Consider the following 72089-nt stretch of genomic DNA (forward strand, 5'->3'; position numbering starts at 1 on the left):
ACAGTCCTGACTAAGGACAAAACATCTGGGGTGTCTATCAGATTGACCTGATGGGTCTTGAAGATTCTGAGGCGAGATTTTTTTGTGGACTGGGCTTCCTACAGATGCCATCAAACCTCAACACGTCTGTAACCGGGGACTGTAAAGATTTGGTGAATATCTCAGCCTCTTCCTGGATCCCTTTATGAACTATTCTTTCGTTCTTATTGAGAAGAAAAAGGTTAGAAGTTCATGATGACGGTGCTGACATTTGTTTCCCAGAATTCTTCTTCAACTCTCAGGTCTTGCTATATATACAGCAGATGTATTATGTGTTCCGTATGGTTTCTGAAAGGGCCTTTTTATTATATTCCTGGTATAAGAAGGAAGACACTGTCAGTTAGCTTCATGACTTTACGAGTGCATCACAGTGGGGAGGCCAGAGCCAATCTCCAGAGACTGTTTTTTGTCAGGATCCATAGTGCACTGGGCTTTTGTGTCTCTTGGTTTCCCCAGAGAGCTACCCATGAGCCTGGGAGACATGACTGAATGTCAGCTTCTCTGAAAGAAGGTCCCACCACTGTCTCAGCAGGATGCTGTTTAAAGGAAGCCTCCAAGACAGCTGAGCACAAACCAACATGCAAATCACATCTGGATAGAGCAAGATGCATCTCAAAGGAAAGATGTGGAGAATTTGTGAGCAAAGAAATAAAAGCTCACATCAGAAACAATAGAAGATAAAATTAGAGAATTTATTATTTTTTTTACTCAAAATATCCTGAGCTCACCTCTACCTTGAAAGACTCATCTTACTGGAACTTACAAAGTAGGAAGTGTTTTGCAGATTTGGAAGAGGCTAAGAGACAAGTCCCAGAGGGTGGCTGTCATTATGGGATATAAAAAAAACCCTTTTGATCTGAGAAATCCACTATTCAGAGATTTTAAAGTAGGACAGCGATCACTGTGATGAAGATGCCCACGTGACTGGTAGGAAGTTATGATTGTCATTACAAATGCATTTTTTGTTAGAAGGCAAAAATACAAATGAGAACACTTTTGAATTTTAATAAACCAGAAACAAACACTGAAAAAAAAAAAGAGTGTAGCAAAATGTCCCGATTTTTGTTGTTCCTCTTGAGTGGGTGGTGCGTCCTACAATGGAGACGGTGGCTGCAGGGTACTGAAGCCATCTTAACTAAAGCGGGTTGACCTAAATGCTCATGTACAGACTTGTGATTAAAAGGATTCCTACATATGAGCAAGCATCATTTTTGTCTGTGAATACCAAAGAAGGAAGGGATGGGGGGGATTCTGCTGAACTGAAATACGTCTTTCACAACAGGGTGAATTATAGATCGAGAGAGAGCCGCCAAAGCAGTTCAAAAAGAGAATGCAAAATGTGGAATTTTGAGATCTGTGGAAACTGTTCCCTTTTCCAGCATTGCTCTATATTTAGTTCCTCTTCCCATTCATTTCCAAAACAACATGTTGTGCCTTTGCATGTCATAAACCTAATTACCCGTGATGGATGTTGGACAAGTTTCTGACAAGAACTATTAGCTGTGCTGATCGTTCCCTGAGAGTTTGATGCTTCCTCCTCTTCTCACACCCAAATTCTGCCTTTCAACATGTCTCGGGATGCTTTGACAAAATAAACCCACAACATGCTGATGAATTATTCAAATTTGACTCAGTGATGTATGCAGACAGAGTTGCAAGGGAGGGATGCGGTTATTACTACTGGCAAACCTCTTCCTCCAGCTGAGTGAACCTCCAATCCAACCAATTACCATCCTCAGCCCTGCAGCTCTTCAGCACCAAGTGGGAAGAAGAAATTCAAGCTCCTGCCTACATTATTCTAAAGTTGCTGCAGTCAAAACTGCAGCTGTGCAACGATGGAGGTGATGGAATTTATTAATTCATAATGGAACGGAAAGTGAATTACAATTGTTTCAGGAGTCAGTGTCAATGACAACCTGATGACAGGAGCCATGACGCTAATGATGTGTTTTAACCCTACAACGTGATTATCACCCACAGCCAAAAGGCAAATGTGGACAATAATGTTTTTGCCTCTCTGTGTGTGTGTTCATTTGTCTGTATCATTAGCAAAGAATCTCATGAGTCACTGAATGGATTTTAATGAAATTCTCAGAAAGTAATGTTGGATGTTCATCTACAGCTGATTAACTTTAGGAGTCAACACAATTCAAGATGGCAACCACAGCCAATTGACCTTAGCCAAGACAAAAATGGCTATAACTCTGTCAGTTTTACAGCTTTTGAGCTAAAGTTTGGTGTGGTAGTAGCTGAGAGTCATTCACAACACATACTCCAAGCACTAACAGGTCAGGTCAGACAAGAATACATAAGATATTGCTACATCACTTTTCATTTTTCATAAAATAGTGAAAAATATTTCTTTTTAATTTTCAGCATGAGATGTTCTTAGCCCAAACTTTGGCATGAAAGGTGGCGAGTGATGTGCATTCCTTCAGGGACTGCTGAGCCTTAAATTTATTTTAGCATTACAAATAATTCTGATTTTTATCTGCTGTTTAAAGTATTTTATAATCATTGTGTTTCTAATTTTTCTTCTCCCTTATGTCTGTAAGTGAGTTCAGTGTCAAAGACAACAGATTTACCAAAAGATTTTTGAGAAATCAAAACAACTCTCTCACAGAAAAGTTCAGCTGGAAATTTTCTTCTTGCTCTTGATTCAAAAGCCGAAAGACTATTTAGTGTAGTGGTTTTTAAAAAAAATTTAGTTATTTTTACACAAAAAAGACAAGCGATTTGTTACTCTGATCCAGTCTTGTCCTTTGACATTGACACATAACCTGCATGGTACCTGGGCAGAAAACAAGCCATTAAAATCCAAAGTGGTCCTGTTTAAACCGGTCCGGTGAAAAGTCAGTCAGTATAAAATCATTTGTGGCAGCAGCTGGTCAGCAGTGTGTTGAGGTCCTACATTTGAGTGACCTATTGAACCAGTTTCCATTCTCCAGAGAGCATGCCATATCTGCCCCACGTTTCCCACTGCCAAGATGAGAATGTGACCATTGACCCAAATATTACCACCTAAATGATTCACTGCACTTTTCCTCAAATTCGCTCTACCATTCAGTCAAACTTTAATTTTTGTTTCTGTCTTTCTCACGTTCCCTCTCCTCACTTTGCTCCTGGCTGTAGGTCTGAGGCTGCATTAAATATTCATAACCAGGGAAAGGAAGGAGCTGATGAGGAGTGCAAGGAATCACACAGAAAAACATAAACCAGAATCGTACAACGTGCAGTGTAAGACCAGAAAACACTCTTCAACCAAAGTGTTTAGTTACAATATTCTACAGTTTAAAAACATGTTGCATGTTCCCTTATTCTTGACTCTTTATTTTGCTCTGCTCTTCTCTAAATTTAGTTTTTGCAACTGCTAAAAACAATTAGTTAATTTTTTTTTAATATTACAGACTCGAGCTTCTCATCTGTAAAATTTGACTGTTTTTCATTTAAATACTTTCACTGAAATAAAATATAGTTGATAAAATATGTGTGGGGGAACAAGCCTGTAGATTGTAAAGAAAATCTGTAGATTTCTTGGAATTTATAAAATAAAACTTTGGAGGTGATATGTAGGTTACAGAGACATCTTTTTTTATTTAAAAGGTAAACTATTAAATCAGATTTGCTATGAAAAAACTGCATTTAAAGTTTTAAGCGATTTCAAGCTAAAATTTATACACTCTTCACAGTTTGAAAACACCACGTTTTCTGCACACAAACCTTGTTTGTAACTACAGGTTTTAAGAAACGACACAACAGAAAATGTGGAATTTTTGATGTCATACAAAACTAAAGCAATGTCTTTAACAAGAAATTTTATGAAACAGCAATAAAAGAAGTCCACAATTTGGTAAATATTTAATCTTTCTGCTTCTTTATGTTTGAGTGAAGCAGTGAGTATTCAGCTCAAGTACTTGAAGATTTTCCAGGTTTTCCTCCCTTCTGTGGAAATACCAGAGGTCAGGATTATATTAAAAACAGTTGTTTACAGTGATGCTCAGCCTCCTGCTGTATTCCCACTGCTGGCTTGTTTCGATACCAGTGAGAGAACACACCGAGATGGATAAAGGTCAGGTTGCCAAATGCTTAAAAAACTTGGACATGTTTTAGGAACATGTTGTTACTCGTTGCTTCAAATCTGATTTATTTTGTTGTTGTTTTTATGAGAAGTGAGAACAAACTGCATTCATTTATGTCACATTTGTTTTATGCTGCAAACTCGGTGCAGAAATACTTTGCATTGATTTCATAAATGCTACTTCATGGAAATTATCAACACAAACATAAACTGTAAATATTAAAGAGAAATAAATGCTTGATACAACAGGTTAAACATCTTCAAGTTATTAGAAATGTGGCAGTTTTATCCCTTTGTATTCTTTCTGCAATTCAGAAACTCAGAAAGGCACTTCATCACAGTGAAGTGTTTTTCTGTTGTTTATCTCATCCAAAGGCCAGGACTAAGCTGTTATTTGTTTTAGTTTGGATCTTACAGACTTGTTTATACTTCAAGAAAGATAAAAATATAAGATAACGCACGATTGTATCTTCAGAGATTCTTACGCTGACAAAAGTAATACACTAGCACTAGAAAGTGCAGCCAGTGACTGAGTAGTTTAACCTGCAGATAGCTGAAGTTTGCAGGAAAGAAAATAATACAAGTTCCAAAGTTTTTATGTTAGAATGACCCCAGAAGAAGCGATAACCTCAGTGCACAGATATAAATCATTCTTTTAGTATTCCTACAGCTTTTAGTGGGGGTCTGGTGCGTCCCATGCCACCTCACGTAAGCATGTTTCTGATACTGCATCATGAATCACCCTCTTCGTTTTTGCAACACTTGGTCTCGAGCTCTCCTGTTGCAAACACAGTTGCTGGTTATTTACCGCTTCTGTGACACTATTCAGAAGCACGCAGGTAAATTTAGGCAAATATAATTCAAGGGGCAAAGGAAAAAAATGTCAGAGAAAGGTAACCTCAAAGGTTGCCTGTGCATGTGAGAAACCACAATATGACATTTAGTGTGTAAGAAAAAAAAGGTAAATAAAAAATAAGATGCACTTGCTCCAGGTTGCATCATTCTACATGTCAGATACATTTCTAGTTAAACCCTGAAGATTCTTTCTTCGCAGTTAAAAAAAAAAAAGAAATTGTTTATTTTATGCAGCATAACTAAAAATCCCACTTGTACCCTTTTTATGAGAGAACCATTCCTTCATTAGGTTGCATCAGTAACACAAATGAATCCTTTAAGAATACTGACCAGGAGGGGGGTCAGTAAACTCTTAATTGACTCTGTGTTCACCTTGATTAATTTTGCAGCTAATTTGTTTCGCAACAAAAGTCTCTGATTGGTCATGAAATTGTTTTGGAATGCATCCACTCAAATTTCATTTGTGGCAGAAAAAGAACCTGTTTGTTGTGAATCCCAAATAATAAATTATGTTTAAACAGGCATGTTAATTTTAAATACCTCTGCGTTGGTCTGTTGTGCTTGGCCGATTGTGAAGAGAAGTAATGAACCCGATGTAACGCTTGTGTGTTTTTGTACTTCAGTCTGAAGCGAGCGTAAGGAGCTAAACCAATTTCAGATGCATTTGGTCTGGTGGCGCCTACTGTTTCTGCGCAGCTTTGCATGACCAACAGAGACCATTATTCACATCCAAACATCACAACTCACGTCCCAGCCAAGACAGCTGCTCAATCAGGACGTGCCAGGTTATTCTCCTGATATATAACCACACAGACCGGGAACACACACACACACGAACCATATAATAGTGTAACTGGTTTTAAAAGGAAGGTTCCTTTTTGCTTCAATACATCACCCCCATGCAGCACAAAGAGAAAACTCAGTCTGGTCCCTGTCATTTACAGTGCACTTAAATGAAAGATTTCACTGTGGAAAGGAGGAGTCGATACAGTGATGGTACCACCTGTAAAAGACAAGTATTTTTCAAATCTTTATTGACTGAATGTGAATATATTTTATCATGATGAATGAGCTGTTTACAAGAAAAATGAGAATACCCATTTGAGCCAAAGCTGTAGTGAATTGACCGTTTAACTGCAAGAAAACATCTCCTGCTGTGGTTGAACAAAACTTTAAATACTGATGTGAAAATACTGCTAGCTCTCCTACTTTGAAGACTACATAAACTTAAGAGCATCCACATTTAATTACAAAAAAAGATGCAAATATGCAGCTTTAGACACAAGCCCAAAGGATATCTGCAGAAAATAAATGCACTACAGTGCTGAAGATTTTCTCTCTGCTTCTATTGGTTAATTAAAATTTAATGCTTTACCACATTGCTTAGCATTCTGTTCATTTTCACCACAAACTCACAACAGCAACATAAAAAGAGGCCACAGGGCATGGGTTTTGTTATCTGTCACTGTTTGTACCACTGCGAGTGTACAGGCATTGTATGGAAAATAGGCCAGCCTTTGAACGGCCCTTCAGAAATGAGTCACACAGATTCAAACATCTCTTTTAGAAACTGTCTTATGCGAAACAGAAAAAAAACTCCAAACACACTCGACAAGAAATGATTCCTCATCCAATTAAGTGTAATTTCCCCCTGTGAGTTAAAAAGAAACAAAGAGACCATAGAACATATTATTTGTGGCTCCTGTATGTGTCTGAGCTGTAAAGCTGCCCATATAGCAGCACACAGCTGCACATTCAAATCAGCACAGCGAGAGTTGCAGTTTGTGATTACAACTCTTTGATACTGTCAGAAAGACGGGGTAATTAAAACCTGGTGAGACATAGCTGCAACACGACTCAAAGCAATTCCAGTCTGCTCAGTAAACAAATCATTACGATTGATCTGTGGAGATCTGTGGTCGAGACGAGCATTTGTACTCGTACAGTAAAAATAAGAGTTGGTATCAGTGACAAGACAGAGTCGTAGTTTAATCCTGGCTTTTTCAAATTCTGACTCAATTGGTGTTTAATTTAAAGGCACACTTTTATTCATGTTTATCTGTTTTAAAACACCAAGAACATGATCAGTTTTTTTTCTCAGCTAATCATGATTTATTAATTTACAAATTCATGCTTGCTTTTAAAGGTTAAAAGCCTTCACTGTGTTTGTGAGTTCTCTTGTTTGAGTTCAGGGACAGGTTTGGGTCTTGTTTAAAAAGGGAAACAGATGAATAAAATGTTAAACTTTAACTTAGCTGACCAGTCAACCAACAGTAACCTTTTTCCTTTGCAAACCAGGGTGTTCTGAATTAAAATCACATAGCTTCACTGTTTATTCCAGAGATGTTTCTGTCACTTAAACATTAGCTAAAATCCTTTTTGAAACAGATTGGGAGAACTTTCTCATTTTGAACTTCCTGTAAACTTTCTGGTTTGGTTTATTTAGTTCACTCTCAGACTGCAGGTTTACTTTGGTTCCTAGAGTTTCTAAAAGTAGAACGAGAGGCAGAGCTTTCAGTTATCAGTAACATAACTTCCAGTTTCTGCCCATGAGGCTGACACCCTGTGCACTTTTAAGACCGGGCTTCAGACTTTTCTTTTTAGTAAGTTTTATACTGAGGGTTAGCTTGGGTTTCCTGAGCTATCCCTTAGTTATGATGCTTTAGGCCTAGACAGCTGAAGGACAAACAGATCACGTCCTCACTCTGCTGTTCTCCATGTTTACACCTGCAGTTATCTCTGCCATTAACCTGCATTTTCTTTGTTCGTCTTGGAAATAAGACAATATATTGTTGAAGAAAATTATCCTACACTCTGCATATAAAAGTAAATGCAGACGATATGAACTGTTTCTGTTTAAGCCCCTCCGGACATTCATCAATGACCTCCCCTGCCTCATCAAATTCAAGTTACACTCTGACCTTTTTCTTTCCATTTCTGGTTGTTCAGCTTTTTGCTGTGTGCTATGTTTAAACATACCAGACACTCGCTCAAGCTTTGACCAGCCTCTGTTTAGCTCCGTGCAGTTATTTGTCAAAATTTAGAAGATTTTGTGCTATACTGACAGGGGTCAGATAAAAACAGCAAAGCAAACACAGAACATGTAATTTATGCATCTTTGGACAGGCTGGAGAGTGGGGTGCTATTTAAAATTAATTGAGTTTACAGTTTTCATTGCAGCGCTCATTTTAAAGCCTCTTGGCCTGAATTAGACGACGACTGAATGGGTATTTACTTGGATTTTAGAAACCTATTCACAGCTCATCTAATAATAACTCTGCCTTGATTGGTAGGAAAATCTGGAGCATGCCAATAATGTTAAAAATAACAGTAAAAGACAAACTGCTCATGTGAAGAATCAAACAATAAACATTAGTCGGTTTTAGCTCATCTCAAAACTGATGCCACTTTGTTTTGTTTTTTAAAAAGAAATTGCCTCTGCGGTTTTGGCTGCAGTCAACTACGTGCTAAGGATTCACAGAAGAACCTTTGACTAGCACTAACATGAATAAAACGAAGAGTCAATTGTGTTAAATTTTGTTTGACATTGTAATTTTCCAATAATTTGGCTGAGTGACTCTCACTGACTCAGTATTGCCTTGTCATTTACTTTGTCTCCACCATGTCCATCTGTCACAGCCAATCAGCTTTCGTTTGGACTGCCTGTCTGCTTTTGTCTGGCAGTTTGAGTTGAATGAACGCTTTATGCTCACAGACAGACGGATATGTCTGTCTGAATCATTTCTCCTCTTTATGCATCTGCAAAGACCTGAAGAGCATTATCTCTGTACAAATACATATACATCACCGATTATTCCCTCCACAAGCGTTCAAAGAATACAAATCAAATATAACTTTGATCTTTAAAGTTTAAAATTAGGTTGTTTTTTTTTACTTAAACCTATGACTGAGCAAACAGTAAAGGCCACAAGGATTAAATTTAAATGGGTGTAGGCACATATTTATGCATGAGGGGAGTAAGATATGACCGAGCACGCTCCTTATTTATTGGGGATAGTTCTTGAAAAGGTTCATCCTACGACTTTAGAATACCTTATCAAAATAAATTAGTCCTTTTTACCGCCTGCTTTGGAAGGTAAAATGGTAATAATGACTTTTTTCAAACAAAGCCAACCTAATTCAACATAGCTGCCACAGTAAACTGCCCGTAGAAAACACAGAAATGCCTTGAACTCAGTCAGTTTTACAGACGCTCATCTAAAATTTGGTGGGGTAGTAGCTGAGATTGAGCCCCAACATATAGTCTGAGCAAACAATTCTGAGTCAACTCTGTTTGTCTGTTAGCAAAATATCTCATGAACCACTGGATGGGTTTTAATGAAACTTTCAGAAAGTGATCACTTGACATATATCTACAAGTGATTAACATTTAGAGTCAATTCAGTTAAAGATGGCTGCCACAGCTGATTAACCTTATCAACATAAAAATGATTCTAAACCAGTCATTGTTACAGCTATTGAGCTAAATGTGATGTTGTAGCAGCTGGGATTAATAATTAATTTTTGAGGCATGACCAAAATGGGAATACTTTGTTCCTTCTCAGTATAAGATGATTTTAGTTTATAAAATTTGTCATTAAAGGCAGAAGGTGATATGTAGTCATTTGATGTCATATATGTAGTATATCTTTGTGTATTTTTAAATTTTGCATTGTCTAGACTGCTACAGTTAAAGGTTATACACGCAGAAAACACATGGATGAAAGCAAACAGACCATAAAACCAGACGAGATGACAGTTTAATTGTTGCTTACATGTTGCTACTTTAAATGTTTCTAAGATAATCACCTCTTTAGGCCAATAACAATCCATGGACTACTGAGCAAAGCTTTTTGTGTTTTCCTCCCAGACCAATGACTGTACAAAACATTATTTATCGTGCAGCTGAGGGTGAGGCAGTGTCCGCAGGCCACAGGTTTGTTCCTCCAAACCAGGCTGGAGTTAGAGATTTTGTGCAGGACTAAACAGCCATTTTTCTGGGACTAAAGAAGCCAAATCACTTTAAGGTACAATTTGCCAAGTTGAAAGGAAAAAGAAAAACAATCACTGTCAGAAAAAAATTGAACGATTTTCAAACACATTGGCAGCACAGCACAGGATACAAATTTTGAAGCATTTTCCTCTCAAACGCTTTGATACAGTACACAGTGCTCACAATGTCTTGTTCCAGCAATTTCTCTCATTTTAACTGACATGGGGAAAAAAACTCTGCAATGTCAGACAGAAAAATGTTATTGATGGCCTCAAATATTGTTAGTAACACAGTTAAAGGTGAAGTTTGGTGTGTGACCATGAATAAAGCAGGACTAATGTTGCATTTTAAGGTACAGTTGGTCAAAGACGATTTCACCTTCGGTTAGAGTGATCACTACTTCTGCAAACTGGCATCTTTTTGGAAATAAAAGATTTAATTATGGATATAATAAATATTGTAGTTCTTACCAGGTTTTAAAATGAGTGAAAAGTGATTAAAAAATAACATATTAACATGTTACAATGTGCCATTATTTTGTAAATAAAACCTAAGTAAAACTGCCGAAACACAGAGAAAAACATTTATAAGTACACTCTAACAGCATTTGTAAGAATTAGAGCTTTCATTAGTATCTAAATAAGTACAACTGATTAATTATAGTAACTCTGACCTTCTCTTTAAAATGATAAAATATTGTTTTTTTAAAGTGGGCTTGTGTGCAGCTCCTATGACTGGACAGTATTTTACCCGCAGCAGACAGCAGGCAGAGTGATCCCAGTTTGGGAGAAATATAAACAAGCAAGTTGCTCAAAGCAAAGACAAAATAACTATTTTTTATCTCAAACAATTCAAACTAAACTAAAAATGATTGCAGTCCTGTGTGTTCTCTTTTGTTTTTGGTATCTGTTCTTATTTATGGTCCTATTTTGTCTGTGATGTTGTCCTCAGATTTCTGGATTTTGCATCTATTTTTCTTTTCTCTTTCTTCTCATGGTTTATTAGTAAATTGCAAACATACTGCCTCCTACTCTTCATAAACTGTACACCTCTAGATCTCTGACTGGAACCTCAAAGCTGAAGCTGGTACCCATCATGTCAGATCAAGCACACCTTCTGCTTAATTGTTGTTTAACTTTCTACTAAAACTCTTACCTTGATTCGCTTTTTGCTGTTTGGTTTTCAGTAATGGTCTTTGTCATTCTGCTCTAACATATGTGTTTGGCATTTGACTATTCACAGCAGTGGTTTGAGGAAATGCTGTTTTAAACATTTAAGCCTTTTGCATCTGACAGTTGTTCACTCTGTCAGCATTTTCTCCACCAAACAACATTCATGCTCCTACCTGTCACTGAGAGTACAGCAGCTGTTAGATTTATTTTTCTTCTTCACGCAGACAGTGAAATTTCTTCTAAATCTATACTGAATGAATTCAGAGGCAAACAGGTTCTGTATGAGTTTGCTACTGAGAACAAATGTAAAGTTCAGTTGTCATTTTAAAAAAGCAAGTTAAATAGGTTTGAGCAAAGAGCTGCCCAATGTTTTGAGTGGACACACCTGAGATGCTCGGTAGTCCTGTTCTTGTTACAGAATGGTGGTACTTTCTGTGTGCGGTCATATAATGCACTCTCTCTATTAACAAAGAACATTTGATGTGAACATGTTTGACTCTGTAACTCTCAGGAGGTCCAGTTCAACACCTGTTACCAGAATGATGAAAGGACACAAAGTTATTTCCTGAAAACATCACCTTCCTCGTCACCTTATATCTCAACAGCTGTCTCGTTCCTGTGTGTCAGACAGAGGAGAGGCTGTAACATCACCTTCACTAAGACCACCTCAGTCCTAACAAACACGCAGCAGCTTATTTCTGAGAAACACGTGGGTTGAAAATTATAATAAAATCAACCAGATAAGAAGTTTGAGTCTATGGCACAAACTCTGTTGTATTCCTTTGTGCTGTTAAACACTTAGAGTGTCTACATTTATTTCTGACACGTGCTGTGTGGAAGTTTAAATATTATTGTTAAAAGGTTTAATATGATTATGTTTGTGACGTTTACAGAAATGTGCCTGATCCACCCGTTCATACATGAAGCTGAAAATGCTTGGTTGCCCTCAAAGTAAAGGAAAGGAGTGTGAACGTGTGTGAAAGGAGCTTAATAACCATCTTAATATGGTGAGCAGTGCTGTCCTTCATGAAAACCTTGTGCGTAACAGAGATCTGCAGTAGGCAACACACTCTTTGGACCCAGATGTCATAACTCATGTCAGAGCTCCACCACTCTCCACTGTCCAAGAGCACAGCAACAACAAGTTCAGCTGCCAACAACAGAACTCCTCATTTTTATTCATTTCCCTTGTTTTCCTCTTCACCGTTACAGCTAAATTTACTTGTTCCAAACCCCACCGTCCTCTTCCTCACGCGTTCAGAGCCACTGCGGTAGCCTTTGCGGTTTAAGAAGCAGGGAAAAGTAAATCCAGTGCAAAGCAGGGGAAGTAGAATGTTGTGCTGGAATTTGAAAAAAAGAATTACGCTTTAAAGAGTAGTTGTTCGGATTGTTTTTATTCAAATCAGAAGACTTCGTAGGTGGAAATGTTAGATATTGATTAAAACAAAACAACAAGAAACGCAAAGATTTGAAGGACAAAACATGTGGGTCTTATAAAGGTTGATGCACAGTCTGTTTGTAGCTTCCAGCTCCAAATAATCCTTGAATTCCTCCAGTAAATCTAGAATAATGTGGGAGTTGTTGACCAAGGGGGAGCCAACAATGATGGCAACACTTTTCAGCTGTTAGTGGTTCTGAAGGGGATACTTTCAAACACTAAAGTGTATATGTAAGTTTTTTAGCCCCTGTGATGTGCAATATTAGATAATGGAACACCATACTTAACACAAAGCTGTTTCAGAAAACAACCTCTCCTTTATTTATCAGTTAATAAAGTAGGTCATCCACCAGAACCCTGAGTGTTTTTCCTGCCAGCAGGTGAGGATGTGCCCCACTTACCTTAAATAACCTGTTGCCTTCACATTAAGTACATTTTTATGCCCAAATTCCTCGTTATGATCCAAACCAAATTCATGCTTTTGCTACATTAAATTCATTTCATCCTATTAAGCTCAGGTTCACGCTCTACTTTGTGACAATTATACTTGATATATTCTTGCTGAAATCACTGAGGTGATCTGCAGGACATTGATTTGTTCAGAAATAGGTGTATGTCTGCGTTGGCAGGGGTCCCGTTAGCATTTCGGTGAATGAACATAAATGAATGAATCTTTTCATTGCCACTGTAATTATATCATTGAGTAATGATGCGGAAATATCCCTCCAACCTCAAACACATTATTAGTCAATGTTTGTTTGAACATCCTAATCATACAAAACGGGACGATTTACTAAGGGGCAGAAAGGAAACGGTACCTCTGTCCTGCTGAGTGTCCTGCACATCTCAGTAACTGATGTGATTAATATCTAATTTTTCAGGTTCTGCAAGCAGCCACATCTTTCTGTGAATACAGTAAACATCTGAACCATCCCTCCAATGTTGTCACACCAGAAATGAACCAAACTATGATTCAGATTTATTTGAATGGTTGGGTACAGAATGTGGTCTCGAGGAGGGGTTCTCAAAAGTTTCAGCTTTTCATCAAAGGAGTTTCAGAGACTTGAAACCCCATTGCTGGTAAAAGTATACAAACATTGCTAAAAATCCATTTAACAAAGAACCTCCTTAACTATCATGTTTTTTAAATCACTTATGAAGATTGTTTTCATTTCTCTGGCACATTTTTAAAGTTTTGAAGAAGACTACACCAGTGATTCTTAAAGCCGAGTCATGAAACGGTAAATGTTGGTCATCGGATTATCTCCAGAAATCAAATTAAATTTAAAAATGATTTCTTATGACATATTTGTCCCTTAATTGTTACAGAAGATAAAACAGAAAAATAGTACCCCAGTAATGGTCATCACCCAGTTTATTAGGGTTATCACCAATATCTGAACACAAACCAGTGATGGTTGGGGTCACAAGCTGTTTTCACCTATTTTGGGAGGTGAAAGATGTAAAGTTTTGCTGATTTAAACAAAGTTTTCTAGTGTTTCTCTGCAGGTCTGCTGCCAGTCTTTAAGTTTTTTTTAAGTTCTGCTAAATCTTGTTTTATTGGGTTCAAAACGAAGGTAAATAGTGAAGAAAAGCTCAAAGACTAAGGGACAATTTTTTATTAATTGTTCTGGACTTCTACATACACACAAAACCAATATCATATTTTCCAAGATACATTTTTTTTAGTCTTTTATTTCAGACTGGCCAACAGCTTCCATGCAGTCAATGCGATAAATCCACTCATCCTTTCCACATTCCTACAAGAAGAGCTGCTGCTCCTTTAAATCCTCACTACTTTTAACATTTTTGGAGTGAGGAGAGGAGGTGGGGGGTGTGGGATACATGGAGTGGAAACAATATTATTAAAGCACACACATGCGGAGCGTCTCCCTCCTTGAACACAAGCAGCGCCTCTGACTGCGCGTCCAGAAGCTGCGCGCCTGCTGACTCTGATGCCTTCAGTCTCCTGGACCTGCTGGGAGGCGTTGGGTGAAGTTTCCCCCTAAACAAGCCTGGATCTCTCAGAGAGACGATGCCTTCCTCCTCTAGACGAATCTCTCTGGCAGCTCTGTGGATTTGCTGATTTTCAGAATTGTTTTTTTTTTTTTTTTTTTTTTTTTTTTTTTGCGAGTTATTCAGCGGGAGTAAGGGGGAGATTTTGAGCCAGAGGATGCTCCCACAAGTCGTTCGGATTCTGTATGTCTTGTCTTTTTGCTTCTTCCAAGGAGGCTTTATCAGGTAAGACGTTTGAACTTTTTAATGGGGAACATTTTTTGAGTTAATTCTCTTTCTGGTGCGCTTGATATAAACTTTTTTCACCCTCAGAATCGACGTTAGGGTGCCAGATATGTCATTCATCGACTTTTTCTGCTCGGTCATGTCGCTCCTGTGACGAGCATCTATTGCCTTTCATTGTGAGACATTCAATTAATGGATGTCATAAATCATGCCGCTGTTTTTAAACACATAAGGGGGGGGGGGGGGGATNGGGGGGAATCGATGGATTCCGGTGAAGGTGGGTGCAAATGTTCGAAGAACAGTCCAGTTTTTACGCGCAGACTTGGTGCGTAAAGCACAGAACAAACACGTTTTTTAATCATTCAGCTCTGATTTTGAACAAACTATTAATTTAATTATTGCAGTGTATATACTGAAAACAAGTGCAGTTGCTTAAAAGCAACCAGACAAGCAATAATAATAATAAAAGACTTTAGATATTTAGTGCATCTGGTATTTAAAGCTTTCCTGACAGGCTACCTGTGGAATTTTCACGTCTCGCTGTAGGACTCATTTGTGAGGAATTTAAGGTGTAAAGCACATTTTTTTGTATGCTGTGAAATCTATATAAAATTATTAAAGGAAAAATATATATTTTAAAGTCCAAAAGATTTTTTATACCAAACATTTAGGTTGGACACAGAAAAAGCTCCAATATTTTCGCACTTTTTTAAGAAAAAAAAAAAAAGATAGTTGCTATAATTTGCTCATAGTTTCCATTATCTGTCTGTTCTTTAATTTTTACATTTCAGTTTACTTAAAACCCTTCTTCATTCATTCCCTCAGACCACTGAACAGTGACCAAGCTCCCATCACTTTTCTCCCTCCTTACTGTACCTCCTTGTCCTCGTCCTCTCTCTTTCCCCCACTTAGAGCCCTAAACTTTTATTTGCACTGAACACTTTTCCTTATTTCATGCCCTGCCACCCTCAGGTGTGAACGGAAGGGAATTAGAATCTGCATAATCCTGGAGCGGAACAGAGCGGTGACTCTGTGAACCCGGAGGGGCCACAGGAGCTGCTCTTAGCCTGGAGAGGCAGTCAACTGACAGCATCTCCTCTGAGAAATTATATGCTCTCCTGCTGGCCTTCATGCTCGCTTCATGGGGAGGGAGCAGCAGGGAGGCAAGATGCAAAAGGAAGGAGGGCAGGTGTAAAAGTTACGTGGAATCAGATGGAGGTGAAGAATTATTGGGGCAATGACGTAAGATAAAAATGGGAATGAAGCAAAGAAGACCTTGATACATTTATCTGAAGGCAGCAGTTCAAACGGAGCCTGTGGAAGGAGGAAAAAGGCTCAGACTGGCAGGAAGAGATGAGATGGAGATATATAAATGTAACAGACAGGAAGTGTAAAAGATACAAAATAAGATTGTCATGTAGAAGATACAGTGCTCAAACTAGAGGAATATAATATGAGTTGGATGGCTGTCAGCAAAAGGAAACGGGAAACAGTGATATCAAACGTAATAAATATTACAGATCACATCACGTGTTACACTGAAAGGTTTGGAGATGTGTGTATGTGTGTAAAATCCGTGTTGATTCTTGCACTGCATGTCAGCTGGACAGTCAGCTCAAAAGGAAAAACCTAAATCTGTCTGACTCCTTGAATCTGTTCTGCCACTCAGTTTGTTTGTTATTTTATTAAATAGTCCCAAACAGCATTTTTAAATTCATGTACATTATTTTATTCAGTTGTTTGGAAAACGTGATTTAAATTTTGTGAAAAAAAGAAAAAAAAAATGGCCACTTTGCAAGACAGAAAAAGGAAAATTTTATGTGAGCCATGACGTTTTTTGAAGTAGTGAGTGGAAGTAAAGGATAACTGAAAACAAAAACACATAATCAGTGTAGGAAGCATTTTGTCAAACGGGACCCAGTATCAGATCTCCTGATGACTATCATGTGTGAAGCACCTTTTAACAAATGCTTTAGATTTCAAATGATTTGACTTCAAAAGTCTTCATTTGTCATTACCTAAAAGAGCTCAGCTTACATCACAGTGTGGGGTTCAACAGAAATAAAGTTGTTTTCATCAGCATACAAACATCACAAGAGTGGAGAGACAAATTGTGCAAATGTGTTCAGCCCTCCTGGTTATGAGATATTTATCTGTTCACTGGTTAATTCAGAGTGAAGCTCAGTGGATTGCCTTGAAATGAAAGACAGATAATCTTTTCAAAGATCCCTGGTGTCCTTGCCTCCAGTCAGTGAGAGGGCATGATTCTAATCTGAAAAAAAAAAAAAAGTTTTAGCCTCACATTGAGCGGGGAACTCCTGAGCCCGATTGTGAGCAAGCACAAAAGAAAAGGGGTCCCAAGGGAGGCTTTCCCTCCTAACTGCAAATGGTTTAATTGCCAAAGATAACAACTTCACTGATCATAAACCTGAAGTCATCACATCTTTAGGGAGTATGGTCAGTAGTAGAGTTACTTAAATAAATTACAGGACTGACATCTTTAGAGATGATCAGTAGGAAAAATGTGCTAACCCAATGATGGGCATAACTCTCTCTGAGTCTTCACTGCATTCCTGACACTTCCTGTTTTTCATATTTCATACTATAAAGAATACTGTTTCATGTACTGTTAATGGGACTGATGGATAAATCTCACATTAAAGCACGAGTACATCTGAAAAGCTCCTTCACATTTACACTTTTTGTTTTTTGATGGTAACTGGACCGACTGAAGCTATGTACAGCATCGCACCAGTAATCTTATCTTTGACTTATAAGAGAAAAACAAAAAATGTTAAGTAAGCATCTAAAAATGTCTGTTAAGAAAATCAAGACTGAATCCCATAACTAAAAAAAAAACAAAACAGGGATTTTGTTGATGAAATTGGTGTTTGAAATGACATATTTATATTACTCACAAAATAGCCTACAGTGGTGCTTTTTTCCTTGTTTAAACACCACTTAAACAACAGAAAATAAAGCAGTTTGTCACAGCAAACACTGGAAGGAAGTAAACACAGTTTCGCCAATTCAAACTTTAAATGCTTATTGAGTGAGGACACAATCTTTTTGCAATAGCTTTTAATTAAATTCTGGTGGTAGTCCCAGCTGGTTTAGGAGCATCTGCAACTCCAAAGTAATATCTGGAGGCTAGTAAACAGGAAAGAGGAGAAATTAGCAAAATATTCATTTTAAATGTTTCACACCCTGGCACATTTAAAAACCATCCATGTCCAGTGGCTGTTGTTTCCAAAGGGAAAAATATCTCCTTCTGGAATCTTTGCCATTTCCTAAACCAGCCCTTCAAACTGAGACATAAGGATCAGGGGAACAAACTTTCGCTGTGGATTTTGCTTTTGATTTGGTGTCTTTTAAAAGTACAGCTGAAAATGCCAGAAAACAAATGAATATTACTTGAATTTATCCGTGAGGTGGACAATGACAGACAGCCATGAGTCTCTCTTACTGCTTCCAAAAACACAGGAAATCCCCACACACACTGCAAGAAGAGCTGGCAGAAAGAAAGTGTGGAAGGAGAACAGATGGGATGTTTACGTGAGTTAATGACTAAAAACTGATCCAAGCAAGAGAAGAGAGTCGAACAGACGGCTTGCTCTCCACAGCTAACACAACTATGAACAGCAGTGGTGTACTTATCAATGAAGTATGACGACTAGAGACAAAAAGAGAATTCATCAAAAGATAAAGAACAACTTTATGGTTTTGTTGCTTTTATGCTTTAGAGTCCATTGAGGATATGTTGAGGATCTAATTAAATTAAAAAAAAAAAACCTCTGAGAATTTGTTGCTATCACAACAGGTGCTTTAACTTTTCATTAAAAACTTATTGTGCTGCCAAACAAGATATTGTAACATTAGAACTGTCCCCCTTTTCTCCCACAAGCAACACTTATTAAAAAGAGGAAGGTTTTTGCACACATACTAAAGCTTAACCTTAATCCCTAACAAGAACGAAGCGCCTCAATGAATGTTAGATCTGTGATTGGGTATGTGGTGGAGGTGACAGCTTACTGATGGTCTTTAACAGTCAGTTCGGGCCTTCGGTGTTGGGCTGTCACCTCAGGCTGAGAAATGTGAGTGATTGCTTTCTAACCATTTCAGTCTAACCAGATATGACCTTTCTCTGCTACATCAAATGCACAAAACACCCTCCTTTGTGCTATCATAACATGTGGAGTTTATCACCGAGATCCTGATTGGCTGGTTTATCTTCTGAAATATGTCTCTTATTTTTATCTTTTATTGGGTGTTCAAAGTCAAACTCCAACAACAGCTTTGGTACAAGTAATAGTAGACTCCACCTCAGTTTATTATTGCACCACTGAAAGGCAAAGATGGACATTTATGTTTTTGTCCATGTCTCTGTGTGTGTATCTCTCGTTAATCAAATTTTTCTCAGCATAAGATGATCATAGTCTTAAACTCTGTTATGAGTGATATTGGCAACATGCATTCCTTCAAGGAATACTAGGCCTTTAATTCTTTGTATTTTGGAAACTGCCGCCAATGGCAGCCAGATGTTGCAAAAAGAAGTCGAGGTTTGGGAAGCACCAGCACAGACACCAGAAACACCACTTTCTGAATAAATCAAAACAATGAGGCACACAGTGTGAGCCTCAGTATCTAGGAAACAAGATATGTGACACAGTGGTAAGGTAATGCAATTAAGTCGACCTCTCCACTCCTCTTCTCTGGCTCTCACAAATTAAAATGGCCACTTATTGACCAGAGCAGCACTTTAGCTCTGGGGTTCACAATCATGGGTGATTATGACTCAACAATTGGAAATATGAAGTGGAGCCCCATTATAAAACCCTCCATTGTGTCATTATTTCTAACCAAAAAAAGATCATGCTGGTGACTCCGCACTTTCAGCAAGAAGAAAAACTGTGGAAAGTATCTGCAAACTTAGCCTAAAAGTACATGGTTATTTGAAAATAAACCTTGAATAGTCAGCAGGAGATTTGCTTTGTAACTGAATGAAAATCTCATTAACTGAGCCATTAAAAATAACCATTCTGTAATTATTCAGGAATTTCATAGGCCTTTGATTAATCTACCAAATACTGTAGGCAACAGACAAAATAAGTAGAGCGTGCCGTTCATACTCATCATTGACTCAGCCTAAACAATTAGCTTTAGTTTAAGTTTAATTACAAATCTAAATTAGCTATTTGAAAATAGACTTCTTGGCTCCCTAGAGAACAGATGTTTATTTTTTTTATATGAATGTGCTGTTTAGATTTTAATTGGACCAACAGTTGCAGTGCTGGTAAACCCATTTCTACCAAATTACCTTGTTCATGGAAGGTGGACAAAGAGTAAACACTGTTATCCTTTCAAAGATATCACATTACAACACTCAGCTTACTCATAAAGAAGGCTAGCTGCAGACAAAAAATAAATTAAACCAAAAACAGTCAAAAGCTCCGCATCCTTCATGTTGCAACAGCTGGACTCACGCCTGAGCAGCGAAGCAGAATCTGTTGGGTGGTAAAGGAGGTTGGGAGTTTGGTTGAGGAGAATTACAGCTGTGTTTGTCCGATAACACGTTGAAAGAGAGAGGGTCTCTCCTCTTCAGGATCAAATGAGAATGGTCCACGTCCACAATGTGTAAATCCTACACAGTGAAAAAAATCCCTGTTTGGTGTTACAGTCACCTAAGCTCTCTATAGAAGAGAGCAATTTAAATTCAATAGCACTTATCACAGTTTCACCTGGAGAAAGCAAAATGCTTTCTGAGATGCTTCATGTCCACAGGTCTTCTAGGAAATTGCTCTGTATTGATGGTTGGACTTACTGCAGGTGGCCATTATCTGAGACTTTGTTATATAAGTAGTTTATTTGCTGTAAGTGGCCCACATTTGACTCTGTTTTACAGAGAGCAAAGCTGCTTCAAGGGTGTAACGCTGCAGATCACATACTTCTGCAAATCCCTGCTCTGACCTCTGAATTATGGCTGAATCTTTTCTCCTCACATTAGTGAGATGACTAGTTGTCCTTGACTGGTGAGGCACAGCATTAAACTGTAATGTGCTTAAGTTTAAAGAGAAAAAAAAAGTTGGCTGAAAAAGAACACAGCCGTGTGAAGTTTGAGAAGTGTTGCTGCTTTTGCCTAAGGATGACTCATGGTTGAAGTGAGTAAAAAAAAAACAGTGTTTCACCTTTGACTGTGACTGCTGTATTAACTTGAGCAAAACTTATTTTGGTAAAAAAAATAAAAAAATAAAAAAAAAGTTTTAACATTCTTAGTTTTCACAATGTTTTAATTTAGAAATTGTCAGTACAGTTAAAAAAATAAATAAATTATAATCACTGAGAAATCATTTTAATGGAGTCAGGCTATTAATTGCCTAAAATTTGGATAATTGCATTATATATACTACTGTTTAGGTAATTACTAGATGAAGTTTTCCCATGTGTTTTTATTTTAAACCGAAGCTAGTCTCAACTCTAACATTAATTAATGTTGTTGAACAATCCAGGCATTTAAAAAACCTTTTAGTTAAAAAAACAAAAACAGTAATATTATCTCTTCAACATTTCTCTTTTCAAATCGCAGTCAACATATTTACAGCAGGTGCAATTATCACAATGATTGAATACTGTGGGATGTATAAAAGAATTTAGGAAAGCAATAAATAAGCCAGTTATAGCTGTTTTCTTTAAGTAATGTTAACACAAATGTTATGTGTTTTATTCAAAAGCAGCTTGCTAGGCTGGCATTCTATACAAAATAACAGACTCTGTACCTGTACCCATCGTTGGCTGTCTTAGGGCAATTGGGCAAACACATACGCAAAAGTTAAGGAATTTTAAAACTGATTAACAGTTTTATGCATTTGCTCATAGGTCAAGCTGTGTAGTAGTTTGAGGGAAGTCATTAAAACAATCTCTATATATTTATGGTTAAAATATGATCACATCCAGTCTGATTATTCAGACGAAGGCTGCATTGGTTCTGTGCTATTTTCAGGTAGATGTGGATTTTTAAAATAAGATCTTTGCAGGATTGTCGTGTTTTATCTTCTCAAATGGCAGTTATGTCCGTTAAATGTTTGTTTGCATACAGAAGGTTGAGATTTGATCTCAAGGTATCATTTGAGAAACAGGTAGATTTTCATACCAGTTGAATGCAATTGTGCAAGTGTGGTCAATCTTTGGCAAATGTACAGAAACAAACTAACTATAGGCTAGCAATACGTTTTAGCGATTACAAGCAAGGCATGTTGAGGTGGCAGTAAAATCTAATTAAAGGCTTTGCTCAGTCAAATGGATAAAATAGTCATTTCAAGGTGAGCTAGCCAATAATTCAAAACTAATGACGTCAGATTTAGAGGGCACATTGAGACTGGAAGGAGAAAGTGTCTGGATATCTTATTATGACTCATCGGAGGACAAAACGTGTCTGGCTTGGTGTCCCTAACATGTTCTTTCATAAACATTTTTAACTGATGATCCAGACTATTAGTGATGCACGGTCATGCTTTAACCGTGTTTATCTCAGGCCACACAGAGCTTCCTAACCATCCATAATGGTGGCTGGAGATGCATCATTTTATCGTGTTGAACAGATATAGTGTTGGCCTGGAATGCATTCTTTTCTTCCACCTTGTTGCCTGACCATAGGGATTCATTGTATTTTCTTTCCTTTTTTCTAAATCTCTACAAGGTACCCACATTGTTTGCTGAAATGATGTGTCAATTCCATGGTTCACTTTGACTGTGAAATGTTTTTCAGTACATAAATAGGAGGCAAGCTCAATAAATGTGTTATATTAAGGGGTTAGGGCCTTTTGGCTCAGGGCTAGGGTTAGGGTCTCCTCAGGGTTTAAAGCTGTTGATCGTTTGTTCCTCCACTAATGCATCAGTACGTAAGTATTTGGTTTAGTTTTTTTCTGCTTTGAAGAGCATACAAGGCTTTGAAAATTTAATTCCATTTTGGCATCATTTGTTTCACCCCTATGCATTCAGTGGAAAAATTGAATCCACTTGATAGGAAGACATGAAGAAGGAACAACAGTGTATATCAAATAGGATTATTTTATAGTCTGAACCTGATTTTCTTTAATAGGGTAGAGAATTACCATAACTCAATGCCTTTGTTCTTTGGAAGAAAAATAAGGAGGCATGCAATGCATGTCCAGCATCCCGAGAGGCTCTTGTGAATAAGACATCACCCTGGAAAAGGAACACAAAGCAAATGGAGCAGTGCCTGAGTTGTCTCTTGGACTTGGGCCTCTGAGGAAATCTTAGCATGGCAGTGTGTCTCGCCTGCAGGTTTTTTCACATCTGTGAGGATGAAAACATCAGGACATTTTTACCTCCCATCAGCTTTGTACTGTCACAGGCTGAGTTACTGAGGCATAATCTGAGATCTGGGATTGACGGTATCAAAACTACTGTTGACTCAGACCACAGGGGAAGGTTTTACTCTTGTATGAGCTTTACTATAAACATCCATTTAGGAAGGGTTTTGACTTGCAGTGCACACTGACATGCATTGGTTTTATGTCATAAACAATATAATCTACTGAATAAATCTATAAATCTTAGGCATCATGAAGCTATTTTTTAGTGATAAAAAAGGGATGTGACCCATGAGGAGTCTGCATTTTTAAAAAAGCTTTCAGTTATAAATTTCCTTTATTAGATTTACTTTGACTATTTGTATCTTTTTTGACTTTGCTGTCGAAAACATTTTGAAGATTATAAAACCTGTTTTTTACATAATAAAACCTATGCCTATTGTCAGAATAATTTCAGGTGGCTGAGGCTGGCTTTTTATTTACAAACAATTACTTTATTTGGTGCACTTGATGAGAGAAGCTGCACTGACTTAATCAATTTAAAAGCTGCATGCTGTCAGAACATTTATTTGAGTACAGCACATGACCCACTGTTTCTAGATCCTTTCATTATAGCTGACACTCACTATTTAAATCTTTGTAATGAATCAGGATAATCAGAATAAAATCTGCAGGGTTGCTTAGTAGAAATCTGTCAGTGTATCTCATACTGTATCTCATTGTTCATGGTTATTTTTATGATGACTTCACAAGCACTAAATCTGCTCAGTATAGCTGAGATTATAGTTTAAAAATCACCTTTAAGTTTGTTTATCTTGACAATGGACCTTTTTCATACAACAAAGCCATTGTTTTAATGTAACCTCAACAAATTACAAGTGTAAAACATTTAAAACATTTTATTTTTGTGTCAAAACAAACCCAATAAACCTCAGAACTCAAAAGTCACATGGAAACTATGACAACTGTGGCTTTGTTTGTATGTCATTTGTTGTGAAAAAGAAAATATTAACCCTGGCTGAGAAATTTTCAGCAGTCAAAGAGTTTGCCAACTTAAAAAGGCTGTGCTTCTTAACGAGGGGCAAAAGTGTAATTAATTTCTGTTGCAATTGACACATAAAGTAAGAATCCATCCTTAAACTTTTCATTTTGTGAATAAGTACAACAATAAATTAAAGGCGTACTATTTCTTAAAGGAATTCATATCAGACTAAGCCCATCATAGCTGTCAGTACATCAGCAACATTACATAAGCAGACAAAATAGCAAATTTATTTTAGGATTTAGTGTGTATTATATGCAGTTTGTGCAGACAGATGTGATATTCAGTTATTTGTGTGCTAATCGTGCATCAAATTCTTAAAGAAATTAATAAAACAAGAACATTTGTGCACTGTTGCAGGGATGCTGTTGTTCACTCTCACACCTGATTTCCTCTGACCAATCAATGATCTACAGTGTTTGTGAAAGGTACAGTGCCAACTTGGTTTGAATGAAAACCTATTGTACCAAAATTCTTGCAGTGTGTTGTCAAAAAAGAAAGACTGTGTGAGTATTATGTGAAGAGTGCAAGGAGAAAAGGTATTGCTCCAGAAATGAACTTCCCAAGCTGCCACAATATAATCCATTCTCACCGTTTCTAGTTCATTTGAGATGAAAGTCAGCACAAATGCACCTTAACAGTAGTATACAGAATTTTAAACATTACCAAAAAAGGGTTTTCTTCAAAATGCAAAGGCTCCATCTACCTATTTAAAGTCTGTCTTACCCTTCAGATTGCTAATTTAGCAATCTGAGAAACATCAGATATACGTGTCAGAGCACTGATAGGCAGCCGCTTTTTTGGGTCTGATTCAGAAAACCCCTGGAAGACCCATCTCCATGGTGGCTTTGTCATGACGCTGTTGGTCGCTGCCAACAGCTTGATCAAGCGAAACAGGCCAGTGGCGATGCCTGCAACCTCCTTCCTCCTTTCTGTCACGTCCAAAATATAGGTCATGAAGAGTGCAGTGTCTTTGTGAGTGTGTGTGTTTGAAGTGTATCTGTTTATGAGAACTTTATTTCTGTGTGAGAGTTACTTTCTCAAGTATTTGGTATGGGATAAATTTGTCATACTTCACACAATTGTGGAAGGGACTTGAAATAAAGCAGTTAAGATGTGAATGAAGTATAGAATATGAGTTTTTATTTAACCAAATAATTTAATTTACAAATGAACTTAAACAGTTTTCATAAAGTGTTGCAACTTTGAATACATCTTGAACAATGTCAGTCACACAGCCACACTATAATAGCAAAATAATTAACTACAAATGATCTGGAATTTCTCAGAAATACAACTCAAGGCTAAGCAGACTCTGTACAGATTTATTACTGAAATAAATTGTTGGTGATTGGTTATGGAGGACTCAAGTGTGCAGGCTGCAGGTGACAAGCAGGTAGACAGAGAAAAAGTATTTTTTTAAGCAGAAGTGACCCCAGGAGTAACAGGATACAAAAAACAAAAAAACAAGACTGACCAGAGGAGTTACATATGTGGACCTGCTCCTTGGTTTGTGTTGTACTTCTTTTTTTGGTATTTATTTGAGTTTTATTCTTGATTTTGTTCTCATATGTCTCAGCTGTTAGATGTCCTTAATTGTCCTTATCCCCAGCCCCTCAACCACCTGTCTTTCATTTCTAATCAACCCGACTGTTGCCAATCAACACTCCCTGTATATAAACTCTTTGGTTTTTCTCAGCCATTGTTGAAACCTTATGTTCATCCTGTGTAGCTCACCATGTTGCTTGTTTCTCTGAGTTGCAGTGGTTTAAGGAATCTTGCTTTTGCCAATAATTCTGATTCATTGGTTTATTTTTGGACTGATCCAGCACATAATAAATACCTGTGACTGACCAAAATCTTTTCAGTTAAAGTACAATATCACTGATTACAGATGCTGTAACTATAGATGGTAGCAAAAAAAGGGGTTTTAAAATGACTGGACTTACACATTTACCTCTTTTATAAGATTTAAACATTACACAAATAGAGAAAGGCTTTATATTCCAGAAGTAAAAGATTAAACTTGTAGTGAAAGCCACTCAATAGCCTCTTGAAGCCAAAGAATTGATTGTTCATCAGTGGCTGTATCACTCATCTGACCACAAATGTAGTGAAAACTAACGCTTTTTTATGATTTCCAAAACGTTTTATCTGAAACCAGCTGCAGTAAAAGTTTGAAGTATCTCAGGGCAAGAAACCTTTAAAGATGTTCATAGCAATTTTTGAATTTTTTGTAGGTACTTGACAAATTAAAGTAAAATACATTTACAATATATCTTAAAGCAGTTAGTGAGAGAAAATTGGGATAAGGGAAAACAAAAACATATTATTTCAGATTAAGTCAAGTCAAATTTATTTATATAGCACTTTTCAGCAACAAGGCGATTCAAAGTGCTTTAGATTATGTGCTTGTAGCACATTAAAACATTACTCATCAGCTCTCTCAAGCTTCCAATTATATTTTAAGAATACACTCTCAGACTGTAGTTTACCTGTGAACGCATCCAGCTGGAGAGATTTCCCTGTGGCCTTTATATCTGAGGAAAGATTGGAGAGGTGTGAGGCAACGCTGAGCAAAACATGGAGGCAGACAAAGCTGATGAAACTCTTCTTATACGATAAGATGTGAGAAGTGTGCACACTCTTTACATTGCTTCAGCATGTCACACAGTTCCCCAAAAAAAAGGTTGGCTGTTCTGGAAAATCCTGTCTTAATCGTTTTATTACCCAGACAGGCGAACATTCCTGTTTGAGTGAAGTTGCCAGGCAAATAACAAGATTCATAAAGTCAACATAAGATGCTGTAAATATGCTTTTATGTTATTTTATCTCCTACGTTGTGTATTGTTTAAGGATAATGCTGCAGTCCATTTCAAGCAGGCACATTAAAGCGATCTTTTGTTGTCAGTATCTCCTCTTCTCCGTATCAGAAATCCTTCTGGCTCTGTTTCACAGAAACTGACAGGAGGCAGTCAGCACTGATACCAGATCTTAGAAGTGAAAAAGGTGGCCTGAATACAGAGTGGTTTAAAAAGGCATCCGTGAGGAAGGGTAGGTCTGAGGAAATTCATCTCCTTTTGAGGGGGAAAGGTCAGTCCCTCAGGCTTATCTCAGTGATTCGCCATTGAACCTTTTACAGTTGGAAACCTCAGGTTCATGTGATTCAGCTTTAAAATGCGTCTGGAAATAAATGCTGAAGACTTCATTAAACCTAAAATTTACATTCAAAGTTCTGTGCTAATGATCAGATGTTGGGCTGCTGTGGTTGGAGAACTTGATTGGGTCACAACTGAGTCAAGTGTCAGCTGTGTGATAAATGGTCAATGACATGTTTTTTTAATAGATTTTGCTTCAAATATTTCCTTATGAATACGTTAACATAATGTTATCAGGCTACAAAATGAGCTGGTATTTATAGCAATACAACATTTTTTGGACACCCCAGGATACCTTATTATCGTGCAAGCCTACAATAGTTTGGCATCCTGAAGTATTCTTCTCATGGATATCAATTAAGTCCATGCAGTCGAAAATAATTGGAGGGAATCTGAAAATCCCCACAAAGACTCATTTTCACTCTTTAATGGTGACATTTATGTCAAGCAGATCCCACTGAATTGAATACCACTCATATTATTTATATCCCAGTGGCATGTGAAAGTCATGTTATTGAAAATAGAGACCCTGCCAGCTGCAATAGTGAGCTTTACATCATTTTTGTTGTTCAAAGTTAAACTCAATTGTATGTATTCATTTCATCAACCAAAATCAGTAGCTGTCAGGTGGTTGTCACATCAAAATTATACCTCTTAGTGGATGACACTGAAACCTGGTTATTTCTGTATTTACTTGGCAAATTATCCAAAAATAACAATAAATTGCCACATATATTAAAGCTATGTAACCCATGTCCACCATGTAGTGACAAAAGTTTTTATATATTCTACTATAGATATAAACTGTTTGGTTGCCAAACAGTGTTGCCTAAATTAGACATATAGTTTAAGGTCTGGATACTTCACAGCATTTTAATCTTGCATGTGTGTGAAATTTATGCATGATTAGTACAGGAGAGTGAGACTCAGCATCCCAATCCAGCAGCAACAATGTTTTCTGGGCCGAACTTAGCAACAAACTTTATAACATGAGTGGGTGGAAGAATTCATTCTGTTGTGACAGCGATGAGGGGTTGAAGAAAGTGCGAATCCACTTTCTTCAGATTTAATACAGCATGATTCTGGCAGATAAACGAATTAAATCATGAACAGAATGATACTATATTTCACACAACTATAGCTTTCTGCTCACTTGGCTGGAAAGGATAAGAGTGCTGAAGATTAGTTAAGGCTTCATGGAAAAAGCCTTGGGTGGTAGTTTGGAGTTCAGCGCTGTAGAAACATGAACATAAGTCTATCATTAGGCTACAGCTCATTGTGCACTTATTATTACTGTGGCACAAGGCTGGAAACATCATTTCTACTCAGTACTCAAGAGATGTCAAAGCTCACTCACGCAAGATTAAAGATTGCATTACAAATTAGTACACATGAGCAATGGTGCAGAGTTGTGATTTATCCTGGATTAGCCAGGATTAATAGAGATGATTAAACCATAGAGTTTGTTAAAAAAACGAAAAAGTAGTACTTTCACAAGATTTATTTTACATCATTAAAATTAGTTCATGGATTAAGTAATTATTATTTTGTAAAAAAGCTGAAGATAATGTTAAAAACATTAGAAAAGCTTCACAAAAAAAGGGAAAAATGAAAGCAACCAGTAAGCTTCCCAATATCTAAAGCTAATGAGTTGCTTTCTCTTAAATCTGCCAAATACATCCGTATCATTATATTTACAAAAAAACCTGATGTGTCAACTGCTTTAAAAGATCAGTGACTGAATATTATAAAATTGCAACAGTAGGTGTGCCACCAAGTTTAAAACAGCTTGTAAACAATGTTTACTTATATGTTGTCCCTGTTTTCTATCCCAAACTATTCAAATTCTGACCCACAAAATAACAGCACCAAACTTTTCACAAAGTTTATTTCAAAACAAGTAAATCATTTTAAAGGAGATCGAAAAATATTCTAAGTCACACCAAGATTCCGTGTCTTTGATTTAAATAAATTAAAAAAAACATTCTAAAATGCAATATTCTGGTTAAATTAATCTTCTTGAACTTACTATGACTAATGTGGAAAAGTTGTAACATTCACAAAAACTGGCACAATTTCTTCAGCTCTTTTTACATATTACCTTGAAACTTGCAGCAAATGTTGCTTAATGAGTGTTCTACTTTATCATGGTTACGATACATATTCATCAGTTAATTTTTATTTATAGACACTTATTAATATTTGTTGCTGTGTTACCATAAAGAGGCACTTTCTACATAACACCAAATTTTACTGGAGTTAGAAATGTATGTGTGAATGTAAAATCAATCTTTGGTCAGACTAAAAATCCTATTTCACAGATATTTTGCAAATCAGAAGTAAAGAAATTAGATAATAAATAGAATTCTGGGTATTTTTCTTGTACATCATCAATACAGACTCCCAAAATTTCAACTACCTAATAACAAAGGATTTTTGGTGGTGAAATGATTCATCAGGACCCTGAACCCAGCTTTGGGAACCACTGGTCTATAAGAATAAAACCTCTGCCCTCTTGTTGAAAATGGCAAGTAATGATGAATATTTTGACCATGCAGTGAGACAGGTTTGTTAGACACTTTGTCTGAATATAAGATTTACATTTCCCTCAGTTTGCCTGATTCAACTGGCGACAGGTATGAGTTTTCCTATCACCGAGGACCAGTCTGCCTTTTAATGCCCCTTTACAGTACAATCAGTACCAACCCTTGGCACTGATTGGCTAATGATTTATCCACCTGCTGCACTCCTTGGACTGGGAGCTATTCATTCATCAACTTTTAAGCGCAGATAAATGTCAAAGACTGGGTCCAAGTAACACAAATTGTGCATTTTATAAAATGCATCATAAATTTGAGTTTTGTTTTCCATTTATGGGAAATTTTTGACAGTACCAAAAACATGTAATGTCCACAGTGTTGTTGTTTATCAAAGGCAGAAGACAAGTATAGTTCATTGTCTTTCTATACTGTGTGTGTGTGTGTGTGTGTGTGTGTGTGTGTGTGTGTGTGTCTTGCAAATCTGCAAATCATGCAAATTTGAAGACTGTGTGATGACTTCTGCAAACTTTTAAAGACAAAGGTCAGTTTCAAGACTTAAAAGTCAGGAAAAATTTAAGTGCTCCCACCATAAAGCTGGCCTCAATAGAAGGTTCATATACTTTATATATTGCAGGTTTTTCCCATGACATTTTAAGCCTTACTTATCCGTTTAATAAATTCTGCCCTGCACAGCGTTGCTCTGTACTTAGAGGTTAATCTGCACACAGTTTTACATTTCACCTTGGTCCTACTAAATTCTGCATTTCTGCTTACACTGGAGTGAGTCTGCGCTTGTGTTTTTGCAAAGGCAAACACATTCATATCTGTTTTGGAATGTTTTTATTACTGAAGTCTGATTTCCATTTTCTCAAAGAGTAAACTTGAGATTAATGTTTCTAATATCCACTGTGTGTCATATGTGCCTCACATAGTGAAGGCCAGATTAGTGAGAGACGTTTCTGTGAGAAGTTCTGCTTGGATCTGTGTTTTCTTACTGAATGGTATGACGGTGTAGGAGTGGCAGTGGTCATGTCACTGAAGATGAATGTTTCAGGTTAAATTGCTTTGTTCTCCAAAAAGTCTATTGATCAAAAGGGGACATTAGTAGCCATAGGCCATATATATATATATATATATATATATATATATATATATATATATATATATATATATATATATATATATATATATATAAATAAAGACAGAGGCTACACAGGTCTTTAAAGACAAATATAATATGCCATTGTATTATCATAAAGTATGATTTGACTGAACATAATTTGACAGACTACCTGCCATATGAATCAAGTATGGTTTGTTTACCTGAAAAAGTTGACTGTACAAATGATTTTCAGAGTCTTACTGCTGTGTTGGATCAATGACTAAACTGGTTGGATGATTTGGCGAGTAGGAAATTGGAATAATTAGGGGTGAGAATACCGAGGCAACTCACAATTCAATCTGATTAGGATTCAGAGAGCTGTGATGTGATTTTAAAACTAATATTGATGCATTTTGATAATCTGCAATAATCAGATTTGCTCATAAACACCAGTCAGCAGCTGATAATATTTATTCAAAATACTGTGAAACTGAAACACAGAATCAGTAGTACTAATTAACAAACAGAAATTTCTATGGTTTATTTTACATAAACACTAAATTGTATATCTATATGCATGCCTAATGAGTGCAGAATAATGTAAAAATACTATAATAATACAGGCTGCTGACCAACAGTTAACATAGATGCTAACATTGCTTTTCTATGGAATTTTTAATGGAAACACGATTAGCATCGTGTTTATAACTGGGAATTTATGCACAAATTAAATGCTTCAAAGTTATTACTAAAGGGAGTCAGCTGTTATTCACAGACATATTCTTCATGGTTCAGCAAAGACAGATTAACATTAACAAAACTGATTTTTGACATTTGAAAACTCAGTCAGAATCGTCCACGTCCTTTCCTGGAATGCATCTAAAACCAGATTATTTTCTAACCCCTAAGTTTGTTTCAACTCTTTCCTATTGCTGCCCAATTTGTAACATTAATATTTTTGTCTATAAATGTCTAATAGGTCAGAAATCAGCTGCTGCTTCCTGCTGGAAGCAGGGTGGAAGACGTTTTGCGAGATAAAGTTATTCTGATCACCACCTTGAGTGAAAAAGTAATTAATCCCATCTTAACTAATTAGATGTAATTTTTATCTGTTGCTTTCAAATCTGAACTTTAGGATTACACAGAGTAAAATCCAGTTATTAAATTAATGTCAAACAAGCAGAACTGGGGGGTTTTCTGTTAATGTTTAATCAGAAAAATGCTTTATACTGTATCTCTTGAGCCTCTTTAAAGAAAAGGAAGCAGAGAATTTAGTTGAATTAAACAAATATTGACTTCTTCTCTAAACCTCTGCAGTCCAGATTCTCTTACATCTGAGCCATATTTAACACAGAATGATACCTCTACACTCTTTTCTTTTAGTTTGTATGTTTATGTCTTTTAACTATAAATGATGCATACTGTGGAAACAGATACTTTCCCCTCAATTTATGCTTCTTTTTCTTTTGCTGCTTCTGCTTAAGATAATAATCTTTTTAAGCTTTCAACACCACTGTGTTCCCACAATATCGAACAACTCTCATGATAATTTAAATAGAGTGGACATATTGAAGACTGCCGGAGAGTATTTTTAACATGTGATATAACAGGTAACCATATGGGAGTAGCAACGCTCAATAAAATAATTCGCCTGTAGCTATAAGAGGCAAAAAAGGGCATTTATAATCCAGTACCTTCAGGGCAGTGTCTTTTTTGTGCTTTGCAGCTTAAAACCATGTGTATAATTTTTCGACATAATAAATAAATAATGAAGTAATTAAAAACATAAAGTAAATCTGTCCAAAAAGTATGTAAAAGTCAAGAAACAGTGAGTCAAATCTGAATTTCCATGTCAATCTAACCCTCCTCAGATTAAAAAAAATAAAACAAATACATTACATTGTAATAAAAGGACATAAATGGACAGTAAGACTGTCTGAGAATATAAATTAGTATGATCCTGCATGTGAATGCAGTTAAATTTTGTTTTTGATTCAACTTTGCCTTCAGAACCAAATAGTCACTTGTTCACAAAAGTGTGATATATATATTATATACTATATTAAAACATGCATTCCTTAAAGAAAAGCATGTTGCCCACCACATAGCATGCCTACTACCATAGCAGGTTTTAGCTCAGTATCTGTAAAATTAACTCATTTATGGTCATTTTTGTGCTTGCTAAGGTTGCTTAGCTGTGGCAGCCATCTTGTACCATCTCCAGATTTGTCAGCTGTAGAGGTACATTCCATGATTACTCTCTGAGAGTTTCATTAATTATTATTTCTTCATTATTATTTTGCGAGTAGACAGACACACAAACACCCACAGGCAATTACATTCTCACCCACCTTTCATGGTGGGGATGATTATAAAGGATAGAAAGACGTTTGTTACATATTCTAGACAGCAGTCTGGCATGGAGCTAAAATAACAGAATCACAGGTGGAGCAAAAGGTCAGGCTAATTAAATGTCAGCAAAGAACATCTTTATAATTGAAACATTCAGACAAAGAAATGTATAATTGAGTTAGAAGGTGCTCAAAGAAGCCAATTGCAGATTATTTTGTACTTTTAAAAGCAATAGAAAGTATATGTTTTAAATAGTGACTGCCATATTAACTATAAAAGATTTAGTGCACAGTATGTTGTGTCTTTGGTGCTGTCAAGAACTTTAATAAAAAGAAATGTTTAAATGGATGGACTGTTGCCAAAAAAAGATTCAAGACTCTGCTGTCAAATCGTACGTCTAATGTACAAAGTGAAATGAAAGTTTTACTCAAATGCTTCTTTATACTGATAGCAGTTAAGTTATATTCAGCAGTGAAATGTCACAGAAAACATTTCCAGCACAACACAAAAGATTTTTACCTCTTTAAGATTCAATACTGAATATAGAGAGAAAAAAAAGGTCTGAGGTGCTTCTTCCTTCAAACTTTTATAAATATCTGAATAGGACTCTACTTCTACAAAATACGCTACAGGAAGGAGTGCTATTAGAAATGCAATAAGGCTTTTAAGGTGAAGTAGTCCCTGAGAGAAGGCGTACAACCACGAGTCTTACTGCAGCTGAGGGTGAGAAGTTCAGCTGTTGAACTCTCCAGAGGGAGCTCATTTTTATTATTATTAATCTGGGAATTGCATTACAAACCGACTTCTACTGTTGCAATTGTTTTACTGGTCTGGTTCATTTAATTTAGGAAACACTAAAGGTGTTGACGCCTAAATCCCGTGGGTACAATTAAGGACAACACTTTCAACTATGGGATGTAAATTCCTTTTACTGTAATGTTTAACAATGCTGAGCTGCTAAAACACTTTATGTATTTTACTTCATGGTGATTTTATTGTTAAGTTTAGACAGAAAATACATAATAGTTACAAGTGGTGAAAGCAAACAACAACAAAAAGCATTTATGGTTCTGATTAGTTTTACAAGGACGCAGTTGCATTAGTGGGCACCATTCAGCTAATGAATTCAAAGTTGATGCCCACACAAGATCACATGATTCAAAAATCTTGAAAATCAGAGTCATCTAACTTAGGTTCTAAAGAGCAATTTATTTCTGTTCTTTCACTTTCAATGCCAACAAAAACAATAAATACATACATTAAGGATATAGAGAAAACCAGTAAATAAGGTAATTTAACAAAAAGCCCTTGAAGTCTTTCAGACCCTAAGTGATGAAGAGTATCGTCTTTATGTGTTGAGGAGCCTAAAGGCAGAAGGAATAAAGGACCTGGAATAGTGATTAGTTCTCATTATGCTCACATTATAATGTCTGTCTGGCAGCATTATAGAGAATTCCTCTGAGAGTTTGTGGTCTGGTTGGCTGGTCATTTTTAATGCTTTTTCAGCCACCTGTTTTGTCCAACGGAGAAAAAGTCTCTCTATTTAACTTAAATATTTTTTAGCACGTTTACTATACCATTTAGGCTGGTTATTCCTTCACAATACCTAACTCCACTTAACAGATTTTTGTTCATCTCAAACTAAGTATGGAAAATTACATCAAGGTGTTTGCAGGACTCTGTAGTTCTTCATTCCAAATAATGCTAATTTTTATAATGTCTGTAAGGTGTAAAATTATTAATTAAACCCTTTTTCAAACTTTCTGAAAGCTAAGTTGTTATGAGAGCATTTGGCAAAAGTGATTAAGGTCTGAATCTGAGCAAGGGACAGAAGGGCGGGTCATTAGAGAACATTATCAAACATCTGCCTTCAGGAGACATTTCTGTGTACATTAGAAAGAAAATGGTGACAGGTCACAACCTTTGGTGTGACCTGGTACTTGAAAGCCTGGAGCAAGGCGTATCCTTGCCTAACCTTATCAGTAAGAAAAGTAAAAAAGCTTAGTTTATTTTAAAGTAATCTGGTTTAAAATTGAATCACACAATAAACAGGATATTTTGTTTCGTTTTGAGACAGACTCAGATGAAGGGAGTATGTTATCTGTGACAGACAAGAAGTAACCGCCTCCACATCAGAACAGAGTAAAAGAAGCACCAAGAGTTATTGTCAGGTGTTGTGGAAAAGGAGGCGAACCCAGAGCGCAGACTCATTTTCAGAAAAATAAATAATTTTAAAATAAAAGAACAAAAAGGCTGACGAGGCAGCAAAAAGCAAAACAACAAAAACCCAAAAAGCTGCAGAAGTGACCAGACAAGACAGCATACGAAGTGACAATGAACCAGCAGTGAGGGGAGGAAACAGGTTTTAAAACAGAGGGTAATTAGGGGAAGTGGGCACAGGTGAGTGATTACAACTAGGATCAGGTGTAGATGGGCGTGGCAGGAAAACAAGTGACTGACTGAGGAGAAGTGAATGATGACATGAAACATAGACAGAACTAAACCCAGACTGAACATAAAGGCAACTAAATAACAAAGTACAAGACACAAATAAACCGAAACTTAAACATGAAGAATAACAATAAGCCCCAAATCCTGACAGTTATCAGTTTAACTGTAAAGTAAAACTGTAGCAAACTGGAGTCAAGAGACATAACAAAAATCTACAAAAAACTGAATTGCAACTTTATGAAAATCAACAAATGTTCCTGCATGAGCAGAAGCATTGTAAGGTTAGAGTTTGATTTTATACCAAATTAAATTTGGTTTGTCATGCCTGAGATAATAGCCACTTTCTATGAAGGCATGTTTTAGATGTCACTAGAGGTAAGCACATTAAACGCTTCAAATTAAGGTTGGAGAAGGGAAATAGTGTTGGAATTATTTCTCGAACCAATTGTGAAACCATGAAAACATTACAGAATAACAGGTATTGGGAAAAACAGAGTGATAGGTATTGGAAAAATAAATTAGTGCAGTAACAAGAAAACTTAATTTACAAAAGTATTAACTAACTGTCAAATGTGATAAATTGCCCCATCACGCCATGAAGAAAGTGAAATCATGAGCCATGACCAGCGTTAAGTCCCGAGTGGAACAAAAACACATATTTAATTCCCAAACAGAGAAGTAAAAATGATTAAAACATTTAAAAGTTTTTCCAACAAAGGTGAAACAGGGACAAGGATTACAGATTTATCCAGTTTGCAGCAACAGAAAATACAAAGCTCATTTCCAGACAAGTTAAATTTACTGACCTGCAGGTTTATAGATTTAATTGAATTTTCAAGTAAAAGACACAAGTAGAAAAGGAATTTACCAAACAACTTTATTTTAGAAATTAGAATTATAAGGTTTTATGTTGCCAACACAGTCAAACGAAGTTGAGAGAGAGGCAAAGGCAGACAGAAAAAAAAAAAAAACATTAGCTTTGTCTTTTAAAGCAAAGATGAGTTGTAGATCACCATTTTGTAATAATTTGTTAAAACATAAAATTTTAGTGCAAAATGGCAATTAACATAAGTATTCAGCATCTGTGTTGTATAATACTATGAAGAGATTCAAGAAATTTCAAGAAATCATATAATGTCCAAGGCAGGAAACCTTTTAGGCATCACTGTTTGTTAGATATGCACTCCTTGAAGAAATATCAGTGAGCTGAAATTTGATAGTAGCTGTGAGTCATCACATATTTCAAGCTTTAACCAAATGTGCAAGATCTTTGTTTAAACTTTGGCATGCAGGTTTGGTTGTATTTTCTAAAAATAATGCAGTTAGCCAATAGGAATATTGATAATTATTCATAAAAAAAGCAAAAATTTTGCTTCACATCTGTTTTCTGCGTTAAAGATGTTTGTTTGTTTTGAAAAATTCTTCAGAAATTAACAGAATCATTTCTTGAGTTAGTTTGCAGCCTGCAATGTGAAGAACTTTCACTCAGTGACCTACACTGTAGTTGCTGAAGTACTTTTTATGTTGACATTACAAATATTAACATATTTTCAAATTCAGACAGAAATTATGTTAGTTTGTTTTGCATAATAGTGAAGAATTGTCAGAATGATGGTTTCAGCAATTCCTTAGTAATTACTGGTGAGATCTGAACATACAACACTTGGGTTGTGAAGTGACTGTGCTGACCATCCATCCATCCATCCATCCATCCATCCATCCATCCATCCATCCATCCATCCATCCATCCATCCATCCATCCATCCATCCATCCATCCATCCATCCATTTTCTGATGCTTTTCCTTGGTTGAGTCATTGAGGCAAAAAGTTTAGAAGAGAAACCCAAACATCCCTTTTCCCAGAACATACTCCCATCTCTCTCTGGTGGATCCCAAGGTGTTCCCAGGCAGAGAGGATACATAATCATTCCAGTTCAGGGTCTGTCCCAAGGTCTCCTCCCTATGCCTAGGAAGCCTCCAAAGAGAGGCAGCCAGGAAGCATCTGAATCAAATGTCTGAATTGCCTCAGCTGACTCCTTTCAATGTGGAGGAGCAGTGGCTCAGATGACAGAGCTCCTCACATTTCCTTTAAGTCTGACTTCAGCCACCCCACAAAGGAAGTGCATTTCAATTGCTTGTATCTGGGATCTTGTTCTTCGATTCTCACCTAATGATAATAGTTGAGAGTTAGAACATAGACCGACCAGTAAAGTGAGAGCTTTGCCTATCAGTTCAGCTCCTTTTTCACCTCAACAGACTGGACCAATGCCCTAATAACTGTAGAAGAGTCCCTGATCCATCGATTCATACCATCCATACCATCACAAGACTCCCAGATACTTGAACTCTTTGGCTAGAGGCAAAGACTCACCCTATGACAGTCATTAGTGTAGCTTCTTTTTTAAAAAAAGGTATTGTATTTTACACTATTTCAAAACAAACATATCATATATTCAACTCAGCTCCACTGTTTCCAAAAGTATATTCCACAAAAAATTAAATCCCTGACTCTAGACACAACTAAAAGGCTGTGAGATTGATGGATCAGTGACTGCTTCCACTCACACTCATGAAGACGTAACTAAAGCCTCCTTGGGATTGAACCTGCCATCTGTACAACAAAGCTTTAGATCATGACAGATTGTGAACTGTTTACAGTTGTATCAGAATCATGCGGTGCAATATGTTGAGCCACAGCAGGGGCCAAACTGAAATCCAATGCGTTATAAACCAGAGCTTCCTGGTTTAAGGAGCATTTTCTTTCGTTATATTTCTCTTAAAATGTTGCTGTTATTCTTCCTCTCTTTACTTTCTTATACGCTTGTTGGTTATTCCTGTCAGTGGTCGCAGGAGCCTCTCTAGAGCTCCAATCAACTCATTGCTGTCCCCTGTATGATGTTTGTAGCATTACAATTGAGCCATCAATCTGTCAGCTGTACCCCTGCTAAGCCACCAGCAGTGGGAGGCACAGAAAAGGGACAAGTTTACCTCAGGTCCTGTAGTCATTTTCTGTAGATGCAGCCTAACAACCACAATAAGACTCAGACATGATGCAACATTGATAAGCTCTTAGATACCATTCAAGGGAGGCCATTCAGTTGTAATTTTTCACTCTCGTTTCCCAATCACCACATGGTATTTTTTGCTTAAGACTGACTTGCTGATTGCTGTTGGCTTCTGATTATTTTTTCCCCACCACCCCTACTGCTGTATCTCAAACAGACACACACTCCTCCTTAACCGTTTCTTACTCTTTTTCTATTTCTTTGTCTCTGCCTCTTTCCTGGGTAATGTCAGACTGAGCTCCTGTAAGGAGGAGATAAAGCCCCCCAGCAGGGCCGGACCACAGCTTTCACCTTCCGACTTCCTGGACAAACTCATGGGGAAAACATCAGGCTATGATGCCCGCATTAGACCCAACTTTAAAGGTAAAGTGTATGCCAACACAGAACGACACCGTAGCCCCAAGAGAAATCTAGCAGAAGGAACAAGCACTCATTAAGGCCACTTACAGTAGTGGATTTGTGCCATCAAAAGTAAAATGTTGAACATTCTCATATATGTGTTTTATGTTTGGTCAAAACTGAAGAGAAAAATATTAAAATCACCAGCTTTTAGGCACGTGTATGACTCCCTTCAGGTAACAGCCTATGGTTTGATGAATTTTACCATTTAGCAAATTGCATTTATATATAGAAACTAAACAGACATTTTGGTGTTGAAAAAACTTGAGTCTAAGGTAACTCACAAGAAACTGGAATCTTTATTTTTCCAGCTAAACTTGTTATTGAGATTAAAAACCTCTTCTTCAAGAGAAACCTGGCCAAGAAGGCAGCAACAAGTACAACTAATACAGCTAATACTTAACATAACAATAGAAATACAACAGGTATTCAACAAGTAAAGAACTGAACCATATTCCAAACTCTAAGCGGCAATAACAACAAAAACAGTTACATTGACCAAAAGAACCATTTTCTCTCTCCTTTAAATTTGATTTATGTGAAGCACAAGACTTAAAGACATTTTGAAGTGGGGTTTTATAAAAGTTTACAAACTATTGATTCCTTACTTGTTGCAGATAGATCTTTGAACAAACTTAGTTTAGAAAAATATAGTTGAATTCTGACTGAATGGACAAGCTAACTTCTAGTCTGAGCAGGGCCAAGAACAAAGTGGATTGCTGCTGTCGTAAATCGTAAATTTCAGTAGTTCATGCCGATGTTATTTTATAAACTATTACATTGTCATCAATTGACCTTACGCAGTTATTGACACAAAACTGTATAGGTATATACAGCACAAATATCTCCAACGACCAGCTGTAGCACTTCTAGTGCAGCCTGGAGCAATTCTGGCAAAAATATTAGAATATTTCTGTATGAAATACTCCTGTACTTTACTTTGTGATGTGAAACTCACAGCATTCCTATAAACTGTGTGGAGCCCTCAAACAACACTGGAAAAGCCTTAATACCACACATTGAAAAGTTTCTGCTAAAGGTTTTTGAAAATGCAATTTGATAAATCATCACGAGCCAGGTTGAAACAATGGAAGTGTTTTTTCTAGTTAGTTATCTGTTAACAGTGAAGTAATCATAAAAATATAACAGATATGTTGGGCAGACACCATTGGGCCTTCCTCAGATTAAACCCTAGTATCACAAGGCTAACATTGCTTGTCATGTTGTTTTATTACTGTTTGTTATTTTGAGACTTTACTGGGCTTATAGCTGATTTTTAATAATAATTTCATAGATTACAAATGCATCATGTCTTTTTTTTGCTATTAAAAACAAATCTAACAACAAATAGGCTTATAAAAGTTTTATAATATTAGGGAATCGATGCCACACCTAGTTTTTTTTCTTTGTTTTTTGCTTGTTTATTTGTTTTTCTGTAAAATGGCCTACCAGTAAATTAATCTTATTAAATCTGAGCAGGGAACACAGCTGACTTGCTTGCAAACTTTCCCTCTGAAGACCTGATCCACCGAGGTGCTTGAAACACACCCAGAGGGAGAGCAGGTGGTGTTAGAGGGGTTTGACATTTTAAAACTGGACCATGCAATATCATAAACATTCGCCAAGAGTTATGAGTACCTAAAGGCAAGCTTAGAAAACACGTCTTGAATTCTCTTTTTCCTCTTGTTCGCAGAGTCGAACACTGATTGTGTCCGATGCCAAAACATCAGCGAACACATTTTAGCTGTCGTCCTTATTTATAATTCTAAAACGAATCCCTAAATTTTGTTTTTCAAGATTTTTTTTTAACTAAACCTCTCAGTAGGCATTGCCCTTAAAGAGACACTTACTAGACTCCAGTGTGACTTGATTTGCTGCAACATTTACAGTTGCAGTTACAGCACAAGGATGAGAAGTCACAAAGAAACTGTTGGCATTTTTCAGAAGCCTCAGGAGATGTACGGTTTATAGATTATTTTTAATGTGGACACCAGTTTGTTATAAATGCGGTCTTAAGGGAACAATGTACATTCAGTCTGTTGTTTCTTTCCCTAGGCCCTCCTGTGAATGTCACCTGCAATATTTTCATCAACAGCTTTGGGTCGATCACAGAAACTACGATGGTAAGAAGACTCGTAAACTCAAATCGAAGAAATACATTTTTAATATATTAAACAGCTCAAAACCTTAGATTTTCTTTAAAACATTTGTTTTGAATATATAATATTGTTATTGTTATTGCATTCTTTTTATGATCTCCTCATTTAGAAACAAAAAAAAAAATCCTCAACTTTTCCTCATCTCCACTATCTTCCTTATGAATCCTCTCGGTGCTAAAGCTGTTCTCTCACTTCTGTTTCCTGGAGCGTAACAGTGTAACCTTCAGGGACCAATGGGTCACTGACACGCTGATAATGAACTGTCTACTCAGCAATTAAAATGAAAAATTGAAAAACTGAAAGAAAAGAGGGAGGGGAGAGAAGAGGTCTGCATTTATAGTGTTATTGCTGCTGGGTCAGCGCGATACAGAAGTGAACTGTTTAAGGGGAACTGAGGGAGCTCCAGAGGACCGGATCTATGTCTCTACAGAGAACAAAAAAACTAATAATGTTATTGTTTGTGCAGATAAAGCATATTCTGATAAACAAAACTAACAAGAGAAAATTACAAAAACCTATATGAACAAAAATGACTTTTCGATTATGTAATAGAGTTTTTATTTAATTATTTCTGGGTGCTGTCTGGAGGCAGGGTTCTTCAGTGTTCAGTACCTTGAGCTGACCTGTCCAGCAGCACCTTATTAAAATTAAACGCTCAGCCTTCCTTGAAGGATTGCATATCATCCCCCTCTTTTTTTTGCTGGACTGCTACAACAAGATCATCTTGTGATGAGACGGGACGGTGTTAGAGCCGCTTTGGTCAAATCTTGTAAATTATGTTGTGCACATATTCATGCAATATTGTGAAATCTTTTGGAGCTCAAAGTGTGTTTTGAGGATCACTCTCTGCTACTACCACATCAAAGTTTGGCTCAATATCTAGGGGGTAATTTTTCTATTTTTCTGTTTGCAGATGTTGATTAGCTGTGGCAGCCATCTTGTTTTGGGATGTTAATCAGAGGTACAGATCAGTGATTACTTTCTGAGAGTCATTAGGATCCATCCAGAGGTTCATGAAATATTTTGCTAACATGACAGACAAACAAACCCACAGACCGTGAGCAATAAATATGGCAGAGTGTGCCATATATAGTCTTTCAGACAACTTCAATAAAGACTGATAAATACAATTAAACTAAACATCAGTTGTATTTCCAATTGTTTTTGTTAGATTGCAAAGATTATAGTGCTTTTTACACATTATGATGCTGAATGCATCATGATGGTTAAACAACCCTAAAAAAGTTGTTTAACCTCCTGTCATCTGGATGAAGATGTTGCTCAATCAAGTCAAGGATAATCAGAATGTGCAGCAGCTTTATTTCACTGGTAATATGAAGGTCTGCTAAAGTTCCCGTAACACTCAGATAGACGAGACAAACTGAACTCAAACGTTTTCACCATTTTAACTTTTTAAAAAACAAAATTTTTCAGGTTTTTGGTGTTTTTTATTAATTTAAATATTTATACTATGGTATTAGTACTTTTCTAATACCACAGTAGTAATTTTATTTTCACTTATTATTTTTTATTGTCTCTGATCATTTTTCCTTTTCTTTAAATTGAGAACTCACTTTTACTTTGACTTTAAGACTGTCTTTGTTTCGTTAAAGTCTATTTGCACTCTGAACAGGAGAAAGTAAAGTCTTTTTTAATCCCTTTTTAATACTCACTTTTATTCATTGGACTTTTTAACTACTTGAAACCTTCGCAGTTTAAATTTGTTCACTGAATTGTTTTGCCTGATTTTTTTAACTATATTATTTGTAAAGCACTTTTTTAATAGTGTCTCTCTCGTCATCCTTTTTTTCTTGTGTTTTTAAACCCCAATAACAGAAAAAGAAGACTTCTAAAAGTTTTCCATCTGTACTTTAATCTTTTCTCGTGATACATTTTTCCATTAACTACGCTGTGGTTTTCCACAGGACTACAGGCTGAACGTATTTCTACGACAAAAATGGAATGACCCTCGCCTGGCATACAGTGAATACCCAGATGACTCTCTAGATCTGGATCCTTCCATGTTGGACTCTATCTGGAAACCTGATTTATTCTTCGCAAATGAGAAAGGAGCCAATTTCCACGAGGTCACAACTGATAACAAGTTGCTACGGATTTTCCAAGATGGCAGCGTTCTTTACAGCATCAGGTATGTAAACTTAACAGCCGAGCCTCTGGGTGCTGGGTTCGAAGCAGATAACGGAACGATATGATGAACTCAATTAACCTGTAGCCGCTGCATTAAGTTTAAACTTTAATCCAAGTTTAGGGTTTAGCAAACAGTGTTGACACATTTTGTTTGTTTGTTTTGTCTAGAATTTCCTCCAATTTTCAACAACTGAATCCTGAAAATGAATATTAGTTTGTAGCACAGTTCAACCGCTCTAAGAGTATATATATAAAAAAAATCCAACTAATGACCACAATATGTACTGAGATATCTTTTATACACGTGTTTACATAAAACAAAGATGAAAACAGCTCAAACCATGATTTCTACTCAGAGTGGTTCAAAGAAGGCTCATATAGCAAATAACAACCAAGACAAAAATAGAGAATATGACAACTTGAGAGACACAATGACTTCAATTAGGTGAGAAAAGCCTAGAAAAATATTATTAGAGACATCTACAATCAATTAATTAATTAGAAAATTGTACCATAATAAAGTCTGACAAAATCCAGGTTTAGTTTTTTGACTATGGACTAAGGATGAACTATTAACACACTGTGCAAAAGTCTTAAGCCATTGCTATCTCCTTTACTTTATCAGATCAGACGTTTTCCAGATTTTCTAAAAGTCTTTTAAAATTCTTTGGACTTGAGCTGTTTTCTCACCAATTATCAGTCCAGTACCTGACCATATCCAGGTTTTTTTTAATTTTGTTTGTTTGTTTTTTGAAAACCTTTAACTTAAACTTATATATCATTCAGACATCAAAAGGGTCCAGAACTCAAGGGATGAACCAGCATTGTGTCGACAAGTATCATGCAACTTGGCAAAGAAAATCTAATCTGAGTGAGTTGTTTAGATGCTTTTACATAAAGACACAGTTTGTTCCAATTTATTTAGATTAAGCTATAAAACAAACTGAATATAACACAGTTTGACAAACATTAAATGGTATTTTAGCACCAACAATGCTAAAAAACCTAACATAGAGTTGTGTCAGGTCTTTGCTGCTTTTATCCTGTTTCCTAAAAACGTAACTTTCAAATACCATTCATCTCCTATAGATTGTTTTGTTAGGCCTGATTTTTTTTGTCCTCTAATTATCCACATCTTACATTTTAAAAAGCAAGCACTGCACAATAGGCTGCACAATAGACTTTTCCATTGTCGTATTTGCTCAACGTATTTAAATCTTTGCATTTTTCAGGAATAAAATCAGTAGCAGGTCATAGTGTCAATATGTTCAGGTTTATGACGACTGAGAAGGAAAAAGCACAAGTTGTCTACCTAACTCAGAATAATCACCTTCCCAATCAACAATCAACACAACTGATTTATTGCAGGGACCTGATGTGTTTATAAACTATGTTTTGTAATTATGGATCAACTGTCTTTGTGTGACACGAAACATGACACCATTTAAGCAGTGATAACAATTTATTCTTCGGGGGATTTGTCATTTGTTCTGCTGTTGGAAAAGATATTGTGTCATCAAAAGACATTAACCAAAGTGTGCATCTGTGTATATTGCTGGAAGCTCATGTCTTGCCTTTTGGCAATACATTACAGCAGGTAATTACACAGCTTTCCTCCAGACAGACTCTCAAACAGCTCTTCCTCTGTCTTCTTTAAGAATCCCTGAAGACATAAAGCATAAGCAGCATAACAAATAAAATCAGGATGCCTGCACCAATTACTTTTCTATTACTGATGCGCGAGGAGGGATCAAATGGTAGCTCAAGATGGTTTTCCATCAACTGTTTAGTTTTCTTCCTTTATTAATTTATATTAAGGCTTTACCAAATCATAAACTGCAAAACAATTGTGTTGTCATTGATTAATTTCACTCTTCTTTCAGTCTGTTTTTCTACCGTGTCTCCTCATGTCTGGCACCGTTTCCTTGAACCACTTTGTGTCTTCTCACATTTTCTATGGCTGCTATTCTTTCTTCCTGTTTTCTGTCTCAGGTTGACTCTAACCCTGTCCTGCCCCATGGACTTGAAGAATTTCCCAATGGACATTCAAACCTGTACAATGCAACTTGAAAGTTGTGAGTTTCCACTTCTTTGTCTCTATTCTCTTTACTTTTCTTTTTCCTCTTTCTGCGGTTTTGTTTTCCGCCTTTTGGCTGACTTACAAAGTGTTGAAACTTGTTATATTCACCAACACTTTTGGACCTGAAAGTTTGTTCTGGTTTGATCTGGTTGCATTTTTTCTGCCATTTCCTTTTTTACAAAAAAAAAAAAAAAGAAGTGCAAATGGCATTATTAAAATCACAGCCATAAGTCAATGAATTTCACTGTCAAAGCTTCTTCACCCAAACAGCAACTGTTCAGGTGTGACTTGGCAACAGAAAACAACAGTCTTCAAGCTTTTCCTGCAACAAAGCCACAAGTAAAAGACATTAGTCTCCAGCAGCTTGAAAAGGACGCTAATGTGCGTGCTGTGGTCCCAAAATTGCAGTAATATTTGAAAAATCTGCATAATTAATGAAGGAAGCGAGACACAATGTATACATATATGAGGAGTTGTTACATGTTTTATTACAACAATCCTATTCAGAACAAGTTTATATCAATAATCAAACATATCTTCGAGTAAAGTTAGATGATCATCTTGAAGTTTTACTGCTCTTAACATAAACATACACAAATATTGTGTTTGCATTTCTTTGCTATCATCATTGTGTAAAAACCAAAACAAGGCCGAAGACTGCAGATGCAAACCAAACAAACGAATCATATAAAAATTCAAATTGAGACACAAGTCATTATGGAGTTGTGGCAGCAGAAGTAATGTCTGTGTGATGCATTTTCCTACTTTGACCAAAAGACGGAGCGTGAACTAATTAACCGAGGAAATTTCCACTCCAGCTGAGGAGCAAACCAATGAACATTTTAACACATGTGACAGTAATCAGTGCAGACATTTTACAGTCGGCTCATAAAATCTATTTGACATGAATGTAATTGTTTGAATCTTTAGTGCAGCCTGGTACACTTCAGCAGACATCTCTACTGTACTGTCTGCACACATGAAACATGACTGTGTGGAAATCAGAAGAGCAGAGTTCGTGTTTAGGAGTCTTATTAAATTCATAAGATGGTTATAATTATACTGTTCAGCTGCCTTTTTCCTACACTAATTAGCATTTTGTAAAGTTGCAGTGAGAATGTGTACATTGTACATTCTTTTAAACATTTTTTAGTCAGACATGCTAAAATGGGAATGAGAAAAAGAAAGGCATAAAACAGAATATCCTTTTTTTTCCCTTTCTCATGCATCGTTGTGTCTTTGTTGTTGTTTACTGTGAATTCAGTTCAGCCGAAGACAAACATCGAGTGGCTATGACTCTCAGACTCTCAGGTATTGAGCAAACATTTGATGCAGGTAGTAGTTGAGAGACATTCAGAACACATTCTTTGAGCATGGCCTTTGGTGGTATTGCATAAAATTGCAAATACTGTTATTTGCAAGGTTTCACCAAAATTACTACAACTTCATCATTTCTCAGTATAGGACGTTTATAGTCTAAAACTTAAAAGGTGGGGGGTGACATGCATACCTTTTAAAAAATGCTATCTGTGTCTGATTTAATAAGAAACAAGTTATATGAGTGTTTGTCCAAAAAGCAAGATGATTTTTCAAATTGGCATGGGGAGAAGAAGTAAAACATCCAATAGTATTAAAATAAGATGTAAAACAGTTTGTCTTCTAGGAGTGTGAGTAAAAGAACTGATCAGGTGGACATATGGGTTCTTGAAAGGTGTGCATGTTTTTTTTTTGAGGAACTATATCACATTCCACTGCCCTTAGATGAAAGGTAATCATTTCTTATTAAAGGCCTAGTGAGGATACTTGGCCTTGTGTTGACAAGTGCTAGTATACCACCCAAGGGTGTGATCACCTTGTCTACAGCCTAATGTTAAGAGGACATTATTGGTTTTACTGTCACTTCTGCAGCAGTGGTAACACCATCTGCTCTGCAGGAAAAGGGAGCAGGAGAAAATGGTAAAAAAAAAAAGAAAGAAGAATCTTTGAGGTTTAGTGAGCCAAGACCAATCTTCCTTTCTGGCCTTTCATGCCATGCACTTATAAAAATATATAAAAATAGAGCCAACAATAGGATTCTGCTTTATTCTGACACATCAAAGCCTTGTACTGTATATGCAGCCTGTAATATTTAGCTTTGCCTAGAGCCATTAGTGTGCTGGAACCTCCTATCTACTGTGTTACTTATACAGTGGGAAGAATGAGAACTTATACAAGGAGGGAAAAAGTGAGACAGTAAATTTAGAGCATAACTGCCCGAGCTTTTATGAGATGACTTTTTAACATGAGAAAACAGATGTTCATTACATTGCTGCAATATTCTTGACATACCAACTCATGAATTTTATTCTTATTCCTCCTTAAGTGCTGTGTATGTTATGTTTGAATGCCCTTACAGCTATAATTGGCAGAAGCAAAGGGGAACCTTTCATTATCTTCAGAAAAAGCATTGGTATGCCTCTCAGTTGTTGCGAGAGGATGAGTGAGCGATGGTGAATTATTTTCAGGAACAAAATCAGTGCGTTTTAGTGGAGTTGTTCTTTAGATGGATGGTAGAGCATCGAGTGTAACGTCCTGAATAATTGATGTCTTTGTTGCTAAGCCTCTAAAGGTTCCCAGCAGACATTAGTATTATTCAGATGTGTGAGGAACTGTACGTTGCTGTTGCATGCAGTATTTTTATTATACCAATAATTGGGCAGCTTGAAAACAACCATTGAAAACACCGTGCAAATCAACATATATACACAAGTGACTGTCATATTCTGACTGGTTTTATGGAAAGTGCGCCACTAAAGTGTACATTCAGCTATAAAACTAAGCCATATACTATCTATTATTTGATCATTTCCACTTAAATAGTGCTTTTGCTAAAACTACAAACTTTTATCAGTTCAGTATCTATGAACTCATTATATTTATCACCCTCCAGTGGCCTTCTGGTCAAATTGACCCGAAGTTACAAGGGCTTCTCCACCTCTCTCTATCTCTTTCTCTTTTGAGGGCTTCAGGAGGGTTAAGCAGATATGCGTCTCCTTTTTTAGTTTGACTTTGCCACTGTAGCTGCTCTGAGTGACCTTTACTGTGACAAACGGGATGGTAAAGAGTACCTCGACAGATGAGTAGAGTGCCTCTACATCACCCGAGTTTTCCAAGTTTGAGTTTAATCAGATGGGGTTTCTGATGTTTTCTCATATGCAGATTTAATACAAAACCTTCAATTTTGCATATCTGTACCTACAGTTGAGGGGATTTAGCAGATGGTTAATGTTGCTTTGTCCATTTTAGAGGTAAAGGTTTCTGTAATTCAATCCAGAGTTGCCCTGAGGGATCATGGAGAAACATTTCCACTTTTATAGGAGTGGTCTTGTGTATGATAGCAGTGACCCCTCTCCATAGGACATCAGAGGTCACTGAATGTTTTGATGGATATGATATCTTTACACAACCTCCACTGGCAGCAGACAGACACAGGTGAATACATGTCAGTTTATCTTACCACTGTTAAAACATCGAATGAGGCTGTATTTCTTGGACGATTTTTTTTTTTGCTTTGTTTTTACAGACAAGTTAATTTTTTTATTTATATTATTTTAGTTTTCATGAACATTGTAATCTGTAAAAAAGAACTCATGAAAGGAAACATCAAAATTAGCAGGCAACAAAACCCACATTTGAAGGTCAGAGTGTTTGATAGAGCAGCTCACAAAACTCTCAGACTGAATAACTGTGTTTGAGTCTCATCATATTTACTGATGCTTTTATGAAATGTAACATAAAAATGTCTTTTTTAATGGAGTTTCCCACTGTTTCCTTGTACTTACAGTTTATGTTTTATTGCTTCATGTATTAAATCTGATTGGCAAAGCATGCCTAAAGTTAGGTATCAAAATGACCAAAAGTTAGAATACAATGAAGAGAAATGACGGCTTGACTTAAAATATACAATTTAATAATTCTCTGTTCATAGTGATTTTATTTTTTGGGACTCATTTGTTCACCTGCTGGATTATTGACTGATATCTTGAAAGTTTCTTAATTTTTGTGACTAATGAAAATGTTTCTTTAGCCCATAACAGAACACATAACTATCCCCACTGAGACAAAGATTTGACCACAAAAATTTAAACATGACAGCTTTCAACCAACTTTCTGACAAGCAAAAATACTTTTTTTTTACCCTCTGCAAATCAGCATGCACTCTCAGCCCTTCTTTGTGAGAATTAGTCCTTCTATCCCATCAAAAACAAACAATATTTCAAAGATTGTCATTGGAAATTGTGGTTCACCACAGCCTGAATGGTAGTCACAGACCAAACTTTGCTGTAGGGCTTTTTAAGAGAAATATCTAGAATGTGTGGTTTTAAAGAAATTCATTGTGTTCTTAGTTTTACTTTTTTATTTTTCAGTATTTTTCTTTCAGTTTAATATTTTTTTCTGTCCTCTTTGTGGTCCTTGTTGTTTTTTCACAGTTGGTTACACCATGAATGACTTGATCTTTGAGTGGCTGTCTGACAACCCCGTTCAAGTGGCCGATGACCTGACCCTCCCACAGTTCGTGCTGAAAGAAGAAAAAGACTTGGGTTACTGCACAAAGCACTACAATACAGGTGCCTTATGAATTTCTGCTGAAACAAGGGCATGTTATACTTAATCTCATGCATTATTTATTGTTTTTATTATCACAAAATGTAACTTTACAATTTATTTTACAATTCATTTCATTGTTGCATATAATTGAATTGACCACATAATGTGCTTGCAGGTAAATTCACCTGCATTGAGGTGAAGTTCCACCTGGAGCGGCAGATGGGTTACTACCTGATCCAGATGTACATCCCTTCACTCCTCATTGTCATCCTCTCCTGGGTGTCGTTCTGGATAAACATGGACGCTGCACCAGCCAGAGTTGGTCTGGGTATCACCACTGTGCTCACGATGACCACACAAAGCTCTGGCTCCAGAGCTTCGCTGCCCAAAGTGAGTCTGCAAATGTTTTCTGATTGTTTTCACTACATGACAGGTGATAAATTACAACACATCACCACACAGGTCAGAGGGTAAAGACAGTGACAGTTACAAAAGCTGATACCCTGATTTAATTTAGTGCCTCAATTAAAATGAAGTAAATAGTTATTTTGTGACTTAGTGTGTGCAAGGTCAAATAGTATACTGCCATTGGTTTAAAAAGGTCAATGATACATTAATAATAAACCAATGTTTACAAGCTTGAAACTTGTAGATTCTGACTTTTTCATCTGACACTTTCTTTAAAAAAAATGACATGATTTTAAAACATCAGCTTTTAGTTCTGTTATTTCTGACAAAACTAGAAATAACAACAAAACAGAGGCACGTATTAAATCTCAGACCTGTAACAGACATTCATGTTGTGATTTTTCAAGGCCGGTTTGAGTAAATCATTTGGAGGAGGATTTCAATAAGAGCAAATTAGCAGGAAGCATTTAGGCATGTCATGTTGATTTTGATGAGGCAGATCCTAATTTATGACGAGGCTGAAAAGAATAATTAGGAAGAGCACAATAGATATGTAATTTTCAAAAATACATATTTTAGCATTTGCATTTGTGACAGTCAGCAAAATGCAGCTTAACTGGGTGAAGCTTCTATTTAAAGCATGGCGACGGCTGATGTAATGTGACTTATCTTACTCCATGAACAACACTTCTCCTCATGTCTTGGCTGTGACCTGTCTTATGTCTGTGGGTCAGCTGCCCACAACCCACTGACTCATTTTACTTCTAGGTCATGTGTGTCAGTGAGAGCCAGAGCTGAGGAATGGGTCAACTATTAATGATCTGCAAATTATCCATCAGCAACATTTATTGGTTATTGATCTGTTCACAGGTGTCCTATGTAAAGGCCATTGACATCTGGATGGCAGTGTGTCTCCTGTTTGTGTTCGCTGCCCTGCTGGAGTACGCAGCCGTCAACTTTGTCTCAAGACAACACAAGGAGTTCATCAGGCTGAGGAAAAGGCAGCGGCAGCAGAGAATAGTGAGTCTAAAATGTGCTGAAACGCGCAGTTAAAACCTGGAAAACCTCTCACACTGACACTACTTGTATTAGATTCCAGAAATGTAAGGTAAACACACCCACACACACACAAGTCCTTGTCAGCTTCTATAACACTGATTTGTGCCTCTTGTTGTGGCATACTGTATATTCAGGCACTGACAACATCAACACGCTACAGCTGGCTGTCATATTACATGAGGAAGATCTGCTCATTGCAGCTCAGCTCATTTCCATGCTGGTGCACTGACCTGTGAGCAGCTTTCTGAACCTTTTATCTGTTGCTGCATTTCACACGGAGACTCAACCTTTCCACCAGCAGCTGGGATCCCCAAACCCTGCTCCCCCAGTTCACACATTTACTCTGGAATATACACCGAAGCATTTTACAGTAAACCGTTGGCAGTTGGCAGTGGCAATCTCACAATGACAAATCACAGTTTGAATTTAGGCTCATTCTCATCTTTATGCTGAAGGTATCATCTCACTGGGCAGCTACTGTTGGAAACTAATTGGCAACTCAAATTTGGCTCAGTGTTCTTGTTTTTCTTTTGGCTGCTCCCTTCTGCAGGGGCCGCCACAGCAAGCGAACTTGCATGGAAGATTTGGATGCCCTTCCTGACACAACCTGGGCTTGAACCTGCAACCGAGCTACCACAGCCCCTCAAACTTAACTCAGTATTACGAGAAAATACTCAAATTTTCATTTGCAGTCTCACTGGACTCTGATTGTTTGCAACCAAGTGATCGGTGAGCCATGCGGCTGCTTTTTGCTCAGCCAATCTTTGAAAATCAGCACTTATTTTCACGTGCACAGGATTCCTGGATTCCTCTGGGGTTCATAAAACACACAAATGATTACAGCTACAACGCACATAAACTAACACACCTAAACATTACAGAAAACATGCAAACAGAATTTAAGGCACTTCACAACACAAGAACACAGAGGAGATTTTATAAAACATTACAAACTAAAACATTTCCCTTTGTAGTTTGTTTTTAATCACTAACTTTTAAATTTGTTAGTATAACTTTTCTTTGTAAGGCAGTTAGACTCTCCATCCCATCTTTATCTCAGCCAAGGAAAAAGCTTATCTAAAATTGAGTGATATGGAAACTTATAGACTTCAAGTTTCTTAAATGTTTTCTTTTTTTAATCCTATAACTATACGATGTTCCTTGTTGTTTCCTCTATGCATAAGACACAAATTGCCTATAAAATTACTTTGAAATATCTCAGTACACCCAAGTCTTGCAACATTTATCTTGTGAAAGGTTTTAAAAACTAAGCCCTTGTTTTTCTTTACATTCTGGGGCCTCGATGAAACAAAAAATGTAATTTAGACTTTTGCAATAAGCCTGCTGGCATCTGTTTGTGGTGCAAATGTCATAAAAAAAAAACAAAGTTGCGGATCATAAAAATAGGACTGGAATACAGTCAGGATACATCTGAGAGAAAATTTAAAAAATGAAAAATGAGTCAGAGCTACTTCTGCCTTTAAATTTGGATAAGCTTAATTTATTTCAGTTTTGTTTTTTGCTTTTTTCAGCTTTCCACCTTGATTTGCTTGTTTTGACAGCTGTGTTGCTTTCACCCTTATTACAATGCTTTTTTTTTTCCAATTTATTTTACAAAAAACATGCAGTTTTGGGGAAAATTCACCGCATTTAGAATTCCACGTATTATTGATTTGTAACAGTTTAGATTAATACAGATAGGTGCGAACTTATGGCTTGTTATGAAGTTACAAAGGTGGTATTTTTTTATTATAAATGTTTTACAACAGTAACCATTAAGCCCACAGTTAAACTCTACATGTTGGTGAAATATTAATTAATAATAACTATAGGTTTATCTTTTTTCATATCATAAAGGTTATAATTAAAAACTTTACCTCTAAAAGGTATTTTTGTTTTTCCTGATGACATAATTATTCACACGATCTATATTCATCTTCTAAACCAGGTCAATTTCCAACATGACAACTGAGAGACTTTTTCCCTTTTTCCTCCAGAGATGGACCAGACACCCTCACAGTCACATTTAACAACTTAGAGGTGGTACAGCCTCTCAGACTTGTGGCTAAATTCCCCGTAAATTCAGAACCGTCCAGCTGATTTACTGGGCAGCGTGACCATCCGGCATCAATACAAGAGGAAGTAATGGTCTGTGAGATAAAAAGGATTTTTCCTCGTCCACATCAGTTGTACAATTAGTCCCTCCGAGAAGTCTGAGGTCACAAACCATCCGTCTGATAGGTATTGACACGCCACCTGATTTGTTGTGCCGGAGAGAAGTTGTGAATCTAATGGAGAGTCCAAATCCCAGACAAACAGAAATTTAATTAATGCGTCTGTCTCACCTTGTGTTTTGGTTTAGGAGACATCAAAGATTTCAAGCAGCCACTTTATTCTGTATTCCACATACTGTAGCCCTTAAGACTATAAAACACTCTGAGCTGTACTTCCGTTTGTACTTGTTACAGAATTTAATCTTAGAGGATTATTTATTCCTCCTCCAAAATGTTTCACTTAACAGCCACAGGTTCCCATAAGGTCCTGTATCTAAGATCTATTTCCTGTTTTAGCACGTGTTTTTTCAATACTTTTGGCACCACAGATACAATCCTGAATCCTAAGCATGAAATAAAGAATAGTAACTGTTTTTTCTGCTTTCCTTTTCAATGGAGGCGATTGGCAGTCAGGCTGGGAGTGTTGAGTCGTTGCGGAAAGCCACTGACAATCCCGGTAACAACTCAGCCTACAGGAGTCTGAGTCAGCGTTGCAGCGTCTGTGCAAGGGTAAAAAAAAAAAAAAAACTGTGTCAACCCTGACCTTCCAACCTAATTTTTATCCTCGCCTCCAGCTTCCCAAATTGATGGTGTTGTGAAACTTTCACCTCGAACATGAATTTATCCTGGTGTCTCTCACACAATCAAACCCACGTTGTGCTGATCTCACAGCCCTTTGTTTCCGACCTTCTCCTTCTGTGTAGCAGTGCAAACAGGAACTTTTTACCCTTTATTCCTCCACAGTGTATCACCTATTACATTCTACTTACAATTCAAAGTTCCTTTTTGCTCCTGTTTTCCTCTTGTCAAAGTTTTAATCTTCATTTTCAGGACACGCTTTTAAAAATCCTAACATTTGCTGAGATAACTTACATCATGTAACTGTCTGGTTCTTTAGAACATGAAACAAAAACCATCTGCAGGGTCTTTAAAGACAAGATTATTGCTGGATTAAAATGATCATGTAAAAATGTTTTTGAAAGCTGAAATTTGGAAAGGCTCACTCTTCTCCTGTGTTTAAAGTTGGTTTCTCTTGTTTGACATAAATGGCTTCATTCACCCCCTTCTTAAACGATTTGTCTTTTCGGCCCAAAATATGAACAATATGATTCTCAAAACAGTGTCTCTTATCCGTGAGGCTTTCAAGCACCTATAATGGAGCATTAAGCCTGATACCCAAGCATTTTCACTCTAATCAACACCTTCATTCATGTGACCAAAGTGGCCCATTTGTGAGTCAGGCGAACAAAGACCCTAACAAGCCTCTATTGTGAGGAGAGTGAGGGTAATCTGCATGTGGATCTAGTTTACAGAACATATTAGCTTTAAAAGCTTGAACTCCACACTCTGCTTTTTGAATTGAGGATGATGAGAAATGAAAAGACTTCAGCTACAGAATAGAAGTCCAGTTGTTTTTGTTTTTATAATCTTTTTGGACTTGAACTAAAATGTTTCTGTTCTACTTTTATAGTCTGGGAGAAAACTAAAGACACCCTTGACATTTGAAGTTAGTACTCTGCTTTATGGTTAAATAATTCCTTTGACTAGTTTATACATTTCATTTAGATCCAAATTTGGTGTCTGATTTATTTATTTTTTTACTTTTTAAATCATTGCTTGACACATATCACACTTTAAACTGTTCATATTTCACAACAGACACTTCACAAAGAGGAATGCATTTTCTCAGAAATAAAGCAATAATCATTACACAGATAAGGTAGAAGCAGCTGAAATAACCAGCATTTTCCACACTGTGGTACCAAGCATAAAGAATTTTTAACCAGAAATACAAAAAACACTTTGATTTAGAAAAGTGTAACTGTGGTATTACTGGAGGCTGCAAATCTTGTATTTAAATAAAACATATTTGTTTAGTCCTAACCACGAGGCCCATTATGTGTAGTTTATTGAGAGTGTTTATTTTTAGTGCACCTTTCAGCATTAATTACATATTTCACATAATCTCTGTCCCAAAACTGGTTAGTTGGATCATCCCTTCTAAAAAAAAAAAACAATTACCTGCATTATCTAATCTTTGATACTTCATTTTAAATCCAACACTGCTTCTGCAATCAGTTTTTAACCAATTATTGCTTATCTAACATCTATATTTTTTGATTTTTTTTCTTTTGTGGAATAATTATCCGGATTATTCTGAGCCAAACTCAAACATTTTTCCTGACAGCCTTGCAGAGCTCTTTGGGTCTGGATGACGCCACACACTTCAGGAGTCGAGATGGCGTCAGACTCAACATGTCAGTGGTGCAAATAAGATGTCACTTCTAAAGGATTGTTCAGTAAAATGTGAAACATCTGATTCAGTATCGGTCCATATGAGTGTGTTCTTACTTGTCTTCTTTGTGATATTGAGAGAACGCAATGTTTAACTGTCCGAACATCTTTCAAAATGATTTATATCGAAACACTTTTAAATTCAAGATAACAAAGAAGCCTAACTCTTTTTTTATCTCAAGAAAACAAAATCCATTATTGCTGGAAGTGATTGTGTCTTGTTTCTGTTTGTTCAGATAAGATAAAACAGATAAACTGGTCAAGCTAACCAGTAGCTAGTTAAAACTTTCCATTCACTGTGTTCTCACAATATAAGAGTTATGTCGGTAATATCAAGTAAAAATTCACAACTTCAAAAAAATTGTGATGTTTTTATTGACTTGAACCTAAACAAAAATGTGTCGTAAACAAAACAAGGGGGGGAAACAGTAAAGATATTTTTCTCCAGATGATAATTTGATAACTAAAGTAGATTAAATAGATTTTGTGCCAACAGATTACAGAGTGTGGAGCTGCTCCTGGGAGAACAGGGCAGCGATGATGTTATCTTTAGAGAAACATGTTATCAGACGTTAGCTGATGATTTACTGGATCATTTAAAAAGGAGTAATAGGGATAATTAGGCAGTGCTAGCCTCAACTTCCTTTGTTGTAGGGTGCAATTTGTCATTCGGACAGCTTATAGTAACAATAATGTTATTTACAAGCAAACAGATGTGATAGGAAAGAGGTTTAAAATGACTTAGAGTACCAGCTTTATGAAGTCTAAACAGATAACAGAGGTCAGAACGGTTTTAAATGAATTTACAGTAAGGAAGAACAGATGTCAAATACATTATTAGCATAAAGTTGCTTCTAGTGTTTTTGTGCCAAATCTGTCCAGTGAAAAGGCAGAATTTGGCAGCAAACCCAGCTTGTGTCTGTGAGAGAAATAGGGAGGATGGATTAGAGCTTTCAGGGCTTTTCACACTGAGTACTAATCATCCGGTTTAGATCACACGTCTTTGCTTTAAAAGTGAATCATTCCAAGAGTCACAGGGCTGTCAGAGTTAAGCTGCATGTCGGGTAATATTCTCTTCAAAGGGCAGGAAAAGTCTCAGCCACAGTTAAAAACAAATGCACCACCAATCATCCAAGTTATATCATTACTTAATTCACATTGAACCTTTTTTTAATCAAAATTCTAAAATTTGAAAGAGCTAGTTACCTGGAAAATTTAAGTTTTTTCCTTTTTCCTTTTAAATCTTTTTGTTTGTTTGTTTTATCCACATATTATCTTTACCCACATTTCTGTTTAGGGTTTTGCTGTGAGGCGACGCCTCTAACTTCTGCCCCATGCTGCCCTGATCCTTTTCCTGTGCCTTTTCAATAAAAAAACATGTTTCTAAAATATTCATCAGTGAAATATCTAAAATCTTACTTTAGTTTTTCTTTTCTTTCTGTCATTTCATGGTCATTTTTTTTTTTCTAAAAATATTGCACAGACAAGAGAATTTGGTTGCATTTTTTTTTATTGTTTGACAAAATTCACAGATTCTTTTACCAGTACTTTAATCATTCCAATACTCTCAAAGACTATTATGGGTTGTTGTCCATTTTTAGAAAGCGTTTTTAGGATGTTTTTCTTTAGAATATTATCTGTGAACCAAAACTGAGAGAAACGATTTTTGTTTTGTTTTTTTTTGCTATGGTTTTAAATTTAGTTTACTTGGGAGTTCTTCGCTTGTTTTTTTTTCTGCAAATGTATTCCCACTCTGCTGTTTTTGTGGTTTTACACCCAAAACCCATCACCCATCCATTTCCTTGTAATTCTCTTTGACAGCTGTGGTCCAATCTGTTTGTTTCTCTTTGCTTGACTCCACAGGAGGAGGAACTTGTGAGGGAAAGTCGTGGTTTTTACTTCCGAGGATATGGACTCGGTCACTGTCTCCAAACCAAGGATGGCACCGCTGTGGAAGGGGCAACGGTGTTCGCCCCACCACCTCCCATCACCATGTTCAACGGGGAGATACTCCACAAGCGTTTTGTGGACCGGGCCAAAAGGATCGACACCATATCCAGAGCCGTCTTTCCCCTGAGCTTCCTCATATTCAACATCTTCTACTGGATCACCTATAAAGTGCTGCGACATGAGGACATCCATGCAAATTTGTAAAGCGCTTTCGGCCAACATTATTTGTTTTTCTGAACCACAACTGCCTGTCTAATCTACATTACAAAGAGGAAAATGTGTCAGAAGGCTTCACCGCTTCTCAGAGCCACTAATAAAAAAATAAATAAAACGTTGTGCTCAGGTGCGTCTCCAGGATCTCAGACAGAGAGAGATTAGGAAGAAGAAACTAGATTAAGCCTAGTGGCTTCATGCTGGGGTTAGTGATTTCCTTCATGTCTTTGTCTTGATTCGTCTGGATCACAACAAGACAAAACATTGCTGATACTCGTGGGTTTTATTCCAGAAGATGATCCTGGCTGAATGAGACATACTGACTTGAATTTTGACACAGCTTTAAATGAATGTTTTTGACAATTAAAAGATGTGTTTCTGTTTTTGTTTTGTTTTTGGGTTTTTTTTTTTTACAACTCCTTGTTAAATGGGTTTTTGGGGAAGGAACAGGTCTCTGATGTTTATAATTATTAAATTAACAGTAATTCATTTTAAGTATGTGTAACAATAAATTATATGTATACCAGTGTAATAAATTGTATATAAACAAAGCTGTTATTTAAAATGCACAAAGCACAAATATGTATCTCCTTTTGTCAAAATTTAAATAAATTGTTATTCTGCCAGGAAACCAGTAATGGCTTTGCTTTTGTTTAATCTGAACATTCAATTGATTACTTGAAAAAAAAAAAGAACTCAGAACACCTTTTTCAGTGCATGAGAAATTTAATCACAGACGGACTGCATGGCTCACAATTACTTTTCTATTTTAGTCCGTTAATAACCCCCACCTGCTCAAACAAATCCCCAGAGGAGGGAAAGCTTAAACTGAAGGTGGAAATCAAATTCCACAGAAAGAGTTGCAAATGTTGCAGATGTAAACGGGTAATCAGTCTGTGAACAGGTTTCAGAAACCGTTGCATCAGAGCTGCCGGCTCTCCCCCCGGCTTCAGGAGTGACGCTGAAGGTGTGGAAATGCAGGGATGTGGCTGAGGAAGGGGGAGGACGAACTGGCTTTTTTAATGAAAAATCAGAGGCTTGTTTTATCAACTAATGAGTTTGAAAAGGCCTTGGCGTTCCACTGCTAATGACAATGAATTCAGAGAGGCAGCTGGAGCCCACTGTCTTTTTGTCTGCAGTCCTAATCAGCTTCTTTTTTATTGTACAGGTCCCCTGTTAATGAAGAAGAGTGAGTTAGAATCTCCTGTTGTATGTGTGTGTGTGTGTGTGTGTACCATTCTTGGATTTTACTTTTTCATCCCTTTCTGTGTTTATTACATTGTTTATTATTCTTATAATAAAGCAAAGACTAAATGGATGATATTCAGACAACAGTTCTGGTATTTCGGAGTGGAAGATAGGAAATTAGCAACAGGGAAGACAGTGTAGTTGGAGCTATGTGCTTCATATTTGTCTTTGGATTGATGATTAAACCTGACTTGGATGTTACGATTAAGTAAAGAAATAGCAGACCACAACTGGATCTCGGCTGGACCAACAGATCTGCAGTCCAGGGTGTTTTGGTTTGTACACCTGAGCTCAAGCCTAACAGCCCCAAACCTCCCCGTTTTTTATGCCAACGTTGCCGTCCACCATTTCCTGAGGCAGTTTTCCATCTTGCAAGTGATGTCATAAATAATGCCAATACAGTTTTGAAAAAGTGTGGGTGCTGGAAGAGCTTTAAACTTGCTCAACCAATCAGCATACGCTTATGTATGGACCAATCACATCCCCTTGAGCTAAGAAAGCACCTACTTTAAAGCAGGAGCTAAAACAGACCAGAATAATATACAATGTACTTCTAAAAGACTATGAACCACCACAGCACCTCCTGTGTGAAAACAAAATAAGGCGAGTCCTGTAGACTTGTTCATAATAACAGACTACACTGATATTTAGGTAAAATTCAGGTTATTTGCGAGCTCAGTTACCAGCAGCAGCTAGCTGTAGCACTTGTGCAACCTGGGACACTGAAAGAATATTATAATATTTATGTTTGAATGTTTGCAATTGGATCTGTTTTAAAATACCAGGAATTCTGACTAACTGTCAGCTCATCAGATATTAGCTTTCCGCTAAGCCCCACTTCAAATGCTCTGAACTATTCCTTTAAGGAAAACCTCCAGCGGTGTGAAAGTTTGTGACACTTTTTTCACTTTATGGCATAGATACAAAAGTAAGAAGCTCCTCCTCGTTGCCACTGATAGCTTAAGGACACAGTAGCTTGACAAATTTACTGAAGTCCCTCATACTCCCTCCTGACAGCTTAAGTAGATTTCACAAACAGAATGTGAGGGCATGCAAATGTCTGAAATGCTGGCTGTGGCCTGTCACTGGCATTGCTTTCCCCATATTTTAATCCCAACTCTTCAGCATTTGGGAAATATGCTTATTTCTTGTTTGACCCTCCAATTAATGAAAAACATTGTTAGTGTTAGAGTATTTCAATCTGAAGCCACCTACAATAAAGATTTATTATCCAGGATTAGAAACATTTAGTTCAGATATTTGTGAGAAAGTTACTGAGAGAAGCACCAACATAAAATACTTTCAGAGTAGTTTTCTTGTGTTAAAACATCGCATATTCTCAGAATTTTGCTACATGATACCAAATTACCATAAGAATAAAAGAATTTAGACTTTTTTTAAAACAAAACTTAATTTCACTCAGATGCATTCTGATCCTAAAGTACAGTCTTTGCTGGCCTGAATAAGTAACAAAAACAAAAGAAAAAACTGTCCGTTTGTATTTCTTAAAAATACTTTCCTTAAGAACCTTTTTCTAAAAGTTTAGATTCAAAACAAAAAAGGGTTTGCTACCTGATTTAGATCTTTCTTTAAAAAACCCGCAAAACTAAAATCTTCTGTAGCATCTATCTCTTTTCACGCTAAACTGGTGAAGTAATCATTTCATCTCTGATGAGAAAAACACAGCACATTTGAAATAAAATAAGAAGCTTTCCTAAATCCGCAAACCCTGACTGACGAGTGCAAAATAAGATCAATGATTTGTGGTTTGTTATGCATCACCGCCTCCTCCAGAAAATGGAGGATGTAGTTATTCTGAGGACAATGGGAGATTGATGTCTTCCAATAATGCAAAACCTTAACTCTGCTGACCAAACTCAAGCACTTCCTTTTTATAATGCATCTCAAGAGTGTGATTACTTAAATAACCAGAGGATCACGAACATCAATCCAAGCCTTGTCACAAAACAGCAAAAGGAAAACAAAATTATCAACGGTCTGATTTATAAACTGGTCCCAGTAGAAGGATGGAGCCAAATGAAAACATGAAATATTCATTGTTCCAGCCAGGTTTTGATGTCTCAGTGCTGCTCGGACCTTCTCTGAGGAATGCACAAACACATGTTTAAGCCATGTGAGTGTGTAAAAAAAATACCAGTAGAGCAAAGGGCATGGCTTTGATGGGACCAGTGGTCATTATATCTGAGGTATGGCCTTGCTGTCTCCCTCAGGGGTAATCAACATGCCTCCCCCTCCTCGTTTCAGCCACGGTGCCACAGTTGAAAGGGATATGCAAGCTTAAAGAAAGCAACAAAACCTTCAATCAATACCACTGTCCCTTTCATGTACCCTGTATTGAAGGTTCACCTTTAAGTAAAATATTCAGCGTTGGCAGTTTTCTTTAGTAAAATAGTTTCCGATCAGTTCCTTTATATAGATTTATTCTAAAGGGAAACATTCTGACCGGCACCATCAAAGAAAAATCAAGCATCCTTGTCATTTCTGGCCACTCAGCAGCAGCAGAGGTGCAAAAATATTACCAGCATCAACTGAAGCAAATGTGTCAGACCAGAAGTACCAAGCATTAAATATAAGAACCCTGCACCCGGAAGACCAACCGTTGTATGAGGAAACAACAGCTGAGATGGGAAATATCAGCTTCGTTTGGCAGTGATTTATTGAGAGACAGCGCCGCGCTCGTCACCTTTAAACATGAGGGTAAACAGAGGAAATTACTTGCCCCACGCAGCGATGTGAATGTCACCCAGAACATGGAAAAATGATATCTTTGCACGGGGTGTACACCTTTTACAGAGAACCTTCTCTTTTGTGTGGGTGGTACAAGAGTTTAATTCAATACTCTGTCCATCGGCAGCTAAATCTGATTCCACAGAGCAGTAACACATAAAGTTGTGCAGTTTGGTTATTCTGGTTTCCAAGAAAACTCAAAAATACTTTGGAAACTAAACACTGACAAATCTACATTCATCAGTGTGACTGTTAGACAAGTGTGTTTAAGTATATACAACATGTTCACTCAAAACATGGGCCTGGAAATGTGTCAGAAGGTATTATCTTATCACCCGTTCTGATATGTTGTACATTTGCCTTAAGATTATACTGAAAAATGGGGTTTACTATCATAAAAAAACACGTTTTAAAATACATTGAAGTGTATTTTCTATTTCAGTGTGAGTCAGCATTTATTACTTTATTATTTTCTTATTTCTGTAGGTTTTTTAGACTGTAACTCTTTCAGAAAACGTGCAGCTGTTTTAGCCATTCAGGTATCAATTGTGTCTCCTAATTCTTCCTTATTTTCTCGTGCACCATTTTTATGTCTCCTTATGCATAATTTTTTGCCTTCTTATTTGTATTTACTGAGTTCTTGTATGTCCCTGTTGTTTTTTGTCTCCTCCTACATGATTATTTGCTTTTTGTGCATCCTTTTTGTCTCCTTATGTCGATCTATGCTTTCACCATCTTTCTGCCTTTTCTGTCTGTCCTTATTTTCCTTGTGTGTCCTGTTTTCTTAATTGTAAATATTTCAACTCCATTTTATCTTCAGCAAAGTCATTCAGTACATTTTCTGTGAAAATGTTATTTTTTCTAGACATAACTAAATAGCTGATCAAACTATCTTCAAATTTAAATCACATTTAAAACTAAAATTAAGATATACAATTTAATGCACACAAAAGTAAAGCCATAGCCTATTTATCACTGTAGAGAGGACAATATATTTATTAAATCGCTGCATTTATATTTGCACATGCTTGCATTTTAGATTGAAAGCTGATTAAAAACAAACAAACAAAAGAAAACAGCAAGAAAAATAAAAAAATTTTGATGAAGGTTATAAAATTGTTTCAGACAGTCTCTGACCAGGGTCTCCTTTTGTAGGAATTATTCAAACAGCAAAATTTTCACATACTTTTATTCCAGTTTCTGTTTGGTGTTCTGAGAAGCTGTTTGAACTATTCAGAGTCATTTTTAATTTAGAAATGAGAAAAGTTTAAAAAAAAGAGTAAGAATGATTCTAGTTATGTGAAAATCTGTTCTCACAAAAAAAATGTCTAGAATACAAATTAATTTATCAAACTTTTAGAGGTGCAGCTTTTAGTGGAATAAACACACACGCAGTGACGGGTCGGTTCTGACGGCTTCATGATGCCTCCACCCAGGTCAGAAAATAGATGCTGATCTGTTTCCAGTTGGAAACTCTGAAACATCAGAAATGTTTCATCACTGACTAATGTACCCATGTTACCAACACTAACTGGTACTAATGTATGAGGTGTATTTCTTTGCTTCTGTATAAGTTAGAAATATGATCACAGATAAAGGTTTGGCATCACTATTTATATAAGAAATACTCTGACAAAGCAGAAAAATTAGGTGGTAATGAAAGAGATTATAGTTGATGAGGTAATCCTACCTTTTGAGCTGGAAATCTAATTTTTCGGGGACATTATTCCAATTAAAATTTAACTTCAGACTTTTTGTGCCCTGCCATGATTGAAATGATGCAATGAAAATGCCCTTCAATAAAAACACTGTCCTGTAGACCCTTTGTAATAAAGGCTTTTTGTTTATTACATCCATACACTTCTTTTGCATCACTAAACCATATGAATGGTTCCTAAAACCACTTAAGGAAGCCTTTTCTCATTATCACCAAGTGCATTTCGGGGAACTGTTATGTGAAAGTGCCGACCTATTTTGTGGGTCACCTGATTCAAGATGAGCAGCTGTGAAACAGGCTCAGAAGGAGAGTCATTTATCCATCCATCCATCCATCCATCCACCCATTTATCCATCCATCCATCCATCCATTCATCCATCCATCCATCCATCCATCCATCCATCCATCCATCCATCCATCCATCCATCCATCCATCCATCCATCCATCCATCCATCCATCCATCCATCCATCCATCCATCCATCCATCCATCCATCCATCCATCCATCCATTTCCTTTACCTGCTTGTTCTTGTTCAGGGCTGCAGGTAGCTGGTGCCTATCAGTGGTCATTGGGTGAAAGGTTGCCAGTCCATCTCAGGGCCACATTGAAATGAGCAAGACAGACAAGCGTTCACTCACATTTACACCAAGTGATAACTTTTCGTAGCTGGCTCACCAAACAAGCATGTTTTTTGGGCTGTGGGAGGAAACCAGAGTACAGGTTGAAAAGTCAGACCTGCAGCTTTCTTGCTTCAAGGCAACATTTCTAACCAACTGCTCCTCCATGCAGCCCCATTTAATGTGTCAGAAAGGTGACACCTGAGGTCACTGTTTTCTCTGTCCAAAACGTGTACGCTGCAGTCTTCAAAAGATTCTCTTTTCCTTGAGATGTAGGCATACAGCTGAGTCTTGACCTGAAACTGTGGCTCATCTGTGTAGTGCCACGGGTGTGTGAAGAGGTTGTTTAGTTCCCCCTATATAAAGGTCTGTGCTCACCGTGCTGCACATACCACACTGCTCAGCTTGTCTTCGTGTCTTTTATCTTTCTGGGGAACTCGTTTCTGTCTGAGGCTGTTGTTAGGTTTGAGGTGCACTATGATGTTGTGCTTGGAGAAAAGCCTTTGAAGTTTTGCAGGCATTTCTGCCACATCTTATGGAGTTACGATATTTTTGCGCCTGTTTTTTTTTCTGTTTGAAGCTAGGGTGATTTTTTTTTTCTTTCGCAGAGCTTTTCTATTTATAGTCTCATTGCAAATCTTGTCTATGTCTTTTTTTTTTCAAGTAAACAACACATATGCAGCTGGACATCTACATCTACAAGTACTGTAAGAGATGATTCATCAGACCAGGCTTCCTTTGCTTTGTGGTCAAGTTCTGACACTCATTTCCTCGTTGTAGGCTTTTCAGTGGAGAACAGCAATCGGTTTGTTTAATCTGACCAGTTTAAAATGTGAAAAAATGTGATCAACTGTGTGTGTTTTTATCATAATCAACTTTTAGCAATTTGTGTTAGAATAACTCTTCTATATCACATCAGACTAACAGCCTAGCCTTCCTCACACAAACTCATGAGCTTTCAGAGTCCATAAACTGAGCACCAGCTCACTTTTCATCCTCAAACCTTTACTACACAACAATAACGCCATACAATTTCTGACAATTTAGAAATTCAATTATCTTACATTTGACTCATATCAAAGCCACTCAGATCTTTATGATTGCACCTTTATCCTGTTTTCAACAAATCAGCTTTAATTGATTGTTTGCTGTCAAACCTCTCTGTAGAAATGATGAGACGCAGTCTGGGTCAATCTTGCTCTATAAAGTTTTCCATTTGCACATAGCAAATATTGACGAACCCATTTGGTCCGTGCCTACATTTTGACAAATCAACGAGGAGAGAAAAAAAATACCAATAAAAAAGATCTGTCGCAAAGACGTTTCCATGGTTACAACACATTTACGTTTTAGTATGAAGGAAAGATGGCCTGTTTGAACTTTCCTTTTGCCAAGTTTCTGCATTAAAAGCTGCTGCATGAAACTTCTGATGCCTCTGGAGGTTCATCCGGTTTAAGCGATGTCCCTCACAAAGCTTCTTGTCAATGTTTTCCTCTCCGTCTGTCTTTACTTTCAGTGCTGTGGTTGGAGAAGTTCACAGTGCTGCAGAATACTGAGGCTTTCTATGTTGATTGTGGGTCAGTATGTGAGCCAACTTAAGGACGTATTCGATTTATAGAAGTACTACTTTATAAAAAAATATATTGGTTTTTTGTATTTGATGTCTATGAAACACCTCCTCATCAGCTGGTATTTGTAAAACTTATAAGCTTCTTCATGAGGACAGGAGTTTTGGAAAAACATGCAGGTTCACCTCTAATTGTCTCTCATTTGAAGCATGCAGATAAATTGTTGGGATCCTGGTGACTGCTGTGAAAATCATCCCACTACAGGTTGTTGCTGTTGTGCAAATACCGCACTGCTTCCTCGAGCTGAGTTTGTCATGCTGGTTGTCCTCAAGATTCACTCCTGTCAGATTTCATGTCATCGTTACCTCTGGGATATACTTATTATAAACCAGATAGGACAGGTGTCTCTTTCAGGTCTCTGTTTGACTTGAGACACACTGAGAGGTGCTCAGGTGGGGGTATTTGTGTAGGGTGGTATGACTATTATATGGTCTAACCACTGCTATATCTTATATCCACTAAACTTGCAAAAAATGTTTAGGTTTAAAATAAAAAATGCACCTGAGTTGCATCATCTCATCCTCTGAAAGGTGACACGACGTCTGACAATTCAAAAAGGTTATTTTCTCTTTCTGCTCATTAAAAGAAAGAAAAGTGCCTTTGTTAAATATCACATTATCCAGAAGAATATCAGGGAGAATGATAATGATTGCTTGGGATGTTTTTTTTGTTTGTTTTGTTTTTTCCCATGTTGGCCTTTTCCATCTTTGTCTGACTTGTTTTCAGAGCCTGGTCAAACCAGGGCTTAACCTTCAGGAACCTGTTGGTCTGTCAATGCTTCCTGTTTGCTTTTCATCTAAATTAGTATACAACCTGTAAACAAATTAATCTCATCGATCATAGGGGATGCTATCATAATATATGAAAACAACAATAGAATCATACCCCATTTCTTCTGTTGTAATAGCTGATGTAATTTCTTCCATATATTGAAATTTCTGTCTAGAAAATCTCAGCAGCATCTCCCAATCTAAAGGTCATTAAACACAGTAAGATAAAACCCCTCCTGGCTCTGCTTCCATCCCTTCTCTAGCTTATACAGGCTGAGGTGACAAACACTTGAAACACTTTAGAAGCCTGAACCCCTGCAGCCATGAGATTATTGAGTGTAAGTCCCTGAGGTCCAGGCCTGCTGCCCTAATGTCTAATTCCTCGCTGCTGGAGCGCCTTCTTACTGCTGAGGTGGTTGTTCAGACGCTGCGAGAACCAACCAAAGATCATGACCTCTCTTCTTTCCTGCCAAAGCGGTGTCATGTATCACCCGTCTCTTGATTTATGTTCTCACAAACGTAACTGAAAGGTTACACAAGTCTGCCGATTCACTGCAACAAAAAAGGAAAAACAAATGTTGCTTTTATGTTTCTGTGGTTTGAAGATACATGGTGCCCAAATGCCTTGTAGATAAAAAAAAACAATATTCTTTAGCTATCATCTTGTACTTTCTCAAACTGTGCATGAATACGGTGATTAAAAATTGCTGCATCCAGGGGAAAATCATTTTTCCACTTGAAGTGGAAGTCATAATTTGTTCAGTTGAAAGAAAAATGAGCAGCCAGCATGTGCTAAAGTTACTGTGAGCGCACCTGGATTCAACTTATCATGTGGTAGTCTGTTTATTCAGACATCAGGAGCAGTTTAAAACTCTGAGCATAGCAGAGCAAGGATCCTTTTGCTTTTCCTTAAATGCAAATGAAGTTCAAGTCAAACCTTTTTTTTTAAACTATGTCATTTTAGGTGTTATTCAGGGTGGAAACTTCTTCGATAGGTCCAACCAATCAGTGTTCTGATGATGTCTTGTGTGGTAAATGTGACTGTGCTGCCTTAGTGGTAATTAATTGGTGGTAATAAACAAGACAATAATGGTTTTACTTTATTTTACAGGTGTCAGCTTTTGTTTGGCCGATAAAACTCTCCGGATATCTCATCAGCTGTTTTCTTTTTGTCAAGCTAAGGAACTTTTAAAAAGCTGATGGTCTCGAATAAGACGAAGCCAAGTCATCCTCTAAGTCTTGTTGCCGTGGAAACAAAAGGTCCACAGAGGAGCCGGGAGAGAATCGTTCTGCGAGACACGAGGATGTAACTGAAGGAAGGAAAGCAGGTATCAGGTGGCTGAAGCATGAAGATGTGCACACATCTACAAATATTTTTTTCTGTGAGCACTGTGGTATCACGAAGTAAAAGATTCTGCTGTCGATGGACGTGAAGGTGTTGCACTGAACCCCAACATTTTAGGGTTATGGCTCCAAGCACTTGCCTCAAAAATAAACCTCCCATCTGTCTTTATCACCCTAACGTGAAGCTTTGCGTCACAGCGCTGCTCCTCTTGTGAAAGGACCCCAAACTGTGAGAGATACTCTGGGGAGAACATTCAGCAGGTACTACAACACCTTTTTATTTACTGTCCTATTTCTGTTGAGTAATAGTCTGCCCCGGCCACTTACCTTCCACTACACACACCTCATCCAGGGTGTCACTGCACAGGCCTAAAAATGCTTTACGTATTGATTTCTTTCCCTTTTTTATGTCACTGTTCATGATATATCCTGTAGGTATTAAATGTATAGCTAAATCTCATAAAATGTTCCTACCTGAGGCCATTTATCAACTGTTCACCTGTACTGCAAGCTATTACACGCTGTCACAAAGAGTGCTTTTCTAGTTTCAGGTCTGGAAAGTTGTTAAAGGTTACAGTTTCTTTTATTCTTGTTTACATTTCAGCAAAAATAAACTTAAAATCCACAGAGATTTATTACAGGAAACAGTTCAGTGTGTTGAACAGTTTTTGTTTGTTTGCATTTCAACTCAATATTTTGGTTATTTATCAAGTAATTAAACTGTTTTAATGGTGTTTTCAGCTGCAGGAAATGATTTGTATTTTACTTTGTAGAAAAGGACAGTTTGTTTTGCCCCATTAGATGACTAAAAACCTAAAGCAGAGCTAAAAACAGTAATAGACTCATGATCACCAGGTGGCCACAAACAAGGCTGTGTGAACATTTATTATAGTGTCACAAAATAAAAATAAAAAACTCACAAATGCAAATACTATTAAAGGAAATTAGTTTATTAGAGAGCAATAGCAGTTGCAACCTTTAAGGCTTCTTCTCATCCTTCAAAAAGGTTTGAAAGAAAATGTGTTTTTATAACAGAAGAGACGACATTTGACTATTATATCTTACAAATAATAAATAAGAACAATAACACAATAACACTAACTTCTTATCTTGCATGTGAGGACTTTTTTTGAGAGCGTCTGAGTTACCTAAGGACATGTTGGTTAATTAAACCGATTATTTCAGACGACTAAAATAACTTTGACAAATAAAGAGTAAATGTTTTCAAATTCACAGGACGTTTTGTCCATGAGGAGAGGAATAAACACAGTTAAGCTCAAAATATCTAATTTATTTAGGTCAGATTAGTTATTTTGTCTTGTGTAAAAAGTTTTCAGTCTACAAAATCTGTGAGAACTTTTAGAAAGTTAATGAAAATTCACTACCAGAAGAATTTTATATATATATATATATATATATTTAAAGACTAACAGCAGCAATAATCTTTATTCATACTGTGTGGTAACTAAAGAGCTGCGAAGAGGTTTCACTTTTTCACCCACAATTTTTCTCCCGGGCATTTAATATTAAGTTGTTAAAGTTTGAACATTTATCAGCAGAAAAATAACAGCATTCAAAAGTTTCCTTTAAACTTGACGAGTTGGAAAACTCACCAGCCAGGTGTAAGCGCACGCAAAGCTGAAGGCTCCATTTTCACCCGTCTGTAAACAACAGAGCGGGGGGAGTTTATGGGAACACACACACACAGAATTACAATCATGAGATTTCCAGAGAGTGAGAAATAATCCTGCTTGGTTACCATGGCGATGCGGTGCAAAATATTAAACGCTGCACCCCACGGTCAACTTTCTTGCAGATTTTCTAAACATTCGATCTTGTTTAAACTGTTTTTAAAGGTTGCATGTTGTGTTTTACTGTCAAATAAGATAAAGTTTCTAATTTAACTGGGAAAATATGGTTTAGTTGACCTTTTAGTGCGTTTTTCTTGTCTCAGATGCAATCTGCATGACTATAACCTGTTTCCTTTAGGTTGTTCTGTAATTTTCAATGGGATTTTTAAAAATGAACCTGGGTGGTGTGTGTAGCATTATTTGTTTATCTTCTCACAGCAAAGAGAATAAAAAAGTGTGCTCCAGGCACCGAACTCACCGGGAGAAATCAATTTACAGGTTCACGGCGACCTGAGACATTTTGAACTCATGGAGTGACACGGAATAACTTCTTCAAATATTATAAAAGCAAAACCTCAGAAAAAAAAAAAAAGACTCTAAAAAGATCACATTTTCTGTGAATGCTGTGCTGAATGACTTTGCTGAAATTTGTTGAAGAATATTAACTGAATTGTCAAAGTTAAAACGAGCAAAACCATATTTAAAAGCTAAAATAAAGAAAAAGATTAGTAAAACAGTAGCTGAAAGCTAAACCTATCAAAACCATAGAAAGCAGCAAAAATTGGCAAAAACTTAGCTAAAAACTAAATGTATCAAAGCCGTAGCTAAAAGCTACAATCAGCTAAGCGATAGCTGAAAGCTAAATGTAGCAAAAATGAAGCTAAACAGCCACAATAACTGTAGCTTAAAGTAAAACGTAGCAAGGTCATGGCTAATGTCAGGATTTGGGTGTTTTTTGATTTTCTGTATGATTTTCATGTTTTTGTTCTTGTGATCCTTGTGTTTGGTTTGTTCTTTGTGTTTCTTTGTAAAATGTTATTGTATTTTCTTCCTTGTGTTCCCCGTGTCATTTTCCACCTGTCCTCAGCTCAGGAGACTTCCAGTCAGCCTGCCACGCCCACCTCACCTGGTCCCCATCATCTCCCAGGTGTAGCTCATCTTCTACTCACCCACAGGTCTTTATATTCTCTGCTGGTTGGCTGGTTTCTGTTTGTTTGTTTGTTTGTTTGCTGTTGGGTTGATGTCACAGTCAGATCCTCTCCTTGTGATTCCCTGAAGTTACTTCTTATAAGATTTGCCAAATCAGTTTTTTTTAGTTTCAGTCAGGGTTCAATTCCCTTCCTCCTAATAGCTAAAAGCTTAAGGCTGCAAGAGAGTAGCTAAAAGCTAATTGGAGAACCAGAACACAAGAACACAACAAGTATGCTGAAGCAGATTTCAGTGAAAAAGTTTTGAATGAACTGATGGGGGGTAAAAAGTGTAAATAAAGATAAATAATTTAGTAAAGTAAAAGTTAAAAAGTTACTAATACCTAAAGTCATAGTACAATATTCCTGATCTGAACATTTTGATATATGAACAGATATACTAGCACAAAGCACACAGAAGTAGTTTGCTTCCAAACAACAAACAGGAAAACAACAGTGTGAATGTTGAGTCACACAGTGAGAGCTGAATATCTCGATGACAAATTAAAAATAAATGCAGCTCAGAAAAGCTGAAACTGATTCTTCTCTTTGAGAATCTGTGGAAGCTGCTTGTCTACAAACATGGAGCTCATCTTTAGCTCCATTTACAGACGTTTCCTGTCGTGCTGCAAACAGGTTGTAAAACAGTCAGTCTGGCTCCTCTAAGCTTCAGGGGTCAGTTCTGACTTCACAGTTTATCACCATGTGAAAAGGTCAAGACTGCATCCATTACACAGATCAAGAATGTGAACCATGAGAAATGAACATGA

At 36.9% G+C, this 72089-nt stretch overlaps 1 protein-coding gene across 2 annotated transcripts; it reads left to right on the forward strand.

The window, feature by feature from the left end:
- The first annotated feature begins 14236 nt into the window (after positions 1–14236).
- glra4a (glycine receptor, alpha 4a) lies at positions 14237–59048 on the forward strand. Of its 2 annotated transcripts, XM_017408085.3 has the most exons (10): positions 14237–14816; positions 39089–39219; positions 41311–41378; positions 43340–43563; positions 45555–45637; positions 50112–50249; positions 50405–50619; positions 51508–51657; positions 54369–54479; positions 58128–59048. In XM_017408085.3, exons 1-10 carry the CDS (start codon positions 14749–14751, stop codon positions 58416–58418), a joined length of 1479 nt encoding a protein of 492 aa, XP_017263574.1. In that variant the 5' UTR covers positions 14237–14748; the 3' UTR covers positions 58419–59048. The 2 variants fall into 2 exon arrangements, with proteins under 2 accessions (XP_017263574.1, XP_017263575.1); XM_017408086.3 differs by lacking the exon at positions 54369–54479 and having other exon boundaries at positions 14248–14816.
- Positions 59049–72089: the final 13041 nt, after the last annotated feature.

Source organism: Kryptolebias marmoratus, linkage group LG9 (assembly GCF_001649575.2).
Source record: "Kryptolebias marmoratus isolate JLee-2015 linkage group LG9, ASM164957v2, whole genome shotgun sequence".
NCBI classification, from domain to species: Eukaryota; Metazoa; Chordata; class Actinopteri; order Cyprinodontiformes; family Rivulidae; genus Kryptolebias; species Kryptolebias marmoratus.

Bases quoted from the DNA above. Each gene is read 5' to 3' on its own strand.
- glra4a (XM_017408085.3), top strand. From the start codon at position 14,749: ATGCTCCCACAAGTCGTTCGGATTCTGTATGTCTTGTCTTTTTGCTTC. The intron at 45,638-50,111 runs GTGAGTTTCCAC...GTTTTTTCACAG, and splicing joins TACAATGCAACTTGAAAGTT to TTGGTTACACCATGAATGAC. The intron at 50,250-50,404 runs GTGCCTTATGAA...ATGTGCTTGCAG, and splicing joins CACAAAGCACTACAATACAG to GTAAATTCACCTGCATTGAG.